The sequence below is a fragment of the Arachis stenosperma genome, chromosome 7 (genome assembly GCF_014773155.1).
Source record: "Arachis stenosperma cultivar V10309 chromosome 7, arast.V10309.gnm1.PFL2, whole genome shotgun sequence".
Lineage (NCBI taxonomy): Eukaryota > Viridiplantae > Streptophyta > Magnoliopsida > Fabales > Fabaceae > Arachis > Arachis stenosperma.
Genome location: NC_080383.1, coordinates 47,765,651 through 47,837,739, shown reverse-complemented (window position 1 = coordinate 47,837,739; position 72,089 = coordinate 47,765,651). Strand labels below are relative to the sequence as shown.

At 36.8% G+C, this 72,089-nt stretch overlaps 1 protein-coding gene across 4 annotated transcripts; it reads right to left on the bottom strand.

The window, feature by feature from the left end:
• Positions 1-27,266: 27,266 nt before the first annotated feature.
• On the bottom strand, positions 27,267-53,552 carry LOC130941420 (DExH-box ATP-dependent RNA helicase DExH7, chloroplastic). Of its 4 annotated transcripts, none has more exons than XR_009070633.1 (34): positions 52,970-53,551; positions 52,600-52,805; positions 52,445-52,507; positions 51,734-51,884; positions 51,250-51,650; positions 50,150-50,368; positions 49,499-49,610; positions 49,161-49,358; positions 47,512-47,591; positions 45,983-46,105; positions 45,752-45,838; positions 43,258-43,358; positions 42,673-42,730; positions 42,362-42,427; positions 41,557-41,639; positions 41,264-41,444; positions 40,825-40,977; positions 40,642-40,743; positions 40,378-40,530; positions 39,702-39,806; positions 37,208-37,348; positions 37,014-37,103; positions 36,872-36,928; positions 36,414-36,497; positions 35,871-35,969; positions 35,651-35,791; positions 35,255-35,325; positions 33,808-33,877; positions 33,318-33,410; positions 32,235-32,447; positions 31,702-31,794; positions 30,431-30,553; positions 29,463-29,632; positions 27,267-27,680 (listed from the first exon to the last, which is right to left on the bottom strand). XR_009070633.1 is itself a non-coding variant. In XM_057869916.1 (33 exons), the coding sequence occupies exons 1-33, from the start codon at positions 53,364-53,366 to the stop codon at positions 29,558-29,560; spliced, it is 4,392 nt and encodes a 1,463-aa protein (XP_057725899.1). In that variant the 5' UTR covers positions 53,367-53,551; the 3' UTR covers positions 28,013-29,557. The 4 variants fall into 4 exon arrangements, 1 of the variants encoding a protein (XP_057725899.1); XR_009070632.1 differs by having other exon boundaries at positions 27,270-27,680; positions 40,825-40,980; positions 52,970-53,550; XM_057869916.1 differs by lacking the exon at positions 27,267-27,680 and having other exon boundaries at positions 28,013-29,632; positions 40,825-40,980.
• Positions 53,553-72,089: the final 18,537 nt, after the last annotated feature.

Below are 72,089 nucleotides of genomic sequence, written 5' to 3'. Positions count from 1 at the left end.
AAGAAACAAGATCCTGGCAAATTTTTGATACCTTGTACCATAGGCACCATGACCTTTGCAAAAGCTCTGTGTGATCTGGGGTCAGGGATAAATCTTATGCCACTCTCTGTAATGGAGAAGCTGGGGATCATTGAGGTACAACCTGCCTTGTTCTCATTACAATTGGCAGATAAGTCATTGAGACAAGCTTATGGAATAGTAGAGGACGTGTTAGTAAAGGTTGAAGGCCTTTACATCCGTGCTGATTTCATAATCTTAGACACTAGGAAGGAAGAGGATGATTGCATCATCCTTGGAAGACCTTTTCTAGCCACAACAGGAGCTGTGATAGATGTCAACAGAGGTGAATTAGTCCTTCAATTGAATGGGGACTACCTTGTGTTTAAGGCACATGGCCATCCCTCTGTGACAGAAGAGAGTAAGCATGAAGAGCTTCTCTCAGTTTAGAGTCAAGAAGAGCCCACACAGTCAAACTCTAAGTTTGGTGTTGTGAGGCCACAACCAAACTCTAAGTTTGGTGTCAAGACCCCATACCCAAACTCTAAGTTTGGTGTTGGGACTATACAACATTGACCTGATCACCTTGTGGCTCCATGAGAGCCACTGTCAAGCTATTGACATTAAAAAAGCGCTTGTTGGGAGGCAACCCAATTTTATTTATCTAATTTTTATTTTATTCTATATTATTGTTATTTTGTGTTTTATTAAGTACATGATCATGAGGAGTCACGAAAAAAATCAGAAAAATTAAAAACAGAGTCAAAAATAGCAGAAAAAAATTCGCACCCTGGAGGAAGCACAGGCTGGCGTTCAACGCCAGTGAGATGCATCTGGTTGGCATTCAACGCCAGAACAGAGCATCATTCTCGCGCTGAACGCCAAAAACAAGCAACATTCTGGCGCTGAACGCCAGGAATGTGCCTAGAGAAGAAAAGCTGGCGCTGAACGCCAGTAACAAGCATGAAACTGGCGTTCAACGCCAGAAACATGCTTTACATGGGCGTTGAACACCCAGAATGTGCACCACACGGCGTTTAAACGCCAGAATGGTGTGCAAAGGCAATTTACATGCCTATTTGGTGCAGGGATGGAATTCCTTGACACCTTAGGATCTGTGGACCCCACAGGATCACCTCAGGATCTGTGGACCCCACAAGATCCCCACCTACTATATTCCCACCTTACCTCCTAATCCTATTTTTGTGATTTGTATTCCCCATGTCACACTTCCCAACAACTTCAATCTCTGAATCTCTTTTCCCAATAAACACTCCTTCCCAAAACCCTTCACCAATCACCTCAATCTCTCTTCCCAATTACCCCCTTCACCACTCACATCCATCCACTCTTCCCCATAAACCCCACCTACCTTCCAAATTCAAAAACATTTTCCCACCCAATCCCACCCTTTATGGCCGAAACTTCACTCTCCCCTCTCCCTATATATACCCTTCCATTCTACTTCATTTTCACACAAAACAACCCCCTCTTCTTCACCTTGACCGAACCTACATCTCTCCCTCTCTACCATATTCTCTTCTTCTTCTTCTTCTCTTCTTTCTTCTCTTGCTCGAGGGCGAGCAATATTTTAAGTTTGGTGTGGTAAAAGCATAAGCTTTTTTTGTTTTTTTCCATTACCATCAATGGCACCTAAGGCCGGAGAATCCTCTAGAAAAGGAAAAGGGAAGACAAAAGCTTCCACCTCTGAGTCATGGGAGATGGAAAGATTCATCTCCAAGAGCCATCAAGACCACTTCTATGATGTTGTGGCAAAGAAGAAGGTGATCCCTGAGGTCCCTTTCAAGCTCAAGAAAAATGAGTATTCGGAGATCCGGCATGAAATCCGAAGAAGAGGTTGGGAAGTCCTAACCAACCCCATGCAACAAGTCGAAATCTTAATGGTTCAAGAGTTCTATGCCAATGCATGGATCACTAGGAACCATGATCAAAGTATGAACCCGAGTCCAAAGAATTATCTCACAATGGTTCGGGGGAAATACTTAGATTTTAGTCCGGAAAATGTGAGGTTGGCATTCCACTTGCCCATGATACAAGGAGATGAACGCCCCTACACTAGAAGGGTCAACTTTAATCAAAGGTTGGACCAAGTCTTTATGGACATATGTGTGGAAGGAGCTCAATGGAAGAGAGACTCCAAAGGCAAGCCAGTCCAACTAAGAAGACTGGACCTCAAGCCTGTAGCTAGAGGATGGTTGGAGTTCATTCAACGCTCCATCATTCCCACTAGCAACCGATCTGAAGTTACTGTGGATCGGGCCATCATGATTCATAGCATCATGATTGGAGAGGAAGTAGAAGTTCATGAGGTCATCTCCAATGAATTCTACAAAATAGCCGACAAGCCCTCTACCATGGCACGGCTAGCTTTTCCTCACCTTATTTGCCATCTATATTACTCAGCTGGAGTTATCATAGAAGGAGACATCCTCATTGAAGAGGATAAGCCCATCACCAAGAAGAGGATGGAGCAAGCAAGAGAGACCCTCCACGGTTCTCAAGAGATGCATGAGGAAGCTCATCATCAAGAAATCCCTGAGATGCCTCAAGGGATGCACTTTCCTCCCAACAACTATTGGGAACAACTCAACACTTCCTTAGAAGATTTGAGCCACAATGTTGAACAATTAAGGGTGGAACATCATGAGCACTCCATCATTCTCCATGAAATAAGAGAAGATCAAAGAGCAATGAGGGAGGAGCAACAAAGGCAAGGAAGGGACATAGAAAAGCTTAAGGACATTGTTGGTCCTTCAAGAAGAAGACGCCACTAAGGTGGATTCATTTCTTGTTCTTATTTCTTCTGTTTTTCGGTTTTTTTTTATGTTATATGTCTATTTATGTTTTGTGTCTCTACTTCATGATCATTAGTATGTAGTAACTATGTCTTAAAGTTATGAATAATTCCATTAATCCTTCACCTTTCTTAAATGAAAAATGTTTTTAATTCAAAAGAACAAGAAGTACATAAATTTCGAAAATTGTCCTTGAATTTAATTTAATTATATTGATGTGGTGACAATACTTTTTGTTTTCTGAATGAATGATTGAATAGTGCATATGTCTTTTGATATTGTTGTTTATGAATGTTAAAACTGTTGGCTCTTGAAAGAATGATGAACAAAGAGAAATGTTATTGATGATTTGAAAAATCATGAAATTGATTCTTGAAGCAAGAAAAAGCAGTGAAAAGTAAAAAGCTTGCGAAAAAAAAATGGCGAAAAAAAATAGAAAGAAAAAGAAAAAAAAAGCAAGCAGAAAAAGCCAATAGCCCTTAAAACCAAAAGGCAAGGGTAAAGAAAGATCCAAGGCTTTGAGCATCAATGGATAGGAGGGCCCAAGGAAATAAAATCCAGGCCTAAGCGGCTAAACCAAGCTGTCCCTAACCATGTGCTTGTGTCATGAAGGTCCAAGTGAAAAGCTTGAGACTGAGTGGTTAAAGTCATGATCCAAAGCAGAAAGAGTGTGCTTAAGAGCTCTGGACACCACTAACTGGGGACTCTAGCAAAGCTGAGTCACAATCTGAAAAGGTTCACCCAGTTATGTGTCTGTGGCATTTATGTATCTAGGGGTAATACTGGAAAACAAAGTGCTTAGGGCCACGGCCAAGACTCCTAAGTAGCTGTGTTCAAGAATCAACATGCTTAACTAGAAAAGTCAATAACACTATCCGAAATTCTAAGTTCCTAGAGAAGCCAATCATTCTGAACTTCAAAGGAAAAAGTGAGATGCCAAAACTGTTCAGAAGCAAAAAGCTACAAGTCCCGCTCATCTAATTAGAATTAATATTCATTGATATTTTGGAATTTATAGTATATTCTCTACTTTTTATCCTATTTGATTTTCAGTTGCTTGGGGACAAGCAACAATTTAAGTTTGGTGTTGTGATGAGCGGATAATTTATACGCTTTTTGGCATTATTTTTAGGTAGTTCTTAGTAAGTTCAAGCTACTTTTAGGGATGTTTTCATTAGTTTTTATGTTAAATTCATATTTCTGGACTTTACTATGAGTTTGTGTGTTTTTCTGTGATTTCAGGTAATTTCTGGCTGAAATTGAGGGATTTGAGCAAAACTCTGAAAGAAGGCTGACAAAAGGACTGCTGATGCTGTTGGAATCTGACCTCCCTGCACTCGAAATGGATTTTCTGGAGCTACAGAATTCCAAATGACGCGCTCTCAACGGCGTTGGAAAGTAGACATCCAGAGCTTTCCAGCAATATATAATAGTCCATACTTTATTCGGAAATTGATGACGTAACTTGGCGTTGAACGCCAAGTACATGCTGCTGTATGGAGTTAAACGCCAGAAACACGTCATGATCCAGAGTTGAACGCCCAAAACACGTCATAACTTGGAGTTCAACTCCAATAAAAGCCTCACCTCGTGGATAGATCAAGCTCAGCCCAAACATACACCAAGTGGGCCCCGGAAGTGGATTTATGCATCAATTACTTACTCATGTAAACCCTAGGAGCTAGTTTATTATAAATAGAACCTTTTACTATCATAATCTCATCCTGGATTGTATTTGAATCCTGTGATCACATTTTGGGGGCTGGCCATTCGGCCATGCCTGAACCTTTCACTTATGTATTTTCAACGGTGGAGTTTCTGCACACCATAGATTAAAGGTGTAGAGCTCTGCTGTACCTCAAGTTTCAATACAATTACTATTACTTTCTATTCAATTCTCTTTTATTCTTATTCCAAGATATATGTTGCAAAACACTTTGATGAATGTGATGATCCGTGACACTCATCATCATTCTCACCTATGAACGCGTGTAATTGACAACTACTTCCGTTTTACCTTAGGCCGGGCGCATATCTCCTAAATTCCCCAACAGAATCTTCGTGGTATAAGTTAGATAGATGGCGGCATTCATGAGGATCCGGAAAGTCTAAACCTTGTCTATGGTATTCCGAGTAGGATTCCGGGATTGAATGACTGTGACGAGCTTCAAACTCCTGAAGGCTGGGCGTGATGACAAACGCAAAAGAATCAAGGGATTCTATTCCAACCTGATTGAGAACCGATAGATGATTAGCCGTGCCGTGACAGAGCATAGGACCATTTTCACTGAGAGGATGGGATGTAGCCATTGACAACGGTGATGCCCTACATACAGCTTGTCGTGGAAAGGAGTAAGAAGGATTGGATGAAAGCAATAAGAAAGTAGAGATTCAAGAGGAGCACAGCATCTCCATACGCCTATTTGAAATTCCCACTATTGATTTACATAAGTATTTCTATCCTATTTTATTTTCTGTTTATTATTAATTATTCGAAAACCCATAAAACAATTTAATCTGCCTAAGTGAGATTTACAAGGTGACCATAGCTTGCTTCATACCAACAATCTCTGTGGGATCAACCCTTACTCGCGTAAGGTTTATTACTTGGACGACCCAGTACACTTGCTGGTTAGTTGAACGGAGTTGTGAAAAGAAAGTGCTGAGTTAATGTTTTTGTGCACATACCAAAGAGCCAATATTGTTGATCACAATTTCGTCCACCAATAGGATACGTCCAAGACTCCCGGTTTGAGGATGTTAGATGAGCGTTGATTGTTGTTGACACAGAAGGCGACCTAACGACCTCCTGAATTAGCGATTTGTTACCGTGTCCCGGTTTGGTACTGGCTAGCTTGGAAAGTAGGTCTGCCCTGGCGTTTCGTTCCCTGGGGACATGTTGTATGGTAATGCTTTCGAACCCTTCTTTCAGTTTGTTTACCTTGGTGAGGTATTGTTGGAGCAGGGGATCTCGTGCCTGGTAGCTTCCGTTGATTTGGGAACTGACTACCTGGGAATCGGTATTTACCTCTAGGGCCTTTGCACCGACTTCCCGGGCTAGGGTTAGGCCTGCTAAGAGGGCCTCGTATTCTGCTTGGTTATTTGATACTGGAAATTCGTATCGTACTGACTGTTCAATTGTGATCCCGTTTTGGTTTTCGAGTATGATTCAGGCGCCTCCGTGAGTGGAGTTTGACGAGCCGTCGACGTGCAGTTTCCATGGTTCGGGGGTGAGCTTTCCCGGAGTCATTTTGGCGATGAAATCGGTCAAGACTTGTGCTTTGATAGCATTCCGGGGTTCGAACTTGATCTGGAATTGGGATAACTCGATGGACCATGCTAGCATTCTTCCCGCTAGGTCGGGTTTCTGTAATACTTGTTTGACCGCCTGGTCGGTTCGGACCCTCACGGGGTGAGCTTGGAAGTATTGCCACAGGCGCCGGGAGGCTGTAAGGAGTGCGAAAGCTAGCTTTTCTAAGCGTGAATAGCGAGCTTCTGCATCCTGTAAGACTTTGCTTATGAAGTATACGGGTTTTTGCTCCTTTTTCTCGTTTTCTCGGATGAGAGCTGCCGCGAGTGCCTCTTCCGTTATGGAGAGGTACAGGTAAAGCGTTTCCTCTGTTTGGGGTTTGGCGAGGATTGGTGGTTCTGCTAGAACCCTCTTGAAGTGTTGGAATGCCTCTTCGTACTCCGCCTCCCATTTAAAAGGGGCTCCTTTTTTCATCAGTTTGAAGAAAGGGATTGCTTTTTGGGCCGATGCCCCGAGAAAGCGTGATAATGCGGTCAGTCGGCCGGTAAGCTTTTGGATGTCTTTAAGGTTTTTGGGGCTTGTCATCTCGAGGACGGCACGACATTTCTCTGGGTTTGCTTCAACTCCGCGTTGCGTAATCATGAAGCCGAGGAATTTCCCTGCTTCCATTCCAAAGGCGCATTTTGCCGGGTTGAGCCGTATTTGGTGCTTTCGTAGGGTGTTCATTATGACCTTGAGGTCGTCAGTTAGTTGCTCACCGGATTCAGTCTTGGCGAGCATATCGTCTATGTAGACTTCTAATTTGTTTCCGGACAGGTCTCGAAATATCTTGTTAACAAGTCTTTGATAGGTGGCTCCAGCATTTTTCAAGCCGAAGGGCATCACTGTGTAGCAGTAAGTTCCGTCCGGGGTGATGAACGCTGTTTTTTCTTTGTCTGGTCGGTGCATCGGGATCTGGTTGTAGCCGGAATATGCGTCCATGAAGCTGAGGTATCGGTGGCTGGATGCTGCGTCTACTAACCCGTCGATGTTTAGTAGGGGGAAGGCGTCCTTCGGGCAAGCTTTGTTGAGGTCTATGTAGTCGACGCACATTCGCCATTTTCCGTTAGATTTCCTTACTAGTACGACGTTGGCTAGCCAGGTCGTGTAGGGGAGTTCCCGGATGAAGTTGGCTTCGAGTAGGGCTTTGACTTGATTTTTGACTTCGGCGGCTCGGTCTGGTGACATTTTTCGTCTCCTTTGTGCCACTGGCTTAGCTTGGGGGTCCACGGCTAAATGGTGGGACATTAGGTCGGGGTTTATTCCCGGCATATCGGCTGGTGTAAATGCGAACAGGTCTCTGTTCTGTTTCAGGAGTTGGGAGAGTTCTTCTTTAAGATCGTACGGGAGGTTTCTGTTAATGAAGGTGTATTCCTCTTTGGTTGGCCCTATTTGTAGCTTTTCCATGTCTCCTTCTGGTTCTGGCCTAGGTTGGCCGTCTTGTCGTGCATCTAGGTCGGCTAGGAATATTCCGGCCGCATCCCGGGATTTTTTCCTTAGGGCTAGGCTGGTGTTGTCGCATTCGGCTGCAACCTCTCGGTCTCCGTGAATGGTACCGACGGAGCCGTCGTCGGTTCTAAACTTCATGAGGAGGTATTTGGTAAAGATGACTGCAGAAAAGTCATTGATTGTTTTTCTTCCGAGAATCACGTTATAGGCTGTGGAGTCTTTTAGGACTACGAATTCAGATAGGATTGTCTTTTTCTAATTGCTCGTTCCTATGGTGATGGGGAGGGTAATTGAGCCATCTGGTTTGAGAAAGTTGTCCCCGAGTCCCGTGACGCCGTGGCGGTGTGTTTGGAGGTTGTCGTTGCGGAGCCCGAGCTTGTCGAAGGCTCCTCGGAAAAGGATGTTGGAGTCTGCGCCGGTGTCTACCAGTATCCTTCGTACTAGTCCTGTTCCGATTCTGGCTGAGATGACGAAGGGGGCATCTTCGGCCGAGGTGCCGTGTTGGCAGTCCTCTGGTAAGAATGTTATCGTATTGTCGGCTGTGGCGATAGGGGCTTGGTTTCTGACGGCCATTACCTTGAGATCTTTTTTCATTGTTAGTTTTGACTTGCTCGATACGTCCTTGCCTGTGATGACGTTCACTATGATGGTCGGGTCTTCCTCCGGGCTCTCCCTGGGGGGTAGCTTTTGAGTTCTCGGGTTACGCCCTTTCTCTTTCCGGCGACTTGTCTCTCTCCGCGCGTCTCGGTTCTCTGATGATTTTGGCAAATTCTGGGAGTTTGCCGTCTCGTATGGCCTGTTCAAGAGCGTCTTTAAAGTCGAAACAATCTTGTGTTTTGTGGCAGTAACCTCGGTGGTAGTCACAGTAGAGGGTTTTGTTGCCTCCCGTCCTTTCTTTGAGTTGTCGGGCTCTTGGGATGATGCCTCGATCTGCTATTTGATGGTATATCTCCGTAATTGGTGCTGTTAGGGGCATGTAATTAGAGAATTTGCCTATTCTCGGTGGCCGGTTGGCCGGCCTGGGGTTGTCCCGTTAATTCTCTTTGGGTGTTGGGTTATGACGGGGAGCCGAATTGCCGTGTTGGGTGGTGGCGTGCTGCCGCTTGTTGGCAGCGACGACCTGGCTGACCTCTTCGTCGTTGATGTAGTCTTTGGCGACGTTCTGGATTTCGTGCATGGTCCATACTGGTTTAGTAGTGAGGTGCTTGCAAAAATCTTCATTCATGAGCCCGTTAGTCAGGCAAAGGCTAGCAACGGAATCCGTGAGTCCGTCGACCGTTAGGCATTCGTCGTTGAAGCGGTCGAGGTATTTCCTTGTGGATTCTTCTTGCTTTTGTGTGACCCCTAACAAGCTGATGGGGTGTTTGGCTTTGGTGATTCTGGTCGTGAACTGGGCCATGAATTTTCGTGCTATGTTGTGGAAGCTGGCTATGGATCTATTCGGGAGGGCGTTGAACCATTTGATCGCCGGTCCGGCAAGGGTTACCGGGAAGGCTCTGCATCGGACTGCGTCGGCCGCTTCTTCTAAGTTCATTCTGGCCTCGAAGGCCGTTAGATGTTCCTGAGGGTCCTTGGTTCCATCATACTTCATGTCGGTGGGTTTGTCGAAACCTTTGGGGAGTTTCGCTCTTAAGATTCTTTCTGTGAAGGGTGTAGCTCCCATTATGGTGTGGTCATTTCTCGTGCGTTTGGTGTTTCGGTATCTCCGATCCTCGTCCGAATCGTGTTGACGACTTAGATCACGGGAAGCGCTGCGGTGGTGTTTCTTGTTGTATCGCCGTTCCGGTGATTTCTCGTGTCGGTGGTTGCGTGAGACACTGCGACCATCTCTCCTATCTTGTTGTCGGGTTGGCGACCTGCCGCGGTGGGATCTTGACCTGGAAGTCGCCTGGCTTCCGTGTTCGTTGTTGTGTTTTTCTCTGTTGGTCAGTTTGCCTTCACGTTCCTGGACCCGGAGGCAGAGATCCTGGATGATCTGTGCCGCTTTGTCCCTGGCTTTCTCAGGATGTCGCGGGTCCGTGACGACGTGTTCATTCGTGTGGTGGATAGTACTTGCTATTCTTGCTTGGTTTGTGACTTCCTGGTGTTCTGAGGCCAGACAACGCGGTTGGGAGTCATCCTGGCTTGAAGGGTTTTCCTCCAGGACGCCCCTCATCCGGTTCGACTGTCGCAAGTTCCCACAGACGGCGCCAATGTACAAGATGTCTCTGGTACGGGTTGAGAGGAGGATCGGGAACCTGCGGGTCGAGGCGGATGTCGGACTATTCGAGTGGAGCGGAGGGGAGGTACCTACAAAAACACTCCGACGCTCAAGTCAGAATGGATCTAACAGGTAGAAAGTGTGAGGAGTGAATGAATACCTGGAGGGACGTAGGTCCTTCTATTTATAGGTGATGTTAGTTATTTTATCTTATCTTGTTGGGATAAGATAAAGGAGACGTTTGAATTCGAAAGTTGGTTGGGAGCTCTTAGAGGGCCGGTTCGGGGCCTTCTAAAAGGGGGGAATGGGTCGAACCCGGGGAACCGGGTTTGGGTTTGGATCCGGGACGGTGGGCCGGATCCGTAACATTTATCAATCATAACATTTTTTTACGATGATGATCTCTATTAATATTTCTCTTTCGATTAATATTAAAAGGATATAACAAGTATATAATTAACAAAATATTTAGAAAACAAGAAAATAAAACAGAAATTACTTTTCATATGGAACTCTTTTAAGTGTATTAGTAAATATTGGTGAAGAACGTGTTTTGCCGAGGTGTGGGTGTCAGAATCAACAAGCCGGGGACATGGTGCCAGAGCTTGTCCCCGGTCAACACACAGGAGGCGTGGTGATGTGGCAGCCAGCAATGGGTGGCAGTACCCTAGCAACACACGGAGGCGTGTTGCCTCGGAACCCGTGAAGTGCTGCAAGTTTGCGGTGAGTTCCGATGATGTAGCAGGAGGCGTGTTGCAGGCCTGTCTGCATGTAGGGAACAGTCCCCCATTCTGTTCAGCGACCAACCATTAAGCTCTCTATATTGAAACTCTTCTCCACCATTTCATTGATGCATTGAGGTATTCAGACTAAATCCCCATTTTGGTCCCTGAAATTTACGCGATTACTCATTTTGGTCCCTGAAATTCAAAGTTACCTATGTTGGTCCTCCAGATTCAAGTCCGAGCACCAATATGGTCCCTCAATTCTTTCCGACAATGACTAGGCAAACGAAGTGTTGAGATTGCACCCTCCCTGCCACGCTGGATGATGAGTAAACGACATCGTTTACTTTTGGCATCCAAACAAGTTAGAAATGAAGAATAGTAGATGTAGAGAAGAAGACGAATACTTTATATTAGGTCTCCATCATTTCTTCTCCCTTCATATACAAAATGACGATATTTCTAACTTGTTTGGGTGCCAATGATAAACGACGTTGTTTACTCATCATCCAACATAGCAGGAAGGGTGTCATCTCAGTACTCCTTTTGCCTAGTCATCACCGGAAAGAGTCGAGGGACCACATTGGTGCCTAAACCTGAATCTGAACGACCAGTATAGGTAATTTTGAATTTTAGGGAACAAAATAGGTAATCGCGTGAATCTCAGGGAGCGAAATGGGGATTTAGTCGTTCACCATCAGACAAAAAAAAAAGAACGTGGACAACAAAGAAAGTCGTGTTACCTTAAAAGAAGAAGAAGAGAGTGTTGCTGTTAGTGGGTAGTGTTAGTGTGAGTGGTATTTTGAAAGAAAAAAAAAGTATTAAAAAAATTAGGGTTAAGTACTTTTTTCGTCCCTAAGGTCTGAGGCCAAAATCAAAATCGTCCCCAACCTTTTTTTGTTATTAAAATCATACTCAATGTTACAAAATATTATAAAATCGTCCTTTTTTACTTCAATTTTATTTTTTTTGCCAAACTACCCTTAATAATCAATATAAATAATAAAAATAATATTAAAAAATAAAAACAAACCCTTCCCCCTCCACCTGCACCCCCACTCCCTTCTCTTCCCTTACCACCATCTGGCTCCAGTGGCTTCTTCTCCACCTTCCCTCAGTGCCGTTCGCATCGTCCGTTGCAGAATCTACTGCTAGCAGCAGTAACCTGTCGTTATCTCGTGCTCTATCGCAATTTCCTGGAAACGCCACCGCCACCTGCTTCTTCGTCGTTTGATCCTCCTCTCCTAGATCCCAAGGGAAGACCGCCACAAGGAGTAGAGCTGGTCTTGCCAAGATCGGAGAAACGCACCGGAACCCTCCACCCCACCTTCGAGGATCTCCGGTGCCGGTCGCTGCTGCCACTCCGTCAACCCAGGACGTCGCGAGCATCTGCTCCCCCTTAGGTGCCGTCCTCAGCGCCGCTACCTGTTGTTAGATCTTCCGTTGCTTCGTCCTCGACCGGATTTGTTCCCCGCTATGGACAACCACTAGCATCCAAAGGTTGCGTTCCAGCATACAGGTAAGCTGGTCCCTGAATCAGGAAATCTGATTGCAGAATTGAAATTCGGGTTGCTTGTGTGTTCAAATCGGTTGAACTTGTTCCTGGAAGAAGATATCTCTGATGTGGTTTTGTTTGAATGTGAAATTGAAAATTTGGATCTAAAATTGTTGATACATTCTGCAAATTTGTTGTGGAATTATTTGTTGAATCTGAGTTTGCATCGAGTTCTTCTTCTTCTGCATCCATGATTTTTTAAGTTTGGCATGAATTTTGTTGTTGTTGCTGAAATTGTGGCACCGCATATTTGTAACTATAACTTGACAATGAGGATTGCTGAATTGTTGTTTGAACTGCCATTTCTGTTGATTTTACTTGTTGCTGCTATAGTTGGATTAAGAAACAAAAATTTGATTCTTCTTCTGTGTCTTCTCCATTTTCTTCTTCTGTGTGAACTGGAATTTCTGTTTGTATTGTATAATCTGAGTTTGTTGTGAGATTTTCTGTTTGTAGATTTTCTGCTTGGATGGGGAGAGAAGAAAGGAAAGAGATAAGGGAGTGGGGTGCAGGTGGAGGGGGAGAAGGGTTTGTTTTTATTTTTTTAATATTATTTTTATTATTTATATTTATTATTAAGGGCAATTTAGTAAAAAAAATAAAATTAAAGTAGAAAAGAATGATTTTATAACGTTTTGTAAAATTGAGGATGATTTTGATAACAAAAAAAGGTCGGGGATGATTTTGATTTTGGCCTCAGACCTTAGGGACGAAAAAAATGCTTAACCCAAAAATTATTAGTTTATAGAGATTAAAAAATGTTACGTAATTATACGGTATTTGAGGATCATTTTATCAATTATTTAGATCATCTAATTTATGTAAGTTATTAATTTTTATTTTTTTATGCATTTAAATTTTTTTAAAATTTTGTTATTATTAGTATTATATAAAAATATAGTAGAGTTGTAGTTGTTTTTGTATGTTATAACTATTTTAGAATGAAATTTTTATTTGTAAAATATAATTATGTTTTATTTTATATAAGCGTCAATATATAATTTTTTTGTTATAATCAGATTAATTTTATGTTATAAAAATACTATAATGGAATATATATTTTATAATTTTTGTTATGAATATATTAATAAATAAATAAATATTGGGATTTTTTGAAAATAAGTATACATGTCGAACATGTAATTTCCAAAATTTTAATAAATAAATATTATAATAAATATGTAAATATTTATAAAATTTATTGCTATTAAATATTAAAAAATAAATATTTTGATTTCGAGAAAAAATCAATCATTTATATTTATTTATTTATTTATTTAGAAAAAGAAGTGTGAGTATAAATATTTGTTTATAATATTTAGAAATAAATATTTGTTTATAATACGTTTTCAAACTCAACATACAGCTCAATCTGTGGCTATCGCATTTGAATTTGTCAGTGAATTTGGAACATATTTTGTATACTCGCTTCGTCAATGATCGACATGATATCAAATTGTATTAGACCACCAAAAATTACAACCGTATTTCGGTACATAATTCTGCTTACTCTCCTTAACATACCGTTTTTCATGCTTTGACAGAGACCGTTCTGAAGCTCCATTAATGTCATGGTGTATAGAACCACAAACGAAAACGAATTTTGACACACAAGCCTCACTCCCTCTTGAGTATTCTGTATTATCTCACCATTACGATACATTACCAAATTTGCGGTACCCTCTATTACACTACCAACACACTAATAGAACACTCAAAACACACTCTTCTTCTCAATGAAAATGGTACCGAGCTTTGCCTTATATAGAGGGGAGCATGCACACCCCTCACGTGTTGCTTCATTAGCCAATCAGAGTGAGCCTCGTGTCAACACGCCCTACCCATACTGACTCAACACGCCCTCTCCATGTGTTGGAGCTTCAATCAACCAGGCTTTGCCATGTGTCAGCACGCCCGCCACGTGCTGCCTGTACCTAACCAAGCTTCGACACATGTCAAATATTAACCCTACTCTCTCACCTCTCTAACCACAGTCTTCAAATCCTATTTTCTCTTCATCTCCACCGTCACACACAAGAGAGAGAGCTGATCAGGGAAAAAAAAGAATGAGAGGGGGAAGAGGGGGAAGAAGGGGGACGGTACCGCTGCGCCATCATGTCACACTCAAAAAAGAGGGAAAGAGAGATGCGAGCCAGTGACCAAAGGGAGAGGAGTCACTGCCGTTTGTCATGTCCTGCTGCCACCGTCACATGCATCACCTTCAAGGAGAGGGATACATTGCGCCCATCCGTGTTTAGCCTCGTCCCGCTGCGTCTTACCATGGTTGATCATCCATAAAGCCGCACAAGGAGAATGGAGCCGCTGCCATGGTGGAGGTCGTCGCGTCGCCGCTAAAGAGAGAGAGGGGGGAGCCTGCGAAGATGGAGAAAACGCAATGTTCGATCTGTATTGATTCTATCTTTGATGAGTTCCTCAAAAGATTCTAACTTTACCAGATTCACCAACTAGATAGACACAATATTCAAGCAATTCCTCAGCAAACTCCCTCGCAACAAGAAGCTTGATGCTGATGAGTTAAGGCAGGTTGATTCATCCTCTGAGCCAAGCTTTTCCATGGACATCCCCGAATCCTCATGTGCCGCTGGTAAAAACCACCATACAGACCGTGGCAACTCTTCTAATGCAAAGCGGGCGTCTTCAATTTTTTCAGAAACCACCATTTTAAGGATTAAAGCCTTGATCCCTTTCAAGGATGTTCCACCCTTGGAGAAGTCACGTTGCTGCCAAAGAGAGAGAGGGGGGAGGGGAGAGCCCGCGAAGATGGAAAAAATGCGATGGTGGTGGTGGATGGTCACCGTGTTGCCACTGCTGCCATTGTTTCCGTTGCCATCGTCACTGCTTTGTTCTTGTTTCTGAATTGCTATTGTTTTTTTGTTTTTGAATTTTTTGTTTCTCTCTAATTTTTGTTCTTGTTCTTGATTCTGGATTGCTGTTGCTTGAATTTGGGTATTTCTGATTTTTTTAAATTAGATTTGATTTTTGTTAATTATATTTAAGAATTTGTAGTTTGGAATTTTGTTAATGGAAGAAAAGAGTGAAATGGTGGAAAAAAAAGGGTACTTTTGTCATTAAAAAATATTTTATTTAAAAAGACATTTTTAATATGAAATAAAATATTAGGGACGATTTTAAATCCAAAATAAAGTTAGGAACGATTTTGATTTTGATCCTAAACTTTAGGTTGTGTTTGTTTTTGAGAACATGACAGGATAAGACACTGAGAACAGGACAGAACAAGACACTGAAGAACAGAGATACAAAATTTTTTGTTCTTATATTCTGTTTGGTAATAAACTAGAACAAATTATGAAAATTCAATTTATTATATTTTTCATTTAAAAAATTTGAGATGAAGAATATAATAATAAAAAATATAATTACAAAAAATTAATAAGAATAATAAAAGAAAAAATGAAAAATAAGTTGTATCCCTTGTTAGTGTCTCCGTGTCCTTCCTGTTAGGATGGACACAAAATACACTAATTTAGTGTCTCTAGACATATTGTCAATACACTAATTTAGTGTCTCTAGACATATTGTCTATGTCCATGTCTCCTCTGCCAAACACGATTCTGTGTTTCTGTGTTCCTATCTCAGTGTCTTGTCTCTGTAAATAACACAGTCTTAGGGATCCAAACAGTACTTATCCCATAAAAGCACAGAAAAAATTTATTCATAAAAGAGTAAATAACCATTTGTACCCACGAAATATACAAACACTGACAAATGTAACCATAGAAGTAAGAAAGTCACCTTGTAACCACGGAAGATGACCTCCATGTGCCAGAAATACCCTGACCTTGGTTACGCACCTGGTCCGTTAATATCCGAACCTACGTGGCAAGAAAACCACTCCAAACCTATCTACGTGTAACCCTTTTTTATTAAGAAATAGAAAAAAAATCCTTACACCCTCTCTGTGCCCTAGCAGAGCTCCATTGTTGTCACCACTCACCACTGCCATTCCAAATCGAAGAAGAAGATCGGAGCACCTCCATTTCGCAACAGAGATATTTCTCCAGTTTAATCAAGTCGTTGCTTCACCACCCGCAGGCCACTATTGTCTGCATCTCACCGTCCACACTACCCGTAGTCCACCATTGTTGTATGCATCTCGTTGTCCACTATCCATAGCCCACCATCGTTACTCCATAGAGAACAGAGGTATGTGATTACTAGTTTTTCCATCTTAGAATGTTTTCAGAATTTTTGGGTTAGGGTTAGATTTTCAATTGCTATGTTGTTGTTTGTAATTACATGGGATGGTACCTTATATCTATACTGTATTGGTCGCAGGGATGGCCACTGTGCATATTACTCTGTGTATTAATCATAGGGGGAGATTTGAGCGAGATCCATGTGGGAAGCTTGGGTATGTTGGTGGGGAAGTAACAGAGATTGAGAGGGTTAATGTGGATACTCTCAATGGATTTTTCATAAATGATTTGCTAAGGGACATTGGATATACATCCATTACTGATTTTTATTGGCTAGAACCTGGTAAGGAGCTTGATAATGGGTTGAAATTGTTAAGGGTTGATATGGACATAGTTAAGTTATATGAGGCTGCTGTGAAGAATGGTAACAGAATTTACTTATACACAGAGCACCCTGTAAATGATCCTGTTATTGTTGAAGAGAATATTACTCCATCAAAGGTGAGATTGAAGACTTGTGCTAAGAGAAATCCAACTCCAAAGAAGACTCCAAGAAGAAGACTTATGGATGGTGAGGTCCAGAATAGGAAGGAGGTCCATGAAGCAAGCAGCCAGATTGAGGTTGAGTCCCAAAAGGAGGATGTTGTTAATGTGGCCCGACAAATATCTCCAGCAAAACAGATGTCTCAGCCTCCCACAACACCTATGCAACCAGATGAGGCACCTTCCAATCAATCACAGCCTTCACAAAATCCCATTGAAGAATAGCAGCAACCAATACATACTGCTGGTTCAACATCTCCAAGTGGAGTTTTTGTCTCATTATCTAGTGAGAACGAGGCCCAAGCAACTGAACAAGTAACCCAATACATTCCACAACCATATAGAAACCCACTTTCACAATCAAACCCTGAATCAGACCCAGTCCCACCATCTGATACTAACAGTACTCCTCAGAACAATCAGACCAACACAGATGAGCAAGTTGAGGGAAGACCTAAGGTGAGCAAGAGAAGATCAGTAAAAAGGCCTCCCCCAACTGGACAATCCTTTATACCCAATCCTGATCCTGACAAGCCTCCATCCATCTATGTGCCTGTTGAGTCAGAAGAATTTTTGGATCAAAATGCTGGATACCGTTGTTATGAATCCGAAGAATTGAGAAGCATAGCAAGTGATGAAGATGCTGATCAGCCTCCAGTCTTTCCTCAAAGCAATGTTGATGCTCCTGTTAGCCAAGTCCGGTTGGAGTTGGGGATGGAGTTTGAAACTCTCAGCCATTTTAGGAAGGCAATTCGAAAGTTTAACATCAACCTTGGAAGGAGCGTATTCTTTCCTCGATGTGACTCAACTAGAAGCAAAGCAATTTGCTATGATGAGAAATGCCCGTGGCAAATATATTGTGCTAAGAGATTATTTCCCTTGAGTTATCAGGTCAAGACATTTGTCAATGAACACACTTGCAGCAGAGATAACCATTGTAAGTCAGCTAACGGAAAATGGGTTGTAGATGAATTAGAAGAGAGAATAAGAGTCCAACCAAATTTGATAGTAAGGGAGGCTGACCAATTTTTCAGAAATGAGTATGATGTGCTGATTAATGAAAGAAAAATCTATAGAGCGATGGGAAAAGCAAAGGAGAGGATAGAGGGTTCTGAGATTGCTCAATATGCTAGGCTCCGTGATTACGCAAATGAGATAATGAAGACTAACCCGGGATCCACAGTGAGAATACACACTAATCCACAACCTAATTCAAACCCTCTGTTTCTCAGAATATATGTATGTTTTGAAGCTTGTAAAAAGGGATTTCTTAGAGGATGCAGACCATTTATAGGATTAGATGGGACTTTTCTCAGAGGGTACTTTGGGGGTCAGCTACTTACCGCCATAGGTCAAGATGCAAATAACCACATGTACCCTATTGCCTATGCCATTGTTGAGTCTGAGAACAAAGCCAGTTGGAAGTGGTTTTTAGAGATACTAGAAGAGGATATTGGAGATTTCAGAGCAAATGGGTTTAACTTCATGTCAGATATGCAAAAGGTACCTAATACATTTAAGAATTTAGTAAGTTAAAATATTCTTCATATATTCTGTTAGTGATTAATGATAAGTGAATTGTTAGTGATTATTTGGAGTTGGAATACCTGTTAGGGATTAATGAATTTTTGTGTTTGAATCCTGTATTATTCATCTGTGTTGTTATTCAACCTCTTACAAGTTCTACATATTGTTGTATCAGTTGAAAAAGAAACAAAAATACTAAATATGATTTTATAAAATTTAAATTATTGTCTCTATATGAGGAGTACATGAGAGTACACAATGATACGTACTCTTGAAAACTCTTAAAAAATGAGATAAAATGATAAGTTAAAATTATTATTTATTTAATTATGTGTGACATAATATTGAGTTGAGTTGTATTGCTCTTGAATTACTTGGATATGTATTAATCATCTGTGTTGTTATTTAACTAGTATTTCTGGTTTAATTGTTATATATGCTTGTGTTGTTAGGGATTAATACCTGCCCTATCAGAGATGTATCCAGGAGTCAACCATAGATTTCGTGCCATGCATATATGGCAAAATTATAGAAAAAAGTGGAATGACTTACAAATGAAAATGTGTATGTGGGCATGTGCTAAGGCGACTACTACCCAAGATTTTGATGCTGCCATGGAAAGGCTTAAGAAAATCAACGTTCGAGCTTGGGAATACCTAGACAAGATCAAACCCAAGCAATGGAGTAGGGCTTATTTCAGTGAATACCCAAAGATGGACAACTACACAAATAATAATTGCCAGGGATTTAATAGTAAGGTTAAGAAGATGAGAGGAAAACCCATCATCACCATGCTTGAAGAAGTTAGATGCTACGTCATGAGAATTATAGCATGAAATAAGAAAGCACTAATTGGATACAACGGAAGATTAACCCCTACACAACAGAGCAGACTTGAGAGGGAGAAAAGAGAAAGCAATAAATGGAGACCTCTGCCAACTGGAGACGATGCTGGAAATGTGTACGAAGTACAATGTTTACCGGTAAAAGTTAGTGTGGATTTGGGCAAGGGAACATGCAGCTGTAGAGTGTGGCAACTAACTGGCCTACCATGCAGGCATGTATGTGCTACCCTAGCTTATCAGAACAGAAGACCTGAGGAGTTTGCCCATAACTGGCTAACGATGGGCGCATACAATGCAACCTATCAATATTCAATGCTTCCAGTTCCAAGCCAAGAGTTTTGGGAGAAGCTAGATACGTTGCCTATTCTGCCACCTCGTTATAAGAAACCCATTGGGAGACCTTCCCTTAAGAGAGACAAGAGAAATGATGGTCCTGCTGAGATCCCTGACCCTCATAGAACGAAAAGAAAATATGGAACTATTGTCTGCAAATATTGCCTGCAGGTATCTTCTTTAATCATTGTGTAATTTACATTATAACAATTTCCTATTTTATGTGCATGTAACTATATTATCTGTAATTAAAATGATGTTACTACAATTTTCTATTTCAATTGTAGCCGGGTCGCAACAAGAGAAGTTGCAAAAAGAGGAAAGAAGCAATGGCTAGTGGGAGTGGTGCACCTCAGGAGCATGTAAATGCGGGGGATGAAGATGAAGATCCTGATGTTTTGGCAGAAATGTATTGGGAGGAAACTTTGAAAGCTGCAGATGCTGAGGCAGGCACTAATAAGGGAAGTGGTTTAGCAGTCCCACAAGCTGCAATTGTAAGTGCCATTTCATTTCATTTGTCATTAACTATGTAACATTATGCAATCACTAATCTATTGCTTCTTGTATCAACTCTAGGAAACTCAACCAAATCTCCCACCGAACCCTACAATAATAAAAAAGCCTGCTAAAAGGAGAAGTGTTAAGAGACCTCCTCCAACTGTTCCACCATCTACCAAACCTTCCTCTACCAACCCTCCCACAACTAACTTAGAAACAATACCAATGGTTACACCTCAAACAATGAAAGGTGCTAGTGCTGGAACAACCACACGTTTTATGCAGTTTATGCCTACACCTGGTGCAACTGTTAGAGGCAGAGAAACAACGGTCAGAGGTAGAGGAACTTCTAGTGGACCCAGTAATGTTGTTTCAAGTGGGAGCAGCAACTCAACTCCAAAATCATAGTTGTTTAGTTGATGAAAACCAATTATTTTGATGTACTTCTAGGCTTGTTTTTTTGGTATGTTTCATGTGATCAAGAGAGATGACAGACTCTTCTGTTTCATTCTGTTGTTATGATGTTCTGAGCACAGTCTATAGACTCTTTAATTTTATTTTGGTAATATGAGGTACTTTTTAACAAATACTACACTCTTGTGTTTCTCTATGAATCCACAATGTATCACAAGCTGAAGTTTGTTTTAACCTTTAAAGACAGTGTTATAGAATTATAAACTTGTGTTGCAATTTTGTACCACAAGAATTAATACATGATAAATGAACATTTTAGACAGCATCTCATTAATTTTACAGGACCTGTTTAGTCAAATAAAGCAGATACACATGATTATCTATACCATCTAATTAATCATTCATGACTACTCCTATCAAATATAACAAACTGAATTGGTTCAAACTAGTTTGTCATTCTTAACAACAAACAATGTTCATAAACAACAATCTCCAGATTATATTAATCCTATATTTTCATCACTAAATACAAATTACAAGTTAAACAAAACACAGCCACCACTGCTATAGTTACAAGCAACACTCTACTTGTTCTAACTTCGCCCCTGAATTTTTTCATTTTCCTTGCAATCATGGAGAAGCTTTCTTGATTATCCCTTTTAACTGCAGTGATTGTCAATCCATCTTCACATATTGTATAACAATGCTCTGTATTTCTTTTAGCTAATGATCTTGCAAGACCTTCCCAACCTTCTTCGATCTCATCCACCCACATAAAGTATTTGCAGTCTCTTGTCTGGAAAATCAAAATACCCATACCCATCCAACTGTCAACGAAAATAAAAAAATGGAACCTTCACAAAAAAAAAAGAAAAAAAAAGAAAGATGCTAAGCCATTACCTTCCAGAGAGGACATCGAATGAACCATCTATTTGGGTTTGTTACCGTGCCAGATTCCATTAATGCAACCTCCAGTCCACAAAAGCATCTCCCATCAAGCTTCTTTTCCTTCTTCTTCCTCGAACTCGTAGTATTGCTGCAACTTACATTACTTATAGCAGAGTTACATTTGCGCAGAGACATGGCCAGGGGTTAGAGGATTTTTCTTTGTCAGTGTTTGTGTTTAAAGAAGAAACGAAAATGAAATAATTTCAATTTCTGGGTTAGGGTAAATATTGGAGAAGAAAGGAACAACAAAGGCATGCTAGGGTTTCAGTTTTTGTAGAGGTATACGTTGGATTACACGTAGATAGGTTTGGAGTGGTTTTGTTGCCACGTAGGTTCGGATATTAACGGACCAGATGCGTAACCAAGGTCAGGGTATTTCTGGCACACGGAAGTCATCTTCCGTGGTTACAAGGTGAGTTTCCTTCTTCTATGGTTACATTTGTCAGCGTTTGTATCTTTTGTGGGTACAAATGGTCATTTACTCTTCATAAAAAATAGCATAAAATGTCTTAAAATACTTAAATAGATCTCTAATTAATCAGTCTACTTCTTAAAATAAAATTATAGAATCTAAAATTAAATAAAAAATATAACTTCAAAATAAATCTAATAATTTTAAATCAAATTTAATTTTATTAGATTATATCAAATTTGATTGATTTAAATTTTAAACACAAAAAGATATTACTAAACAAATCAAAACAAAATCAAATCGTTTAACAAACTCTAACAACAAATCAAATTTAAATCTAACTAAATAAACTTTAATTTAATTTTGATATAATCTAATAGGTCTTCTCACTTGAATGCTTACAAATTAAGTAATTTTCGAATCTGAATTAAATCCAACCAGTTTACTTAGACGTGGTTCAGATTTAAACTTCTCATGGTTACTTGTTGTTCCTTAAGTCAATGTAATTGTACTTGAAATAAACTTAGTTGTTTTATCTCCAAGCAAGTATAATATAATTCTTTTAATAATCAGATTTGTAGACAGTGACGGATCCAGAAATTTTAGATCGTACATATATATATATATAACAAAAAAATCGTATAAACATATCAAAACATATAAAAATAAATAACATAAAAATATTAAATAATTTTTTTATTTATTAATTATCAATATTGATATATTAATAACTAATAACGTAGTTATTAATTCAATTTTTTATAAATTAACTACATAATAATAATAATAATAATAATAATAATAATAATAAATTTTGAGTTAAAAAATTCAAGGATATAAATTTTAATTAAATAAATTCTTAATTTATAATGCTATTGTTAGTAATGTTTTATTTTTATTAAATTGATTTAATGAATATTTTTATTTTATACTTTTAGATAAAAATTAGAGTTTAATTTTGATATACTGACGATATAAAATATTTTATATGGTTGTTTAATTACGTATGTTCTTTTAGATAATCATTTACACGATTAATATAAAAAATATTTTTTTATGATATGACATTACGTAATTAGATACACGTGTAAATTTATTTTATACTAATAATATATCAAAATTCAATTCTAAAAATTATATATATAAAAAGAGTTAACTAACTTATATTTTAAGAGAACATATTTAGAGTATAATAATAAAATATTTTTAAATTTTTAATATAATTAATATATTGAAAATAAAAGAAATCAATAATTTTTTGTCAAACATTTTTTATGGTATTTTTAAAATTGACTCTTATGACATATGTTAACAAAATTCTTAAAATATTTTAAAACAAAATTTAATAGGTAATTTTTTTTAATGTGGGGGCAAGTATAATTTTTTAATGGGAGCATATATATATTTATACATATACTTTAGCATACTTTTTTAAAATGTTAGTGGGGCACTTGCCCCTACAAATTATATAGTGCATCCGTCCCTGTTTATAGACATGATAAGATTGTAATTTTATTAGAATGATAAAAATATTTTTTTGAGCACGTATCACATGAGATCGTAATAAAAGATCTACATATTAACATTTTCACTATAAACATGATGTATGAAAGTGACATAATAATATCGTTTTATTCATATAGTTATTTTCACTTAATAAAATAAAACTTTGTTTTTTGTTGGTATTGTTTTGTTTATATATATATATATATATATAATTTGCTATTGATTGGTAAATTGATACATGCACTAAATGAAATTTAAACTTTAATGGACCAGCATGCTAAACGCTCAAATTGGTTATAAAGCATAAGTATATATATAATTGATTGTCTAATTCTGTTCGGTGAAGATGTTATTACGAGTAAATGGTTAAATTAGTCCTTAAAAAATTATTCATTTTTTGAATTGATCTTTAAAAGATTTTTTTAATTAAATTCATCTTTAAAAATTTTAAATTAGTCATGTTAGTTCTTTCGTCACTTTATTTGTTGATGGCATCAAAATTTGCTAATGTAACATGTGAAGTGACACTCCAACATATACCTAGGAGTCTTAATTGACTATTAACATGATTAGTTTATGAAATTAAATCAAATCAACCCCAAATTATGGAATTATAATGCCTCAAGTTCTCTCCTCAATTAGATTTTGATTTGATCTAATTTCATAAACTAATCACATTAATAGTCAATTAAGATTCCTAAATGTATGTTGAGGTGTTACTGAATGTGTTACATTAGCAAATTTTGATACCATCAACAAACAAAGTGACAAAAGGACTAACGTGAGTAATTTAAAATCTTTAAAAGGCGAATTTGATTAAAAAAATCTTTCGAGGATCAATTTAAAGAATGAGTAATCTTTTAGGGACTAATTTAACCATTTACTCATATTATTACTATTATTAGTTGACTTTATTTTGTAAATATCACATGTATTATCATATGATATATGATTTTATTGCACATAAAAATATTTTAAAATTAAAAATTATAACTAAATTTGTAGTGAATCATATTTTTTATAATTAGTAAAAAAATGTTTAAAATATTTTTAACATTATAAAATTGGGCTAGCAAATTTTATTAATTTTTTATATCATTAGTTTGTTACTTAAATGTTAGGTATAAATAATAAATGTTATTATAATAAACACTCAAGAACTAAGCCAACAAATTATACTTCAAGTGGTATAATCTTTCCATTTTCACCAAGAAATCTTGAATTCAAATCCCACTAATAACTTTAGAAAGAAAAAACCCCTAAAAACTAAGTAATGTTATTGTTGTAAACTATTTACATTATGAGTTTTTAAAAAATAAAATCTGGAGTAAAATATTAAAATTGACTATAAAAGATTATAATACTAACAAAAATTTGACTATAAAAGATCTAAAACTAACTTGTAACCATTAAAAAAGAATTTAGATTCTTTAAATTTTGAATTTTTATTTTAGAGGGTAAAATGTAATCTCTGACCCTTAAATAATTTCTCTCTCATATTTCTTTTTGGTCCTACCTATAAAATAAATATTGTGAGATCACACTTTTCCCTCTAAAGTAAAATTTAAAATTTAGAGAATCCAAATCTATTAAAAATAGAGTTTTATAGACAAAATTACCTAAATCTTAAAAATCTATCAAAATTTTCTAAATTATTCCTCTACTCTAACTTAATCATTCTTAAATTCTAATCCCACCTCATCTCCAACAACCATGGCATCACTTCACACCACTACTACAGTCTCACTCCCTTCAATCCAAACCCCAAGATTCCTTCTCACGGCCCACCCACCCAAAACTCATCCTCAACTTCTTCCTCTTCACCGCCACCTTCCCCTCCCTCTCCCTTAAAGTCACCCGTCCCCACCCCGCCGCTCCACCAAAACTCTCAAATTATCCTTTGTTTCTGTTGACGGTAGTGATGGTGTTAGTTAGGATAAGTGTGACTATTGGGTAGTGGTGGAGTTTGAGATTGAAATAATGGTAGTGTGAAATAAAATTAAAGGTTAGAATTAGGTTATATTAAATGGTAGTTTGATAATTCTAAATATTTTTTTAAATTTTGGATAATTTTATCTGCAAAAATAATTTTTCATGGATATAAAGTCAATTTTGTTTTTTCGTAGATAGATTTATCAGCTTTCTGAACTTTTATGGATATAGAAATGATAGTTTACTCAACTTAATTAATAAGTATCCTTTTTCTTGCCTAGGCTACCTATTTTAATTAAAAAAATTGAGAAATTTAATTTTTGATAGAAAAGAAAAGAACATTAACTAAAAAAAATATTGATTTTAAATTTGAAATTTGTACTTTTTGGAATTTCCAGTAGACCAACATATTCTTTCTTTGAATTTTACTATTTTTTGGCTGTTGGATAGATGTCAAACCTTTGAAGAATATCCACTTCCCACTTCATAATTCATTTTTAGGATCCTTTCATATTCCTTTGTTCTACTAAAGGCCGGTATTTATTTCCTTATTTCACAATAAATTATATATGCCTTATCCAAAACACCATTAGCAAATTATGCACCACCCCTTAAATTCAGGATACAGTACGAGTGCCTTCCCTATAAACTCTTTGTTTATTCTCAAAGAAGGACATGTATTTGACATTTTCAACAAAAAGGAGTTGCTTACAGGGTTAGGAAGGCTTCTTATCTTACACTTATGGTGTCCCAACTCAGATACTAATTTAACAAATTTAAATATTAAAATGATTATATATCTATAATACATTAATAGTTTAATGCATAATGTGTGTAATACTTACCAAGTTATCTTCTTGGTAACTGAATTCAACAAAATTTGCCTAATTCAGCAAAAAGATTCACACAACGTAAAAGCAAATCACACTTCTATTACATGTTTCTTCATCATCCCTTCCTCCTCCTCCGCCAATTTCTTCTACAAGTTTTTTTTTTTTTTTTTTTTCTCTTGAGACTTCTTCTTTCTCTTGACATTTCTACTGTAATTTTTTTTGTGTTTTTTGAGAAAGTGAAGGGGACGAGAGTTTGAAAAAACACACATAAATTTTATTGAAAAACACACAAATTATAGTTGAAAAACAAATTTTAGTTGTATAACACAGGTTATTTTATATTTTTTAATTGAATAACAAAAAAATACAATTTTTTTTTGTTAAAAAACACAAATTTTAGTTTCATAACAAAGAAACCATATTTTCTTCCTTTGTTTCTATTAAAAAATTTGTTTTACCTGATGTTTTTATCGCGTAAAATTTTCATTTTCTTCCCTAACAATTTTGTGTTTTATTCTTTACCTTCAAAAAGTGTGTTTATCACCGTAAAATTTGATTTTATCGTCAATAAATTTGTATGCTTTTTTTATTTCATTTCAAAAAGTTGTATTTACATTCAAAAAGTTTTCATGCTTATCACCATAAATTTTTTATTTATCAACTAATTTTTGTGTCCTTTTTCTATTTTTCTTCAAAAACTTGTATGTTTACCTTAAAAAATTATACATTTATCTTCGTAAAAATTGTTTTTCTTCAACAAATTTTTGTATTTTTTCTAAGTTTCTCTTCAAAACATCGTGTTTATCTTTAAAAGATTTATGTGTTGCTCATCATAAAATTTTTGTTTTATATAGAGCTATTGTGTTTTTTTTCCCCTTATGCATGCCTATTTTTCTTTTCTCCTTCATACCATTTTTAAAAATTCCCAAAGAAATAAACAAACACAAACAAATAAACAGAGAAAGAGAAAACGTAGAAGAGAAGTGGAGGAGAAGTAGAAGATCTGAAGAAGAAATAACCAAGTTTTAAGAATTGTTCTCTAGTCCTTAACGATTGTGTGCAAACTTAAGACATCAAATTTGATTATTTGCGATAACTATTTTAAATTATTTATGGTTGGTACATACCCCATTTATTCACGATTTACTCGCACTAAACCTTGCGACTTTCATAAAGTGGATTAGTTAATTAAATTAATTCTACCAATCGAAGCAACATTTTTTTTTTCCAGAGGAACCGAATCTAACTTACTTGGTCATAATCAGTCTTCTTGTTCTAGTGTCCTCTTCTTTTTCTTCTTTTTTTTTTTGGTCAAAGTTCTATTTTTCTTTATGATGTTGTAATTACTAATTTGAACTTGCAACGTGTTTGAATTTGACGCTTCGAGAATCAACCCGTTTTTTTCGGTTTTATTTTTGGGTTCTGTTTAATGAATCAAGTAATCTAGCTTCACTTTTTTCCTAAGGAAAAACATGTATGAACATAATGTGGGAGATATTTTTCTTTTTACTTGTGGAGACACCAAATACATTATGCTCTAGACTAATCAAATTTAAAAGAAACAAGTGGCTAATCTGTTGGATGATGCAGATTTGTTCCCTCATATAAATAGTTGAGAGGAATCTTGAACTTCAGATGCTAAAACCATCACTTTGTTGGTGAGTTGTTGATATTGATAGGCTGTAAGTAAAAAAGAATGAAATTTATTATGCTATTCTAATTTTTATTTCAATTTCTGAGCACAAAATTAATCAAAGTCAAAAGAAACTAATTGAAAGGAATCTTCCACCTTTGAATAGGAGCAATTGCAAGAGATATTTCATTTCTAAATAAGAATAAGAATGTTCAAATTTAGAGCTTTGAAAATTAAAATAATAAAACATTTTACTTTTGGCTTTGATCGTAACTAACCGACACCAATAAAAAACGACTGATCTAAGACAATAACAGATCCATAATTCATTAGCTCCTTTTACTGAGACATAAATAGTACTACTACATGATTAAATTTAAATAAATTAAATTAGGAGATTAATTGTAAAGTTAAATTAAGAATTATTGATATTGAAATAAAATCATAAAATTTAAGTGTGTTTTGGAAAACTGAAAACAAGAGGGCCACATCGACCAAAAGTGCTTTGTTATGTGAAGGAGGAAAAATTATAGTTCCCTACTGAAACCAGAAGCATTACATACAGCCTCTTTTTCCATTATTGTTGGAACACATGCAATGTAATTAACAACGTTTAACACAGCAGCTGTGGCTGAGGCTTGTGTACCAGTGGGCAGTGGCAAAAGCATTTGCCTCCTATCGGCCAAATCCAGGCTCAATCTTAGCAACAGCTTAGTTGTGGTTAAAACCCTTTTTTTTGGTAATTAGTTGTGGCTAAAACTTAAAAGAGCCTTCTAGTGTAGTGTGTGTGTTTGAATGACCAAAAAGAATAACGGATAGCAGCTCATACCCTTTAGCAGAAAAATCTACTATGAAAACATGGTGGATGCCAAATGGTGTCGCGGCATAGAGTAGTTTGTGAACCGAAATACTATTTTTGCTTTAATAATTGGTTCCTGCAACACCCCTAACACCACCATACAATCCCTCTAGCGCAATTTTACACTATATTTCAAAAGATTTCGCATGACCTATATAAATTTGTAGGGCTCTTTGAAGCAATTTACAGAGTTACACCTAATGCTACAAACCTTTCTAAGTAAGGTTAAACAAGCACCCCTCCCCCTCTCTCCTTTTTGTGGAGAGCCACTCTCAGGGGACTGAACTCACGCCATTTATAGGAGACTAAATTCACACAGGCCCCTTGTATGGCGTAAGGGTGTAACGCAGGAATGCCTGTACGTTGGGCATTCAACGTATAACATTTATGTTAGTAACATGTATAATTTTGTAAGTTGTTTCAAAGTATCTCTCCCATGTAAATTTCCATGGGCCAGCGAAATTTTGTAATTTACCCCTCCACAAAGCCTTGCCTGAGGAAAATTGCATCGGAGACTGACTGTGCAGTTGAGTGAGTTGTAGAATCCAGTTGTCAAAATAGCATTTCCGTATAGTAAAGGAGTAAAGGGCATAGCAGCTTATGTATATATATGTAATTATATATAAAAATAATAAATTCTATTGACAAATACTAAGATAGAGGGAAGCCAAACGCGCTGATATATAGAAGACTAATATCTCATACACAGAAATATAACAAAGGAAACAAGAGAAGCTAGAGGTGCTATGGGATATTCTATGATTTAGAATTACTCTTTATATGAAATGGTGTATATAAGAATCCCTCCGGTGTAGATATTCTATCCACCTCCAGGGAGGAGAAAAATTTGATTCCACATCACTTCATAACCACTCATTTATGATTTCCTTTATTTTTTTGGGTTGTATTTTATCTTTCTTTCTTAAATGTTTGTGATAATAAATCAATGTGGAAGGAGAATCATTCTTACTTCATGGTGTATATAGGAATTTCTCTGGTGCTATAGCGGTTTCTTGAAAATTCTGCCAGTGCTGCTATGGCGGCTTTTTGAAGTGGATTGATCAATCATTTAGGGCTTCCTTCTTCTAACAGCAAAGTGACGATGGACTTAATGAGTTCATTATTGAGCATGAGCGCCTCCTGAAAGCAAACAGAGCCCACGTATTATTCTATGTTGAAAGCAGTAATCATGAAGAAGCAATAATGACAAACAAATAGCACTACAACAAACCAATAGATTTTCAATTATTTGTACATAATTGGAGGACAAAAAATAGCTAAAAGTTCAAGACCATATAGATCATAAATAACAACTGAAAATGTATCATTCATACCATGAATATCGCACAGCATATTGTATAAAGAGTAATCCTAAATCATAATTGAAGGATTTATAGTTACGACAACTATTAGGTTGAGATATATAACATATACATCATAATTGAAGGACTAAAATTAGCTAAAAGTTCAAGACCATGAATGATTTATAGTTACCACAATATTTGGTAGAGATATATAAATGATTTTATATTTAAAACACATTCATGCAAAAACCCTTTTGGGGCTTGAAGAATGCTCATACACATGCCCATCCATTCCTTGTTCTGAAATTTAATTTTTATTCAAAAGAATTGGGGAAACAACAAAGAAAACTCTAGACCTTTTAGTCCTGGAGGTTTTGAACTTCCGATGCTATGTCATAAAACCATCTCTTCTAAAAACTTAAATATTAGATAGAAGTATGTGAATAATTTTATATCTAACCAAGTAACCATTTGTTTGCAAGTGAATTAGTTCAAATTCAACAGAAACAAGTATGAGCCTAAGGTGGACCCATGCATCCACAACAATAAATTAAGAGAAACCATCCAGATAAAGTTACAGATAATGGGGAAGCATATCAACTATAAGAGAGCTTCAAGTAATGAAAAATGGCACCTCCGGCTTTCGAATAAGCTCCTTCAGAAAGGTATGTAGAGTTTGTCTTAGCTCCTTGAATAACACAGCTATTTGTGCAGGTGCACTCAGTTTCAACCATCCATCAATTGTTACAAGTCCAGTCTACAAGGAAAGAGTAAACCGAAAAAAATTGAACATTTTAAGCAATATATAATTTTATTATAAAATGCTTAATTTATTGCTCATAACATTTCCCAGCTAATTGTTATTTAATACTTTTCATTTTCAAAAACCAATCCGTTAAGGTTACTGAGCGAAGGTTAAGAAAATAAATAATGTCAGTTAAAGGAAATTACTGTTACAAATGACAACAATAACAGTAAAGCCTTTTCCATTTAAGTGGGGTGGGATCTGAGCGGCACTATAGATATACAAATTTTTATTAGTCTAACTCTTTCTTCATGGATTTGCCTATTATTAGAAATTTCAATTTTACTTTTGTCTAAATTAACTGTTATTAAGTTACTAACGCATCCTTAATATTCTATCTAATTTCATTTTGTGGAAATGCAATAAAAAACAAGGGATAGAGTTCGAAATTCTGAGGAAAAGAAGTACAAGAAAATAGCAGATGGATGGAAAAAACAAATTATTTAATGAACCTATCTAGGAGCAAGTACGCTTTCTCAAGATGAAATTGTCCTATTAGTAAACTCAAGAGATGGAAACAATAGTATATCAAATAGAGAAGTTGAGGTACCCTTTGGGAGCATAGCATTTTTGCACAAGTGGAAACAATAGTATATCAAATACAGATTTAGCGAAGTGGCACTAAAAGATTGCAGAGTATACCATATTACAACTTATGATTTGAGCATCCTGAATGGTAGAGGGAGATGTAAAACATAATGTGTTGCAATTTTTGTTTTGGATTAAAAACGTATAAAACAATGAGACAAACACAATTTTATAGAAATGATTGCAGCAGGGTGAAAAATCAAATACAAGAAAAAGATCAATGTTCACTAAGGGAAGGTTGCAATGCATCTTACTGAAAAAGGTGCTTCAAACACGTCAATGTGTATTGGAATTTGATGTTCCAATACTTCTTTCTTAGTGGGGCAAGGTTCAGTTGTCATTGTTATTTATTTACATTAATAGAAAAACTAAAACAACATAATTTCTCCATGGTAACATTTTGAAGTGGAGTAACTTGCAACCTAAGAAAATAGTAATTGGTCCATTTTTAAAGATCTATGAAGTAAAGTTATAAACATCATATACTGCCAAAAGAGAACCATAACATGTACCTGATGCTGAACATTAATTGACCCCCCAAACAGCAAAATGGAGTATGGAGAAACGACAGAAGTATCGCGTAAAAATACTCTGTTTGTTTCAACCTGAAATACCAATAGCTAGATTTATATCACAGAGCCACATAGATAATGCTTTAAATCTAAAGTAGATGCAGATATTTATGTATTTTAACTTTTTGAGTATAGTCTTTTTTCAATAAAAGTTTATCCAAAAGATTTTTTCCAAAGAGATTGGAGGCTAGCAGCTAGTGAGTCAAGGGTGAACCGAGTTTGAGCAAGGAAATTATTTGCTTCAGTTCCTGGCTCAACTTAGCTTAGCTCCTTTTCACTACAAACAGGTATCATGAGTTGACTACAACCCTTTTAGAGTTTTAATAGGGATGGAAAAATATAAACATAACAAAAATATCATATGAAAGAAACAGAACAAGTAATAACACATAGTAATACATTTTCAAATCATATCAGAAAAGCATCCTGAAAGGGCAAGCTAACAAATTTCCACTTATAAATTGCTAACAAACCTTTTCAAGGAAGATGAGAAAGGGGTATTGAAAGGATTTAGTGTTACTATTGATAGAAGAAAGATGGATATGAACTTCTCTTCTTCCGTCAAACCAGACTGTACGACCACTATTTCCAGTGTTAGAAGACTGGTTGAAGGTGCTAAGAACTGCTCCAACAATACCGTGTTCACTAGCTGCCACATTGGGATACAAACCAGCGCATAGTATAGCCTGCAAGGGTATATTCTGAGAGATCATTGCACAGGAAAATGGATAGTGACACTTACAAATCCACTCTTTTAACACTACTTCTATATCACCTAGTTCTAGCATAGGTTTGTTTCTTGCACATTGAATGGTCCAGCACACGAATTAAGAAAACAGTGATAGATAAATTATATTCATGGTGATTTAGAAAACAGTCAATACACAGCTTGCATTCCAAAACCAATAAATTGAATACCATTTCAAATGATATGCACCAAGAACTAAAATATTTATTTTGAGAGTTGAGACGAGAAGGATACCAATATGTGATACAAAACATTTATAGAGACAAGCATGTAGGAAAAAAAACGATGTAATGCTTTAGGTTGCCATCATAAGATCCAATGAAGTATAACAAGCAACAGAAACAAAGTCCTCTCACCACCAAAAAAAAAAAAAAGAGAGAAAAGAAATTGAAGAAAGCAGCACAGGTCAATTAAATGCTATGCTCCATTCAATGCATCACTACAAAATAATATTTACAATTCGGACTGAAATAATTATGCCTTTGCAAGAGAGAAAATGAAATATCCATTCACTTTATAGTGACAGCTATTCAATTTTGATATTTCAATTGGTTGAGTTTTGAGATTTTTCCTTCTTTTTAGTTGAGAAAAGGAAAATAGTATACTGTACACGCAAAGTTTAAAAAGCAATTACCAAAAGCTTTCTTAAAGAAGTCAAGGCATAAACCAGCTAAGCACACTGCAAGTTGACGAAAATGACCACATAAAATTAAACAGGACACATGGAACAGAACAACAGCTGAAACCCCCCAAGAACAGGAAACTAGTATTGCCTGAATGTTAAAACCAGAAGATCTGAACACGTTACCTTGACAACTGACAAATGATGTGCATGTGCATTGAATGGTTGTGATGCATCAGAAAGCCAACTGTCAAGACTCCCTAGCTTTTTTCGATCCAACTGGAGTAGTTCATATTATTGATTAGAACCAACATTTATATAGCAAATTCTTTGATTCTCAACTGGACGTATAGAGAAGAGCTCATCTAATATTGGATGTCAATACGAATAAAGAAACAAGGAAATGAAACCAAAAGGGACTAGTCAACAGGGCAACAGAAGTGAATGACTATTTTTTCACCATTTATCTTAATCACAAGGGATGGGGGTGCTTTAGTGCACCAGAGTTAGGAAGTATGCACAAACTGTGTGTGCAAGAGATTCACTGATAAAAACAACCCATGACTCTACATCATGTAATCTGTACCTCAATGTTAAGATCTTCAGCATCAATATACAACTGAGCTCAAGAATAAACAAAACCAAGAATTATTCAAAAATAAGAAAGAGAGTACACCTTATCATCTTTAGGAAGAGTGATGAAACCAATGTCTGCTAGCAATGTTCCAAACTGCATTCTCATATCCCTGAAAAGATTAATAGAAACCACAAGTAGACATAAGAAATAGAAATGCAGTGTCTCCCTTAAGACTGAAATCAAGGTGAAATCTGAAAGAAAAAGTGAAGTTTTTGAGCAAGTAGAGCCATCCTTATAGCCTAACCTTAACTAGCATAAAAAAGAAAATAACCTCCCTAACATCATATACCTTCTGCTCTCATCACTCTTTACACATACAGCTGACATACAACTAGGGCCCACTACAATTGCATCCTATCAAATATCATCCATAAAAACAGATGTAGAAAAAGAATTCACATATAAAGTTATAAACAGACAATTTATAAAACAACTATCGAGTTGACATTTTGTTCCCAGTCCTGGACACATTGAAGAAGTTACATAAATATGTAAATTCGGTCTATATCTATGAGGGAGATGAAATATTGGAGGGAGCATTTATTGCAGTAATTTCAGCCAGTATTCTGTACTTGATTAGGGTTAGGCACATCAATGAAGGTGGATTGAAAACCAATATTATAAATTGTGAAAGAAAAAGTTATCTTTAATCTAAGAGACTGTTATTAACTCAAACATCATTTTAAGGGGGAGGAAACATATATTTAACAAGCAAATTTGCTAACTGCACAAGACAAGGATACCAGATAGCGTTCTTGTAGTAACAATTACACAACAAACACCCTTCATTTTGGGCAACTGGTTAAAACCATTTCCACAATAAGATTTCCAGATTACGTTTGCTATAATTGAGAAAGAAATGTTACTAAAATGGAAGGAAAGAGCACAAAAGAGGACAATGAATCCTCACAAGGAAACAAGTAACTCCTATATGTTATCAGAGTCCTTAGGAGATGCAGAGTTTTAAAGGAAGGAACAAAATCAGAGAAAGAGTGAAAGAAGTTTCTATTAGACGTGAATAATCTCATTCCATGGTAATTTTTTAGCGTTTATACATCGTCAGTGGAGATGAGTTAGCTAATGATTACCAACCAAATCTGATTAGATTGGAATATCTACATTCTTCAATATATTTTAGCATATAGATAAATCACGCAAGAAAGCACATTGATCCATTTGTATAACACATTTTTCCCATTTTTTATTGTAACAAATTACTATGCAAATTACTTGTTACTATTGTAGATTTGTAGTTAACCTGGAAGAGTGGAAAACCAAAAGGATCATAAAGGCAAGGCAGATGCTATATATACTATATGTAAGAATCTACAACACAAACAACATTAAACACACCATGTCATTATTACTCAAATATCATAGTTTGAAGCCACAGTTATCAAAATCTAAAGCACAACTAGCAACAGTAAGTCAACAATAATACAAGCAAAAACATATATTAAAGAGTGAATTTAAGATATACTAACACCTTATCATATACATTACAGAGCTGCTCAGAAAGAAGGAATTGCAGAATTGTTGTGCAGCTTTAGCTCCTTTCTGCATATTTAAAATTTTAAAAAGATTAAAAATGTGTTGAAAGAACACACTATTGTATGCCGAATGAATCGGCTTCTATAGATAAATGCAAAGACCAATGCCTTATGATGATGAGCAGGAACATGTTTTCTTATTTTTCTTTTATCAGTTGTTCTCCGTGAATCATGACACAAAGGTATTTACTAGCATTACTTCTAACATATTGCTTCACGTGCATAGATACCATAAGAGAGTGTAAGGAAATAACTAGCATGTGCTTCAATCAAGGCAGTCATATAACAACTTAAGAAAATATGTAAAAGGAAAAATACAATCACATGCTGACCTCAGTCAAAATCCTTTCCCATCTTTTATAAGCTAACATCATTACTAAGTGATCAGATTGCTGATCAACATTGTTGGTATCATCTGGCCCATCTACCTTGTGATTCAACAATGATAATTTTGCTCTTTCAACATTTTGCCTCTGCAGATTGACATACAATATGTTCAAAATTCAATATAAAGAAGTAAAATGGTGTGAAAATCTTAGTACCGATACAGACCTCATCCTTTGGATATATAAATGGAGACTTGTAGCTTAGAAATGCAGAGATTGACAGAATAGGCGACAAGCAACCGAATATTGCACCATACAGCATCATCTGTAAATACCAAAAATAAAAAATAAAAAAATAAAACACTGCATTGGTGATTGGCAAAGTATATAATATACCATTTATCATTCACATTGTATATGATGAGCAGAATAGGATCGAAATGAACCATTTCCAATCCAGGATGTTGTTTCAAATACACTTGATATACAATATTTACAATTGCCAGCAGGGAGCGAAGCAAAGCAGACTACATTTAATATTGGTATAGTTAAGGAAAAACTAAATAGTTATTACTCACAATGTCAGATCAAAAGAGAGAAAGTATGGAGAGAACTATTGTTTTCAATTTAGGTGAAGTACAACAATCTTAGAAAGAAAAAAAACACTTGATAGAGCTCAAGAAATACTCGTGAGAAAGAAAGCTTCAGCCTTAAAAAATCTGAAATTCAGTTTAAGCTTTCAAAGTTAAAAAAATGACATGGTATACACCTTTCCAATTAAGACATCAACAGGAAGTTTTGCCAAATGATGTCCAAGCGGTGTCAGCTGCTCATCACCTTCAAGAGCACCAACCTACAATATATTTGTTTCAATGAAAGTAAAATACATAGAGATCAGGTAACATTTTGAATTTCTGTATTATAAAATTTTTGAAACAGGTTAAGATTCTACGTGAATGTAATTCAACACATAACTAATAGGACTGTATAGAAAAAAGAGCATAAATGGAGCAGGAAATTGTCTCGCCAAAAATAAACAGAAATAGAAAGTGAATATCTCAATCACAATACAATTTAACAATGAGGAGTATTTATCAAAGCTGGGTCAAAAGTCAAAACCAACTATAATGTACGTAAATCAAATAGAAACAGAATTATAAAAAAATAACAACCACAATAACTCATACTCTGAAATCAGTGATAGAGTGAAATACAACTATACAGTACCTCATATAGTAAGGATATTGCTGAACTCATTGCTTCAACCTTTGGAGGTTCTAAAGCCTGATAATGGAAATATATTTAAAAGAACTGTCCAGATAACCTATTTGGAGAGTATTTTTTAAGTAAAAAAAATACAGTTGCTTACCTTGGACAAAAATGGCTTAATATGACCAAGAGACAGTAACTTAATCTGCAAACACAGTTCAACTAATGGCATCCGAAGCATCTCTGGAACCTTGATAAGAATAATATAACAGGAGTAGGTATTAGTGGAGAAGGATGGAACAGGAATACAAAACATAGTGCTAAGATACCCTTTTGAGCATTTTCAATACATACCTGATAAGGACGCATGAGTCTTTCAAACCTGTGACGAGTGTACAAGCAAAAGCAAGTTCCAGGTTTTACACGTCCAGCTCTGCCCCGGCGCTGCCTTGCATTTGCTTGAGATATCCAATCTTCAACCATGCTAGACAATTTCTATAACAATCACAAAACAATAATAACTGGTTATATTATCCTGTACAAAGCATATATGTGTTTTATGAGTGTTGAGCTTACAAGTTTTAAGGTAGGAAGGAGGAAGAGACATAAAAGGAACTAATGATGCATTGATCTAATATGATGTTGTGAAGTATAAGACAAAGCACTAATTAAAATTTAAGTGGCATAACTAGATTTCAAAAGCTAAACTAGGTCAGGGCTACCAAACCCTTAGAAAGGATGGCCACATCCAAGATTGTCAAGGTCAAGAACCTACTTAGGCAAAAACATTTATAAAAATACATACATGACACATGAACATAGACTAGTCAATCTCGCCAGCCTAACTAGGCCAGATGCCTATCCTGGCCGACATACTCAGCGAAAGTTCTCTGGAGGTCAAATTTCGACACGATTTTTTGCAAGCACATTTAGAAAAACGAGACATTTCCATTCACCAAATTTAGTAATTTTAGACCAAGTAGATTTTTTTTGGTATTTTTCCCACCCAAAAAGCCATACCATCAAAAAAATGGAAAAGGAGGCACAAAGGTCATTTTGGCCACCAATTATTTTGTGCAGCCTTTAAATAATATTCTTAAGGTTCCCCTCAAAATTTCAGGCAAAATGCATGAACCAGATATAGGCATAGTGGCACAAATAAAAAAGTTAATCACAATCAACATAATTCTACTTAAATTAAAAATGCATATAAATCACAACTCAACAAAAATAATACCCAGTAAAATGATGCCTAATCAAAAGTCAATTGAGACCCAAAACAAAAAAGAACCAACAAAAAATGAAATAATAAATGTCAACAGGGGAAAAAAAGGTGCCTCTTGTATGTGCCATATACCAAGAAGACCTGCATAGCCAAACACAAAGGATGTCTTGAAATGTATTTCCACCAACCCAGTACCCACATTGTGCCATCCCACATGTAATCGTTTGTCAGACAACATTCATAACAACAATAACAGCATAACTAGAAACCATCTCATTCGCACCATGCCACTTCATCATTGTCATTGTCAATTTATCATAAAGAAATAGAGATCCTTGATGAGGGAGAAGAATGGAGTACTAGGAGATCAAGGGATGGTGCAGAGGTCCAGCAACAGACATTGGAGAAGGCTGCTGGGATGAGCAGAGAAAGAGAAAGGCAGGAAGTTCGATCTGAATAGAGAGCCTACTAGGTTTTTATCGATTGGGATGAGCAGGGGGTGGACTGGATCAACTTGAATGCTGGGTGGACTGGATCAACTTGAATGCTCCAAAATATTGGACGAGCCAACTCGCCCGAAGCATATGATCCGACTGACTGAGTTATGCTCTTAATCAGCACCCATTCAGTCTCACAAGTCTGATTTTCAAAGCAAGATCGAGCAAAAGATGACCTACAAGAATGTATCATCATATGATCATACATGTTTGCACACCATCTTGAAGACCATTCCCAAATCCTGAACCAATGTGGGACATCTTGATACACTACCCTGAAGTCCAAGAATTAACATCTGAAGCCTGAAGTTTGCAAAATAGACATGTCCAGGTGACCCAACTAACAAATACAGAACAGAAAAGGCTCTGACACCTGATTAGAATTGATGGCATTTCCGAATCTATCATGAAACTAGTCTCCAAATCCAAATTAAACGAGAAAATAAAATCATTAAATATATGGAAAAATTCAACCTAGTCCTAAGCACTTCATGACGATTTTCTAAGATTAGAATAATAAGATACCTTCATATATTCTAAAATTCTCAATCAACCAATCTAAAGGTTTCTAAGTTCCAAGCTTATTACCAACAAATCCACTACAATAGGAAAATATGACTCCATATAACATGGTTGCCAGGGGACTCGATGCAAGAGATATTGCAATGAAAGGATAATTGAGCAAGACGAGGACAGAACGATCATCTTACATGACCAAGGAACAAAAACATTTCTCAAGTTGCTTATCATAAGAAGTTTCCTTGTTAGCGATAATGAACATCAAACAATCTGGGAAACCTTGAACAAAATGGAACTTAGCATTATCAACATGGGCTAGCAGCATCCCCTTAAGCAGATGTTACTGAGGAGGGTGACTGATGGGTAATTGATTGAGAGGACAAGGTAAATTGATCCATTTCAGTCCATGTACTGCAACAAGTATGAAACCCTATATTGTTGAACTACATACCCTTATTGAAACTTGACAGATTCAGTACCACAATTTGCAGCTTCACATATGAGGTGAAAAATATCAATAAATTTAACAGGTTTGATGGCAATGTTTGACATTTCATAATAATAAATTAATTAATTTCACATTGAGAAAGATGAAAAGATGACATACCTTCTGTGGGTTATATCGGTTTTCCTTATGCTTTCCACAGTCAATTACATATATCACGTCATCTATTGTTATGCTGGTCTCTGCTATATTTGTGGCTATAACAACCTAGCAGTAGGAAAAGTCAAAATATTTTATCTACAATAGATACCACTAGTGCTGCACAATGTTATTCAGTTACAAAATAATATAAATAGTGGGTTTTCTCAATAAAAGTCCTCTCTTTTAATCTGAAGTCTATACTTTTATCAGAAAAGGCAAAAGAATGTTGTTAAATACAAAGCTTTAGATGTTTCTTAACCTAATAGCTTAATCTTTAAACATGATGGCTTATTGCATGGTGCCGAAGCTCCTATAACTAAATGGTTTGTAGTTTGAATCTTCCTGCCCCTCATTCTTCAAAATAAAGGTTAATTTCACACATGCTTAGGCAAGCTGGAGTCTGCAGGAGTGTGTTAAACAGTAACTCATGCTTTCATCTTACATAGATGTTTGTAAACGTTTACAAGCTGGGATACTAACGGTAAACAAGATGCAATCAGGCCAAAGCACAAGGGAGAAAACCAAGTGCCACATTTTCTGTTAGGAAAGGGTAATACTAAAAAGAAGCAACGGTTTAGAATTAGATTAGTGATTTCTAAGCTGATTTTAAGAATAAAATCTTAAGGGCCATCCTCACCTTACGTGTATTTCCTGGAGGGCGCAAAAACACCCGTTTCTGTTCAGTTGATGCAACCGAAGAATGCAACGGAATAACCCATTCAGAAGAGGGTCCACCAAAGCGGTAAGAGGCAACCAACTTATCATGTAAAAGGTTTATTTCAGAGACTCCCTGACATGTCAAATTATAGCAAGAAGTAAATAAATAAATAACGACTCATACCAACAAAAATTCAGGTAAACGGTTTAGTTAGTAGCTCAGAGAATACCAAATTAGGCTTACCGGTAGGAACACAAGGATGGCACCCTCATTGCAATTTTCATCAATGAAACATATTAGATCTTCTAGAAGATCGTAATCAATGACATCTTCATTCAATCTTTTCTGAACAAAACAGAATTTTGGACGGTCAAATTATAGCCACAACCTAAGGTTGTATACACACTCATCTTAAACAGGACTTACTAGATTTTGTTTAGCTTGTTCACTGTATGACTGATAATAACTTGGAACAAAATATGGATTAGTGTTCTCTTCGGAAAGCAGAGATTCATCACCCCACCCTGATAACATTAGATTCTTCTTCCCCTTGCTATTTGTCACGAGACCTTTCTGCAACTTCTAAATTGAAAATTGAAACAATTCATTAACTAAGACATTAATCAGTAAAAAATAAAAAAATAAAACCTAACTCACTTCAATGATGTAAAAATCATGATTCAATTTTTTCTCCGGAAATACCGGTAGTCTTGCAAAATGGTTTCAGACCTTCACAGCATTTTCTAAGTTACATAAATACGCAAAACTGAGAAGGTATGGTTTACATGTCATAAAACGGATAATTAAGCTTCAGTTCGACAAAACTAATAAAGGGTAAAAACATTATCTAGAGCCTGCAGAATACCTGCTCCTTGCGAAATGTTGATGTTAAAGAAACTGGAGAATCCGAAGGAAGTCGATAATCGATCTGATCATATATATCCTCAAGAAAATATGTTGTCACTGGATGAGTTCTTCCTTCTGCAGTAACTACAGGACAATGTCCAAAGTATTTTGAGAATAAACTTGAATCAACGGTAGCAGACCTGATTATCATAATTGAATACAAGACACAAAGGAATTTCTTAATACTACATAATGGAATTCAATAAAAACAAGTGTAATATACCAATTGTAGGGACAGGATTTACGACATACATTAGAATGACTTTAAGTTTTGTTGATCTTTCAGTGGACTGCTTCTCAATTAGATTCTTCAAAACAATTAGGAGAAAATCACCCTGTAAAAGTTGGAAAGATATATGAGATTGACATAGCTTTAAAGAAAAGGAGCAGCTAGAATTCCTATGTAATATTGCAGAATCAGAAGATCAGGTGTCCTCCTTATTAGAATTGAGATTAGACCTAGCCCTCACTCAACCCCACCAAGCAATTCTAAGGAAGAGGATTGTGCAAGTTATTATAAATAATTAGGTCATATGCCCGTGGGACTTGGCACATCCAGCTCTTGCCCAAGAATGAACATCTAGAATCAAGTTAGCAGGACTATATATCTACAGAAGGCACAGTGCTATACATAGGATAGACACTAATGCCTAATAAGAACGAGATTAGGCGTGCATCTAATTCAATCCAAAAAATCTAACACACAACTTTAAGTACATCAATATGTATATTCTGTCCTCATTATTAGTTTTGTTTAACCCAACACTATGATAAAAATTAACTTTAATCTGTAGATATAATCATGTGAAACTCATTATTATATTCACAAAATACTTTTTCCTCCAGTATCTAAATTGTTTTGATCTGACACTTTCAGAATTAAAACAAGCAATAAAACAACAAAGATACCTACTTTGTTAATGGCATCATCTATATCTTACAAACTAACATACTTTCAACATGGCATTCATAGATATCTTACAAAAACCTACAAAGATCCAATCAGCCAAGGCATAAAAAATGATAACTGCAAACCATCTCAATTGATTAAACTGACCAATAGAGACCTCTCATGAACTTCATCAACTATGATATGAGTGATGCCAGTCAAACTTTGGTCTCCCTGAAATTTGAAAAAGTCAAAGAATAGCTTAAAATTCAATAAATCAAATGAAATTATAGTTGAATAACTATTAAAATACAAAACAATTTCTTTAAAGACTGCAAGGATACTCTTATTAGAGACAGGAGTTCCGAAAACAAAACAACAAAAACTTTGAATTTGCACTGGTCCTCATTAAAATGCTTGCGTACAATAGAATACAAGCTGAATACAGGCTGCCCATACTATATAACAGCATAACATACCATCAATTTTCTGAGAAGGATGCCTGTTGTACAAAACAGAAGCCTAGTTCTCTCATTCCTATCATGACAAAAGTAATTTACACTCTGTAAATGCAATTGCCCAGAAAGCAAAGAATAAGCACATATGGGAAAGATAAAGTTAGTGCAATATTTCATTTCCCTTTTAGAATACTTTTGTACATCCATCCAAGGTACTCCATACTAACACATATTTCAAATCTAAGATTTTTTTTTATCTTTTCTTTTTTTTGGATAAAACATATTTTCTACTGAGAACATTGTTGGCTTTTATGTCAAATCTTTTTCTACCACCTAACAAATTTCTTCTTCTTTCTATATAAGAAGATGGAAGGATAAGAGATCATCCTCCTATTTTCTTCTATTAATAGCAAAAACTGATAAACCATGGTTTAAAGTCCAAATATGAATAAAGTAAATAAAAGAAAGGAAGCAATTCAGTATCACATGAGTAAGAATAGACAACAAAACCAGCAATTCATCGTCTATGGGAGTTGGATTGATGAGCCCAATTTTAATACAATAATAAGCATTTAACAAGAATATCTTGAATAGACAAATGAGCACCTGGCACTGTCAAGTCGAACTTGATAACCAACCAAGGAACCCTCTGAGCCTGGTGAAGGTTCACACCGCTCATCGGCTACCCTCTCAGCTACTGAAATTGCCTGAAACACAACGAAAAAAACATAAGCCAAAAGTAATAAGTGGAAAATGTCGCTTTAAATTTATCCAAACAAAAGTGGTAGCAAAAGCATAAAATTATAATGAAAGCAAGAAAAGTTTTGGCAGATTAAGTCTAACATGTGTTAGAAAAAGTTAGACACTAGTAAGCCGAGTGAGACTATAACATAGGCAGGAAACCAACATTTGCTGTTAAGTATCTTGTTTTTCTTTTTTTAATTAAAAAAAAATCCAATAAGAACAGAATCTATACTATAGATTATTCACACTATGACTGAGTCTGAGTGTGCTATGAGAACACATGCTGATGCTGATGCTGATGGAACAAAACTAAGCATATAGATTAGTTAATGTGTTTAGCATGGGAATGTGTTACTGATGCTGCCATGTTATTATTATGGCACCATGGCACGATAAAATGAAGTCTTGGGAATAACCAAGTATTAAATGTGATATTGAAACTTGCTTGTATTTATTTCCACATATGCTGTTTCACTTCCAGTTTTCTTGTATCCTCCAACAAATTTAATTTGGAATTAGAGTGGTACCATCGATGATAACTTTTATGTCAATTATTCCACTGCAGTGTTTCCTATATTTTGGATCCCATCAATTTCACCTCCTCTGTCTCCGCTAATCCCTCCTCCCTGCTCTATTCACCAAATGCAAACCTATTCTAAACGTAGTACAGTCAAAGCCCCAGTTACACCCTACATTAATACTCACATACACCAGTCCCTCAACCCCCCCCCCCCCCAAAAAAAAAACCACCACCAACGCACACTGACCTGTTGCCATGAAAGGGTAGTACTTGCAGTCTGCACTCCTGAGGAACAAAACCTGGTCCTAGTTGCACTACCAAGCTCAACCCATGGAGAGAAGAATAATATAAGAAAAAGGATAAGAAGATCACTATACAAGAGCCAAAAAAAAAAAAACTAATCTATAAAGCATTATTTTCCAATCTATAAACATGTTAGATAGGGAAAGCCTTCTCTATAAAGATCATGAGCTTACACCAATAAATGCTAGATATCTAGTCCTATCACATAAAACTTGCTTATCATAAATTTTGTCATAGAAGGTGTATGGATTACGCTCCAGCCAAATACTCCAAATAGTGGTATATACTGCACAGTGCCACAAGGATTTATTTGCCACTTTCCTACTCTCAAAACAAACAAATCAAGCCAAGAAAAACTGATCTAAGGTTGCAAGACGCACCCCAACACTCATCAAAGATACCAAACAAATTGTTCCACAAAAACACAAACATGGGGCAATGCAAAAACAGATGTGAATTTGAGTCTGAATTTTTCTCACACATAACACACACATCAAGGGAGATGATAGCCTATTGTGGCCTTCGAACCTGCAACATGTCATTGATGTTAACTCTGTTTAGAGGATGCTTTGGACTTCCAAATAGGTTTTGTCAAAAAATGAAAGAGGCTGTATTCGAGGATGAGTTAGAAATTACAAAAATGATTTACAACTAAAACTTCCAAAGGAATCAAGAGACCATAACCTTTTGTCAGGGTTGGAAGAAAAGTTGGTGATTGATGGCTATTGAGGTAAGATAGACGGCATAATTCCATATTTTGGTATCCTGGCAGCGGAAAGGGAAGCCACAAGTCATGAAGGGTGATATTGCTCTGATACGATGTTGAGGTTGTGGGTTTTAGATATGGAAGAAGTACAAAGAACACCAGACACTATGAATAATTTGAAAACCTGATATAGTTGTATACTTGTATTATTGTGTTACGTGAAGAGCACCAACACCTATTTATAATAATAGGAAATCCCTAATCCTATCAAATAAGCAAATAATCAGAGAATAATGATATATACCGAAACTAATCCTAAGAGATATTATTTGATATGTTAAGCTGGGACGTAGATATTACAAAATATTCTCTTTATTTTTTAACAATTTCCTTGGACAGTAGCTCACTCTAAGTGGTAGACACCAGTTCTGAAAAATGTGATAGTGATTTAGCCACCAAGACTACGGTTTTAAATGATTGCCGAAATCCAAGCCCCATTCCTTCTTTGGACAAAAATACACCTCCCAATTCACCAAGTTTTAATAAATCATATATGAAATTATCACATCTAATCTAGATGATTTCAAATTGCTTCATTTAATTTTAAGATAATGTATCAGGTCTACATTCTGCAACTACACAGTCCATCAATTTTGGAAAAATGCAGCATTCCATATCAAACAGCCTAGCCTTAACATGTTACAAGAAAACTGTTACTAAGTAGACATCTCAATCATAGTGAAAGTAGGATAGATAAGATTGCCAATCCAACAATCGAAGAAAGTAGTAGATAATATATTGGGGAAATAAGCTGATTTTGTACCCACCGCTATTCTCCTTGGTTGTGTGCATATAATATTACAATGTCCACCATGTCCTGACTCGATCATGTCGTCCAATAAAAATTGTGGAACCTACATTAAATGCTAATCAGAGAAGAACTATAGATAAATCCATTCACAAAGTCTATAGAAAAGAAGTGTGTCGACGACTGAAAACACAAACATTAGTCAATACAACAGGTAAAAACTCATCACCAGCTGTAGCTAAACAATCACCTGAGTTGTCTTTCCAGAGCCTGTTTCTCCACAAACAACAAGAACATCATTTTTGTTCAACAGTTTCAATATATCAGCTTTTATTGCAGCAATAGGAAGTGTAGCTCGCATTTTCAACATATCCTGCAGAAAAAAAAGTTGCCAATGTCATTACCTAAGATATTTTTTGCAATTGAACTGAAATTTCAGAAATTTTCAACCTCAAGGAACGCCATTGACCATGATATATGTGAAAATATTCACAAAAAATCTTTTAAGAGACAGAATGATATCTAATAAACTGCATCAATTCATGTCATTTTAAGGATGATTTTGTTACTATAATTTTCGAGACCCTATCTTGTTAGGAATTTATCTTACTCAAGGGATTTTATTGCTCCTTATTTGTCTATAATTTTATTGCATCCTTGTTTATCTTACTCAAGGAAGTTATTTATTTCCTTATTTATCAAGGAATTGAGATTAAAAGTCAAGTGTTAATAAACATATAAAATTCAGGCCAATTGACTAGCCATTATTCTAATATCATTTCTCTTATCCTGTTAATAATAATTTTTAATAACACTAGCTAAATACCAAAAGAAACTGAATTCAAAAAGGGATCATTTCAGCCTTCTCTTGGATAAACCCTTTTGTAGATCCTGGTGTTTCGATTCCAGGCAACGGATCATATGACCAATAGTGCTGAAAATTTTCCTAATTCCACCAAATATTCTGGAAATTTCAAAATTCTGGAAACCTTTTACCTATCACACTAGTAATATTCCTTTATCTTTAACTAGCGTCTGTATTTCATATGCTTGCACTATTAACTTTAATTCTTAGTTAGTTACTTAAGCTGAATTCTAACTGGTTGTCTTGTACAATATCAACCCTCAGGGAAGATGATCACAAATAGTCCTAAGGTGGGACATTCTTTTCCACTCCATTTTTCAGTGTCTCCATGTTTTTTCTTGCCTTTTGTTTCTTGTAATTCTACTGGTATTGATTTCCATAATGTGGCAACAACATCTTCGATATCTAAGCTCAAATAGCTGAAGAAAAACTAGTTTGCTTGGTAATAAAGAGTCCCAATCTCTTTGTTCAATTTGATTACAATTCTTAAAAACTTGAGGGGGAAATGTTAAATTCTTCCTTTTCCAACCCATGAATCAAATTCAATACAGTACAATCTTATAGCTGTGTAATTAACTAAAAGCCTAAGTAACAGTAACACAAGAATCACTTCTCTAGTAGATCCATCCAGCTAAAATATATGGTATAAATCTCATTTTATTTCTCATTCATTTTAAAAGACAAACCCAAGCAACATAAATCATGTTGAATTATGAGATAGTATGATCTTATGATTAATCTTGCTAAACTTGCACTACATGTCCGTTGTCTTACATTCAATGAATTGACATTCCAAATCGCAAACTATTTGCAGCCAGAAAACTCATTGGATAGGAATAGTTGACAATTTATGAATAATAGCAGCTAATATACTATATATAAAGTACTTATAAATTACAAAAACTTAGACAAACCTGGTATCTACGTGTTTTCATTTTATTAATTTGAACCTGTCTCAAATAATTACTCTCATTTTCCTTGCTATATGTATCTCCTGCACAAGAAAATTTTATATTCATAAACAATAATAAAAATAACAACAGTAACAAAGAGTCAAAGAAGACAGATAAATGCATTTTTTTTACCCATCAATCAAACATATATCCAGTAACCCTTGAATTTTACCAGAAGACCAATTTATTTGTTATATGTTCACTCAAACATTAATCAAAATCAGGTGCTGATGAATTGAATTTTGTGAATGCCCTTCATTTCCCACTTGAGTGGAGTCGGTTAAAATGCATCAAATTATGCCATCATGTCATACCATAAACCATTTATCTAGACAACAATGTGAATATATGAATTCCTCTTGATGGTTTCGTCTATAGTTTTTCTAACTCTCTGTACCTTACTATTGGACTATCTTCATCAAATCTGCCTTTTTCTTACAGGAATGTCATAGCCAAACCACCAAAGGTCTTCGACATCCTTTCCGCAATTGGATTTACCCCCACCCCCAAACATTTCTTCCTATGCATTCGTTTATAATCCTATCGTATCTAATTTATCCACTCATCCAAAGCAGCTTCCTAATATTTTATTTATTGAGCTTATTCTCTAGTTGAGTTTTCTAAGCCAACACTAAGTCCCATACAACGCTGCAAGTCTTGCAGTTATCTAGTACTCTTTTTGTTATGCTTGAGTGTGACACTTTTATAATACATAACGCTTCAAGCACAAGCTTATTTCACGCACACAAATTCAATCCTATATTTTACATCTCCAGGTATTTCCTTGTTTTGTATGATGAACCCCAATATATTTAATACTACGTAACCTGAGGTATATTAAAGAGGAACCAAAGAAACAGGGACTCAGCTTTAATAATGTTGCATATCTACCTGATCAAATATTCCCCTGGTTGCCATAATCGTTTGTTTATTTGGGATTATATATTTGGGAATAGATGATTTGGACCTGAGAAGGAGAAGGCACTTATTCATAGCTTGCTGCTATTTTACTCAAGCAAAAGAACATTGCCAAAATAGCATCTGTTCCCTTCCTTCTGTTAATGGCAGCTGGAATATACCAACTTGGGTTTTGGGTAAATATTGGTGTAGTAGATGTGTAGGGAAGAAGACACATAATTTGGACATTAATATTACATAAGGCTCAGGATCTCCATCAAAGCACTAGTATCTATTTTATTTTAATCCAATTTAAGCTTTTGTCTTACCTTTTGTTCTTGCAAATGGCTCAGGATTGTATCATTGGACTTTTCTCAAGACCTTTCTTTCAATTTATTCGATTGTTGATTTATTTTTTAACCCCAAAAAAAATAAAAATAAAAATAAACTCTGAATTGGCTAACAAGGTTAGCTGTCAATATTTCTTCGAGATGAGCGATAAGCAGGTACAAATTACCAGATAAAGGAATTAAGGACAAAAGGCAGCCATAAAAATCTATGCAGCCAGAGATCTTACAGTTTTATACTTCTAAGAAACACAGTTTCAAGCTAAGGTCAGGCTTATTCATGAAAAACCATTCAAAAGGGAAATGAATGAATAAATGAATGAATTCCATAACTAAAATAAATTAAATAAGAATGGATGAACCTACTCTGAGTAGGTGGCTGATGACTGACAATTGCCGAAGTTTTATTTTCACCGAGTCTATCCAAATTATCTGTTTGTTGAGACTTATGATCTGCAACTTCAACAGACGGAATTGCACCAGAACCATCACCATTTAATAATGAATCCACAAAACTAGTTCTATGATCTTCCTCACTGTCTTCTAGCTTGGCAAATGATTCTCCTGTGAGTTTTGAAAACAGATATCATCTTATGAAAAAAAGAGAAGTGCACATACATTATGGTTAAAGAATTTAAACCAAACACAATGGTGAAATCAAAGTTTCAACGTAATAAAATTTAAACATACGAAAGAAACACAACCTTCCATCCACTTCATAACGAGAGAACCATAAGGCTCTGTAATTGGGAGATGAACTGGGACGTCAGGAAACATTTGTAACAAAGCATAAGCTGCCACCTTATTCTGTGCATCCTGCAATCAGTAAAACTGCAAAGTTGTATGGACCAGAGAATTTGTTCTCATATCATCTATAACAATTGACAAGACTAGCATGTAAAGGAAATCTAGTTGTGTATCCAGTGCACTCTGTAGCCTCTCCTCTATGTGGATAAGCAGTTGTCTTGCTTGCATTTGGCCTAATTGGTAAGGTTCCTTCTTGCATATGTTGCTGACACGTTGGGGTCTATTTGGCCAGGTTGGCTGAGTTTGCCACTGTTTCGCTGTGTTTAATTGAATCAAGCTGAAATCTAAATGGCTTCATCTCAAGGGTGGGTGAATATATGATCAAATATAGTCATGTAGATTGATTAGTGATTAGACTAAAAGTTAGTTATTCTTAGGGTGTATCTTAGCTTTAAAATAACTCCTAATGATCCCTTGAAACTTCATAAATTGGTTGCAATCAAGCTATGAGTAATAAATGAAGAGTGCGACTTTTATAAAAAAATAAACTAGTAAATGAAGAGTGCAGGCCATGCACAAATTTCTGTCAACAATTAAGAACGACTCACCTCTGCAGATTCAAAGATTTCATTCTGATCTGGAAGCTGAAGTGTGACCAGTCCCCCAGCTTTTCGGTTCTTGCCCCTCCCACTAGCTTTACGCAATACAGTCACAGTGTAGGCAAAATTTTTTCCTCTGCCAAGAATTTTATTGAACTTTGGAGCTTCCCAGCCTGATTTCTGACATAGTTGATGAAGAACTGCCTTTGGGATCTTTTTAGGATCACCCTATCGTTATTTAAATTAAAACATCAGAGATAAATACCATCAGACTATAGCAAGATATATAACAAAAATGCACAAACACACTGCTTTCTACTTGATGCTCAGGAAGAAACGATAGAAAAAATTATTTAATTCCTTTTTAAATAAAAGAAGACATAAGAAATGCACTAACAGGAAGAGGGAAAAGAATAACAGATAAAGGTGGATTAGAAATCCTCCTAAACATAGGAACAAAACAAAAAGAAACCAACAAATATGATAACGGGTCAGTTTAGATTGACTTTGGAATAAAAGTACTTATTTTGTTTATCTTTTTAAAAAAATCTTTTTTTAACAGACAAATTATTTTACATTTGGATAGACTTAAAGAGTTTTCAAGTATTAAAAACGTCTTTTGCTTCTGCTTTTTTTAAAAGCAAGGTATTGTTAGCTTTTAGAAAGAGCAAATAATTTGCTTTTTTTAATAAAAGTGCTTTTTTTTAAGACATATTCTAAATAGGTTTTAAATTGAATAAAAGTATTTTATTTTAAAAAAAGGGGTACTTTTTTCACTCAAAAAGCCAATCCAAACTAGCACAACATCTGTTAGTTGAACCCATTACAAATGCCATGTTCTTCCAACCAAACAAAAATAAAAAACCTACTCTTATCCCAAAAGCTATAGGTCCGTAGTATGAGTCAATATGACTCAATTTCATTCAAATATAGCATGCAGTATATTCATAATATCCATGAATGCATCCACCAACCAACACAATTACTGTTCCTTCAAACTCTAATGTAGCAGAAATATATTGAGAATAACTGGAAGGCAGTCAAGACACATAAAGTAAAATTTGAATCAATCATCGTGATCCATCATTATAAATAGCCTACAAACTTACCTTCTTCCAGATGCCATCTAAATTTTCTAAATTCTTGCTTTCCAAAAGTCTTTTAAATTTTTCTTCTTTCTGCAGTCTCAAAACATCAGGAGGTAATATTTCGTTAGATGATACATCCTCGGAGAAGAAACCACCAAGTTCCACCTCTTCTGCCTCTCCTTCAACAGAATTTTCTTCAATGTGTACAACCAGTGAGGAAGACTTATCAATATTTTCCTCCATGCTACGAGGCCCTACATCACTTCCATCAATTACAGCTCCACCAGAGGGCAAATTAGTTTCTGAATAACCTGCTGTGTCACCTGTGTTGGGCTCATGGCCAGACAGGCCAGATGATGCTCTCTCATAGTTAGAACTGATTTGTTGCTCATACTGTAAGGCCAAATCATCATCCGATAATCCTGCTCAGTATAACATATCATCAAATGCGACAAAAAAAGGAGGTCAAAAAAACATAGAAATAAAAAAAGAAATTCAAATTAACCTAGAGCAGACAACTCTTGCTTCAGTTTCCGGATGACATTGCCTGCCCGCTCCTGACGTTTTTTGTCCTTGTTCTCCTTGGCATCTGTAGCTTCTAACCTTGCAGCAAGATACTCCTTGGAAATAACATCATATGGCCTAGGTTCGCAGGACTGTTAAGATAGAAACAAATGATAAACTCATCAGAGATGAACAAGCAATGTTGCACTCTCCCAGAACATTAATAGAGACCAAGCAGAACAAAGACATTAAATTTTCTAACAAACAGCCCGTTCTACCGGATAATGCAGATTGCAGACACAGACTTGTTTTAGTATATAGAATTACTGACCTGATAAAACAAACTAAAAAGAAAATGCACTATTTAAGCAAACAACTTAAGCAGTCAGGCCACTCAAACCAGGAACTTGCATCAGTCAAATACCATTAACAAATGTTATCACATCTTACTAGTGCTTACTGCAAAATTTATTAATAAAAGTTTGAAAAAATGAAAACAATTACAGAGACAACTGATATGACTGATCAGAACTCTTTTAAAAAGAAATGAAACTTATAACCTAAACATGCCAAACCCAACAACAAAGAGGAAGATAGAAAGAAAATGAGTACCTCAATCAAAAAGGAAGCATGAAGGGTTAAACCTACTTAAAACCCAACCATAACAATGTAAAAGGTGGTCAATGTAATTTAAGCTTGAAAATATAAGTACCTCCTTTTTGGCACTGACACTACCCCCATAACAAATGTCATCTTCCCAAGTCTTAGATTCATCCTGAATATATCACGAAATCAAATCGATAACTTTTACAGAGACAATAATATACAGCAGTTTTATTCTTCATACAAATGCTTGTCAATCATTACCTTTTCCTCTTCCTCTTCCTGTTGCTCAACATATTTCTTTATCCAATCTGCTTGAGATGGTTGTACAGAATCTAAACTATCATCATTCCAATGTCTCTCTATTAAAACAGAAAATTCCGGCGCCTGTTCCTCCTCAGTCGTATCAGATGCATTTTCCGCAGGAGCCGAACCATCCCGTGGATTAAATATAACTCCAACCGATCCCCCTAACAAGACTCAAAACAAAATTACAAACCGGGAGCTAAAGTATCAATGTCTCGATATAAAATTATCAGTAAAAATTTATACAATTACTCCAATCAATAACTCAATACATAATACGAACTAAAGTCGACAAGTTAATTGAATAACAAACATTACAAACTTTTACCTTGAGTGGAATGAGTGGAAGTTCCAGTAGAAAATTTGAGCGGAAGTTCGTTGCCCGGCAAATTCAAGCATAACCAATCAAGAGCTGATTCAAAAGTAGCAGCTTCCTTGAGAGCGGAGAGAGCAAGCTCAACGTGGCGATTAGTGAAACCTTCGCAAGAGAGCTTCTCGTAAAGAGATTTAAGCTTCTTGGCCTTCTGAGCCCTCGTTAGGGATGACGTGGCATCATCAACGGCGGGGGGAGGCGGTGGAGCAGACGCATGTGCCGAATTGAGAAGCAGGCGGCGGAGGCGGCTCTCGTTATCGGCCGAAATCTGCAACCTCGGAGCAGAGGAAGCCGAAGCGTGGGGCTTATTCTGCTTCTGATTCTGATTCTTCTTACTCTTTTTTGGCGGCATATTTCTATTTTGCTAATTAAGCTTTCCCTTTGCCTCGCTCTTTTCTCTTTGTTCCGATCATGATACGCAGTAACCAGCAGACCAGACCATTGAAGCTTAATGCCGTAAATTAAATTTCTTTCGGGAGTTTTCTTTTGGGGGGCAATTGTCTACCTCCACTCCCAACTTCTGTTACCTTCTTATTCTTGGTGTTAAACGTTTTTTTTTTTTTTTCACTGATGTAATTGCATTGCTTTGTAAACAAAAAATATCCTGTCTATTATAATGATAAAAACAAAAAAGGGACCTTTTATTTTGGTAAATATTAAATATTAGCCAAAAAAAATTAATAAAAGAGATTAAAAATTTATAAAAAAAAAGTATTCTATAACTTGAATCATTTTTTATTTGAGCTTTTTTGTTATTTCCACTATTACTTACTGGTGTCGCCAACTTTTCACATTCAAAGACTCGAAATGTGTCACTTTCTACAATGTCCAACACAAAAATACAAGGAAAACCATAAAAAAATGTTCTTTTTTAATACCTCTACTTACCATTTGTTGTTGGTGTTACACGTTCTTATTGTAAATCTATTTTTAACTTTTTTACACCAAGCCCAATTATATTTTTTGGATGATCATCTTTATAGTTAAGTTATTTTTGCCACAAATTAGTTTTTATATTAGGGCGGAAATGATATTTTTCCTGATCATAAATTGTAAGAATGTTAATCTTAAATATGGTACTCTTTGATTTAAAGTGTAGAAATCGAACCTTACGATTTGTTTGAGAACAAAAATCGGATTCCTTTAATAATCAATCCCTCTTAAAAATCCATGTAAGAAGCTTTCATCAGCCCTCAATATAACGATCCAATTTTCAGTATGTCTAAATCATATCGGAAATTGAGTGCTACTAATTTGTCTTTCTAATTATTATCTATTATTTACTATATGAGTCTGATTCATTGTTACAACGTAGTTATTTTGTGAGATACTTTTCTTTTTGAGAACATTTGGATTGATAAACAGAATCATTCATAATCAATTCACAAAAAATAATAGGTAAAACATACATCTTAAGTAGTTAACAACATTCAGTTACTCAATCTTTATTAGAGTATAGACCTCAATTAAAACACTCCTAGAAATAACTAGATAATAACTATATACATATATATATACATACAACATCTCAGGCTCTGACCTGTTCAAAAAGTTCCTAAGCTAGTGTAAGAACCGCAACAAATCAACTGGTTAATTAAGTGATTATATTACCCGAATTAGATTTCAAAAAGTTAGAGAGAGAATTTGAGGATTTGAAGGTGATTTTTAGACTCAGTGGGTCTTTCCGAGTCAGAAAATGTGTTTTCTGCGAAAAATTGTGAAAAACCGCGAACCGACAGTTGAACGAGTTGAACCGGTTCAAGTCTGCCTGGTAACGCACGAGAAAAAGTGAAAACCGTCAAAAACCTTAGAAAAATATTAGAAGTTGAAAACCGGGCATTAATTTTAAAGGTTTGGCCCGAAGTTGGGCCAAACGGACTAAAAACACTAACGGATTGGACTGGGCCCAAGTTGGGCCCAAGTCTAACATATAAAAGGTTCATTTAATGAACCCTAACACACCCAACACACTCAGAACACACACACCCATCAGAATTGAAGAAAGGGAAGAAGAGGAAGAAGAAACACTATTCACCAATCTCTTCTCTTCGCGATATCTCGAGCTACGGTGCTTCGATTTGCGTGTCGTCAACGGCTACGTGTTCCTTGTGACGAGCTTTACAAAATCCATCTAAGAAACTCTAGATGTAATCATGAAATTCTCCCAGTTCTTCTCTCCAAAATTTTGGGTGATTAGGGCTATGGGTTAAATGAGATTTTGTGATTTTGGATGTTTAGGTTCACTCTAATCCTTGCTTAGCTTGGGGTTTTGACATCCAAATCTGTTGAGAAAGGTAAGAGCCACTAAATCATTATGATTTTATGTTTAAATGGAACCCTAGGTTGATTTGTGATGGTTTATGCATATATAGTTTGATAAATGTGAGTTTGGGAGCTTTTGGAACATATTGGTGCTTGTTGAAGTGGAATTGAAAGCTTGATTTAGAGTTGAAAGCTTGCTTGGGCTCATTTTGGGTTTTGGTGCATAAAGAGAATCGACCAAGGTATGGTTTCGGTTTCTTCTATGAAGTATATAATATTCATGGACACTTATACTAGTGACCCATAGGATAGGTTTGCAATAAAATGATTGTTGGTGTGTTAAATGTTGATGAATGATGGTTTATGATGAGTTGATGAATGTTGGGTGCAATTATGATGGTTCAAAAGGATATGATGATGTTGCATGATTGTATTGATTAGAAAGATGGTTTATTATGATAGATGTGAAGTTGAGGTTAATGAAATGGTAAATTTAAATGTGGTTTGATGATAAGTGCTATACAATTGATGTTGAGGTTGAGAATAGTGAAATGTGAAGGAAAATGGGATAATGTTGGTGTATTATTACCCAAAAAGGAAAATTTTGATGAAAAATGGAGTTTTGAATGGTTTGGTATGGTGTGGAATGTGTATGGTAGGAAGTTGTTGAAATTGTGATTTTTGGTAAAAGTGGATTTTTGGTGAATTTTGCCTGATCATAACTTTTACCTCGATTTTCAAAAACTAATGAAACTTGTCTATAATTAGAGATCTTTGAAAACTCTTTAAATCGATATAAAGTTTGTGAAGTTTGGAATTTTGTAGAGGAAGTTATGATCATTCAAAGTTGGTGTGAGAAATTTGAAATTCTGCAAAGTTGCAGAATTTTGTGATTTCTGATATGTGCGCACGCACAACCGTGTGCGCACGCACACCTCTGTGAAAACGTTGGCCTGTCCGCCCGCACAGACCTGTGCAGATGCACACGCTGAGGCAAGCAATCTGCTCGCGGTGCTAGCATAGCTTGTGCGCGCACACACCAAGGAAAAATTGCAACCTCTGCATACGCACACACCTGTGCGCACGCACACGTTGGGAAGGCCAGTTTGTTGGGGGTGCTGGCACAGGTTGTGTGAGTGAACAGACTTTTGTAAACTTTGACACCTGTGCGTATGCACACGGTTTAAAACTCTACGGAGCGTGCGCGCGCACACCCGTGTGCGGCCGCACACGCCCTGTTTCTCAAAATTTTATTTGTTTTCAACTATTCTACCTTCCCAACAAGGTTGTAAGCTTCAATAAACCCTATTCTTATACTCTTGGGCCTTGTTTTAGACTTTTAAAACATTGGGAAAGATTGTAGGGATATTAGATGATATTATTTGGAAAACTTAGAAAATAGAAGCCTAGGTTTCTGGCGTGCTGAGGAATGTTGAACTGTTGATGTGTGGAAACTAAGATATAAATGGACAGTGGTTGAGATGAGTCGGGGACTCGGATTGAGATGATGGATCCATGTATACTGAAAATATTTTCTGAAAACCACTGATATATTGTATTTACTGAGATTATGAGACGCTATGTGCCCGGCAGGGACGGCGGTTGGATCCTGCCTGTCGAGGTAGCGGCGGTGGCGTAAGGGCGGTGGTTCGTCCCGCTTGCGTTGAGATGTGAGGTTTGAGGCAATAGTATCCCGCTCGCATCCCTTCGGATACATAGAGCGTGCAGGCGCCGGTACCTGGACAGTGATTTGAGCACTATATCTCGGTGGTTCCCATATGAGAATTTTGAAGGGCGACGTCTCCATGGAGATGTGTCAGGTTGGCAGTTGAACCAACAATGTGATATCACAGCCAGTAGGATAGGCATTCATCATATGCATTTTCTATCTGTTTGTATGCTTCGACTACTTTAAATGGCTTGCCTATTTGTATAACATGCCTAATTGCTACTTGAATTAATTGCCTTATATGCCAATACTTGTGTATTACTTGTATTGTATATTATTTGTGTTTTCTGGTGGGATTGAGGAGGTTCGGAAGGCGGTGGCGATGGCGATGGGATCGCATGGAGGGTTAGTTAGTGAAGGCTGTAGGACAGCGGTGTTAGGTTAGAATAGAAATCCCTTAAGATAGATTACCCGGTTTATTTATGTTAAGGTTTATATTATGCTTAACTGTTTTAGAATGATTTAAGTCTGAATCTTGTGAGGGATATGGAGCTTAGGATTGCCTTTGGCGTCCTGGGGTCTTATATCCTACATCACTGGGCACTGTTACCATACTGAGAACCTCCGGTTCTCATACCATATCTCTGTTATGTTTTAAAGATGCAGGTCGCAACCCACCTCGGTGAGTTGCCGGATGGTGACAGAAGCGGAGGATCCGGATACCTTTTTGGAGTCTTTTGTTTATTCTATTTATACATCTCTCACTTTTGTATTTTGTTTTGCCTAGAGGCATGTATTGAGAGAACAAAACTTGTATAAGCTGTTTTTACTGTCTGGTTTCCTGTATTGCCTATATATGGCTAGCCGGCTTAAACTCCGTGAGCCGTGGCTAGTTTCTTATGATATTATATACTTATCTTTTGTTATATTACATCCATTCCTTGTGCTTTAAGTTAGACATTTTGTTAGTACGCTTTGCACTTTTAAATCCTATTTTTGAGCTGTATCTTTCATCGGGCTTCTAGATTATACTATTCTTTCTATATATTATATGTATGAGCTTAGAACTGTCATAATCTCTGATTAACCTTTGCTTTACGACGCGAGGTAAAGCTTAGGCCAATTAGGGTGTTACATTTAGTGGTATCAGAGTGGTTCATCCTTGTGAGCTTGAGGGATGGACCGATTGTGCTTCATTGCATACTCTGTGTGTCTTTTATTTGATGTTATTAGGTTATCTGTTTGATATATGCATAGCATGCTTGTTTGTGAGTGCCTGTTTGGGATATTTGAAGCACTAGACTTTTGGTATTGAGGCTGATCACCTGGATATCGATTGTTTGTTGTAGACAGAAACCCTACATGGCCACTCGCGGGCGAGGTCGAACACGTACACGAGAAAGTAGGAATGAGCAACCAGCTGACAATCATGCCGAATTCATGGCGGCCATGGCAAACCTTGCGAATACTATGGAAGCTAATGCTGCTGCGACTCTGCAAGCTGTGTAGAGATTGGGCCAACCGGTCGGGAACAGAAATGGCAATGGGAATGGTGAAGGGAATGATAATGATAATGCCGAGGCAAACAGCGATAATGCCGGAGGAGTTTCGATGACCTTGGCGACGTTCCTCAAGGTTCATCCGCCAACTTTCTGAGGATCCACTAATCCTACTGAAGCGGATCACTGGTTCTAGGCCATGGAGCGTGCTTTACAAGCGCAGCATGTTCCCCTCAATCAATATGTCGAGTTTGTCGCTTATCAGCTAGCGGTAGAGGCCCAGCTTTGGTAGCAAGCAGAGTGTCGCTTGCTACAGCTATAGAACGCTGATATTCCGTGGGAAATATTCCAAACGGCCTTCTATAAGTAGTACTTTCCTGAGTCTGCAAGGGAAGCGAAGGAGATGGAACTGATGCAGTTGAAGCAAGGTTCCCTATCTGTGGCAGATTACACTAGCAAGTTTGAGGAGTTCTGTAGGTTTTCTAGGGTATGTCAGGGTGCCCCGGAGACCTACGAGAGCTGGAAGTGTATCAAATACCAAAGGGGGCTGAAAGACAACAATATGACTGCTGTGGCTCCTATGGAGATCCGTGTCTTCTCCAACTTGGTGAATAAGGCAAGAGTGGTGGAGGAGTATGCCAAGACCGTGGCGGCATCCAAGGACACTCATGAAGGGAGCTTTAGTCGGGGGCGTGGAAAATATTTTCATCTGAAAGGACAAAGCTTCAAGAGAGGAGGATACATGCCTCAAGGGCAATGATGCTTTAGAAAGAACACCCATGATCAGGTTCAGCATGGCAAAGGGAGAGGAAATCAGAGTAAGAGTTATCCAGATTTAGCTTGCGATCGTTGTGGACATTTTCATCCTTATGACTTGGTGGACGAAATTGTGATCATCATTATATGTTTCGTGGATTTTGAATGAAAGCTTATTTATGGCACTGCCATGTTGTAATTATTTTGAGATGAAAGCTTCTAAGGGGCAGCACCTGTGTGAGGTTTTCTTTATTGGAATTCACAACTCCGCTCAACTAACCAGCAAGTATACTGGCGTTCAACGCCAGTTTACGTCGTCATTCTTCGAATAAAGTATGGACTATTATATATTGCTGGAAAGCCCTGGATGTCTACTTTCCAACGCCGTTGAGAGCGCGCCATTTGGAGTTCTGTAGCTCCAGAAAATCCATTTCGAGTGCAGGGAGGTCAGAATCCAACAGCATCAGCAGTCCTTTTGTTAGCCTTTTTCAGAGTTTAGCTCAAATCCCTCAATTTCAGTCAGAATTTACCTGAAATCACAGAAAAACACACAAACTCATAGTAAAGTCCAGAAATGTGAATTTAACATAAAAACTAAGGAAAACATCCCTAAAAGTAGTTCAAACTTACTAAAAACTATATAAAAACAATGCCAAAAAGCGTATAAATTATCCGCTCATCACAACACCAAACTTAAATTGTTGCTTGTCCCCAAGCAACTGAAAATCAAACAGGATAAAAAGAAGAGAATATACTAGAAAGTCCAAAATATCAATGAATATTAATTTAATTACATGAGCGAGACTTGTAGCTTTTTGCTTCTGAACAGTTTTGGCATCTCACTTTTTCCTTTGTAGTTTAGAGGTATTGGCATCTCTGGGGGAACTTAGAATTTGGGATAGTGTTATTGACTTTCTTAGTTAAGCATGTTGATTCTTGAACACAGCTACTTATGAGTCTTGGCTGTGGCCCTAAGCACTTTGTCTTCCAGTATTACCACCGGATACACAAATGCCACAGACACATAACTGGGTGAACCTTTTCAGATTGTGACTTAGCTTTGCTAAAGTCCCCAATTAGTGGTGTCCAGAGCTCTTAAGCACACTCTTTGCTTTGGATCACGACTTTAACCACTTAGTCTCAAGCTTTTCACTTGGACCTTCATGACACAAGCACATGGTTAGGGACAGCTTGATTTAGCCGCTTAGGCCCGGATTTAGTTTCCTTGGGCCCTCCTATCCATTGATGCTCAAAGCCTTGGATCCTTTTTACCCTTGCCTTTTGGTTTTAAGGGCTATTGGCTTTTTCTACTGCTCCTTCTTTTTCTATATACTCTTTTTAGCTCCAAATTTTTTTTTTCGAATGCTTCACTGCTTTTTCTTGCTTCAAGAATCAATTTCATGATGTTTTTCAGATCATCAATAACATTTCTCTTTGTTCCTCATTCTTTCAAGAGCCAACAATTTTAAACACTCATAAACAACAAGATCAAAAGACATATGCACTGTTCAATCATTCATTCAGAAAACAAAAATTATTGCCACCACATCAATATAATTAAACTAAATTCACTAATAATTTCGAAAATTATGTATTTCTTGTTCTTTTGATTTAAAACATTTTTCTTTTAAGAGAGGTGAAGAACTAATGGATTTTATTTCATAGCTTTAAGGCATGGTTTACATACTAATGATCATGAAATAGAGACACAAAAACATAGATAAACATAGCATTAAAAACCGAAAACAAAAAGAAATAAAGAACAAGGAATGAATCCACCTTAGTGGCGTCTTCTTCTTGAAGGACCAATGATGTTCTTCAACTCTTCTATGTCCCTTCCTTGCCTTTGTTGCTCCTCCCTCATTGCTCTTTGATCTTCTCTTATTTCTTGGAGAGTGACGGCGTGTTCATGGTGTTCCACCCTTAGTTGTTCCACATTATGGCTCAAATCCTCTAAGGAGGTGTTGAGTTGCTCCCAATAGTTGTTGGGAGGAAAGTGCATTCCATGAGGCATTTGTTGATGATGAACTTCCTCATGTTCTCCTTGAAGACCGTGAGGTGCTTCCCTTGCTTGCTCCATCCTTTTCTTGGTGATGGGCTTGTCTTCTTCAATTGAGATATCTCCTTCTATGATGACTCCAGCTGAGTAACATAGATGGCATATGAGGTGGGGGAAGGCTAGCCGTGCCATGTATGAAGGCTTGTCAGCTATTTTGTAGAGTTCATTAGATATGACTTCATGAACCTCTACTTCCTCTCCAATCATGATGCTATGAATCATGATGGCCCGATCCACAGTAACTTCAGATCGGTTGCTTGTAGGGATGATGGATCTTTGAATGAACTCCAACCATCCTCTAGCTACAGGCTTGAGGTCCAGTCTTCTTAGTTGGACTGGTTTGCCTTTGGAGTCTACTCTCCATTGGGCGCCTTCCACACAAATGTCCATAAGGACTTGGTCCAACCTTTGATTAAAGTTGACCCTCCTTGTGTAGGGGCGTTCATCACCTTGCATCATGGGTAAATGAAACGCCAACCTCACATTTTCCGGACTGAAATCCAAGTATTTCCCCCTAACCATTGTGAGATAATTCTTTGGGCTTGGGTTCATACTTTGATCATGATTCCTTGTGATCCATGCATTAGCATAGAATTCTTGAACCATCAATATTCCAACTTGTTGCATGGGGTTGGTTATGACTTCCCAACCTCTTCTTTGAATCTCATGTCGGATTTCCAGATACTCATTCTTCTTGAGTTTGAAAGGGACCTCAGGGATCACCTTCTTCTTTGCCACAACATCATAGAAGTGGTCTTGGTGGCTCTTGGAGATGAATCTCTCCTTCTCCCATGACTCGGAAGTGGAAGCTTTTGCCTTCCCTTTTCCTTTTCTTGAGGAAACTCCGGCCTTGGGTGCCATTGATGGTGAATGAAAAATAAAAAGCTTAGGCTTTTTACCACACCAAACTTAAAATTTGCTCGTCCTCGAGCAAAAAAGAAGAGAAGGGTAGAAGAAGAAGAAGAGAATATTGAAAGAGAGGGAGAAGAGTGGGTTCGGCTATGTGAGAGAAGAAGGGGTTTGTGTTGAGTGAAAATGAAGAAGAAAGGATAGGTATTTATAGGGAGAGGGGGGGTTGGGTTTCGGCCATTTTGGGTGGGAAAGGGTGGGAAATTGAATTTGAATGTAATGGAGGTAGGTGGGGTGTATGGGGAATAGGGGTTGATGTGAATGGTGAATGGGGTAATTGGGAAGTGTGACATTGAGAATGAGATTTGGATTGGGAGAGTGTGATTAGGATTAAAAGAAAAGGTAGGTGGGGATCCTGTGGGGTCCACAGATCCTGAGGTGGGGATCCTGTGGGGTCCACAGATTTTGAGGTGAAAAAAAGAAATACCATTCCTTCACCCTATAGGCATGTAACATGCCTTCATGTAACATTCTGGCGTTCAAACGCCCATTGATGCTAGTTCTGGGCGTTAAACGCCCATGTTATGCATGTTTCTGGCGTTGAACGCCAGTTTCATGCTTGTTTCTGGCGTTCAGCGCCAGATTGTCCTCTGTGTGCACAGCCTGGCATTTAACGCCAGGTTGTTGCTTGTTTTGGGCGTTCAACGCCAGAAAGATGCTCTGTTCTGGCGTTGAACGCCAGAAAGATGCTCCTTCTGGGCGTTGAACGCCAGCCCGTGCGTCTCCAGGGTGAAAAATTTTTTCCTTCTGTTTTTGACTCTGTTTTTAATTTTTTTGATTTTTTTCGTGACTCCTCATGATCATGTACCTAATAAAACACAAAAATAACAAAGAAACAAAATAAAATAAAATTAAATAAATAAAATTGGGTTGCCTCCCAACAAGCGCTTCTTTAATGTCAATAGCTTGACAGTGACTCTCATGGAGCCACAAGGTGATCAGGTCAATTTAAGTGTGGTTTTCCCAACACCAAACTTAGAGTTTGGATATGGGGTTTGAACACCAAACTTAGAGTTTGGTTGTGGCCTCACAACACCAAACTTAGAGTTTGACTGTGAAGGCTCTTCTTGACTCTGAACTGAGAGAAGCTCTTCATACTTACTCTCTTTTGTCACAGAGGGATGGCCATGTGCCTGAAACACAATGTAGTCCCCATTCAATTGAAGGACTAACTCACCTCTGTTGACATCTATCACAGCTCCTGCTGTGGCTAGGAAAGGTCTTCCTAGGATGATGCATTCATCATCTTCCTTCCTAGTGTCTAGGACTATGAAGTCAGTAGGGATGTAAAGGCCTTCAACCTTTACTAACACGTCCTCTACTATTCCATATGCTTGCCTCACTGACTTATCTGCCAGTTGCAATGAGAACAAAGCAGGTTGTACCTCAATGATCCCCAGCTTCTCCATTACAGAGAGTGGCATCAGATTTATCCCTGACCCCAGATCACACAGAGCTTTTTCAAAGCTCATGGTGCCAATGGTGCAAGGTATTAAGAATTTGCCAAGATCTTGTTTCTTTTGAGGTAGAGTTCTCTGAATCCAAGTATCTAGTTCACTAATGAGCAAGGGAGGTTCACTTTCCCAAGTCTCATTACCAAACAGCTTGGCATTCAGCTTCATGATAGCTCCTAAATATAGAGCAGCTTGCTCTCCAGTCACATCTTCATCCTCTTCAGAGGATGGATATTCTTCAGAGCTCATGAATGGCAGAAGGAGGTTTAATGGAATCTCTATGGTCTCTAAATGAGCCTCAGATTCCTCTGAATCCTTAATAGGAAACTCCTTCTTGCTTGAGGGACGTCCCAGGAGGTCTTTCTCACTAGGATTTTCGTCCTCCTCCTCCCTAGTGCATTCGGCCACTTTGATTAAATCAATGGCCTTGCACTCTCCTTTTGGATTCTCTTCTGTATTGCTTGGGAGAATACTGGAAGGAGTTTCAATAACTTTCTTACTCAGCTGGCCCACTTGTGCCTCCAGATTTCTAATGGAGGATCTTGTTTCATTCATGAACTGAAAGTGGCCTTTGACAGCTCAGAGACTATATTGGCTAAATTAGAATTGTTTTGTTCAGAGTTCTCTGTCTGTTGCTGAGAAGATGATGGATATGGCTTACTATTATTCAGCCTGGTACGTCCACCATTGTTAAAGCCTTGTTGAGGCTTTTGCTGATCCTTCCAGGAGAAATTTGGATGATTTCTCCATGATGAGTTATAGGTGTTTCCATAAGGTTCACCCATGTAATTAACCTCTGCCATGGCAGGGTTCTCAGGATCATAAGCTTCTTCAGAAGCTGCCTCTCTAGTACTGTTGGATGCATGTTGCAGTCCATTCAGATTTTGAGAGATCATGTTGACCTGTTGAGTCAACACTTTGTTCTGAGCCAATATGGCATTCAGAGCATCAATTTCAAGAACTCCTTTCTTCTGAGGTACCCCATTATTCACGGAATTCCTCTCAGAAGTATACATGAACTGGTTGTTTGCAACCATGTCAATGAGTTCTTGAGCCTCTCCAGGCGTTTTCTTCAGGTGAATAGATCCACCTGCAGAATGGTCCAATGACATTTTCGAAAATTCTGAGAGACCATAATAGAATATATCTAATATGGTCCATTCTGAAAACATGTCAGATGGACATCTTTTGGTCAGCTGCTTATATCTTTCCCAAGCTTCATAGAGGGATTCACCATCTTTTTGTTTGAAGGTTTGAACATCCACTCTCAGCTTGCTCAGCTTTTGAGGAGGAAAGAATTTATCCAAGAATGCAGTGACAAGCTTATCCCATGAGTCCAGGCTATCCTTGGGTTGTGAATCCAACCATACTCTAGCTCTGTCTCTTACAGCAAAAGGGAAAAGCATGAGTCTGTAGACTTCAGGATCAACTCCATTCGTCTTTACAGTCTCACAGATCTGCAAGAACTCAGTTAAAAACTGGTAAGGATCTTCAGATGGAAGTCCATAAAACTTGCAGTTTTGTTGCATTAAAGCAACTAGTTGAGGCTTAAGCTCAAAGTTATTGGCTCCAATGGCAGGAATGGAGATGCTTCTTCCATCAAACTTGGATGTTGGCTTTGTGAAGTCACCAAGCATTCTCCTTGCATTATTATTATTATTTTCGGCCATCACCTCTTGTTCTAATGTTTCTGAAAGGTTGTTTCTGGATTGTTGTAATTTAGCTTCTCTTAATTTTCTCTTCAGAGTCCTTTCAGGTTCTGGATCAATTTCAACAAGAGTGCCTTTATCCTTGTTCCTGCTCATATGAAAGAGAAGAAAACAAGAAGAGAAAAGGAATCCTCTATGTCACAGTATAGAGATTCCTTTATGTTAGTAGAAAAAGAAAGGGGTATAAGAAAGAAGGAGGGGGTTCGGATTTTTAGATGAAGAGAAGTGAAGAGAAGTGTTAATTAAATAATTAAATAGAATAAGAGAAGGGATGAAGAAGAATTCGAAAATAATTTTTGAAAAAGAGGTTAGTGATTTTCGAAAATTAGAGATAAGTTGTAATTAAAAATTAAAACATGAAACAATTAATTAATTAAAAAAGAACTTTTTGAAAAAGAGAGAGAAATTTTCGAAAATAGAAGAGGGAAAAGTAGTTAGGTGGTTTTGAAAAAGATAAGAAACAAACAAAAAGTTAGTTAGTTGATTGAAAAAGATTTGAAATCAAATTTGAAAAAGATAAGAAGATAGTAAGTTAGATAAGATATTTTAAAATCAAATTTTTGAAAAAGATAAAACTTTTGAAAAAGATCAAATAAAAGATAAAAAGATTTAACTTAAAAATTTTGAAATTAATTACTTCACTAACAAGAAACTACAAGATAAGATTCTAGAACTTAAAGATTGAACCTTTCTTAACAAGAAAGTAACAAACTTCAAATTTTTGAACCAATCACATTAATTATTAGTGAATTTTCGAAAATTACATATAAAGATAAGAAAAAGATTTTGAAAATAATTTAAAAAAATTATTTTTGAAATTTTCGAAAAATAGAAAAAATGAAAAAGATATGATTTTTGAAAAAGATTTTGAAAAGATAAGATTTTTAAAATTGAAATTTTGACTTGACTTGTAAGAAATAACTAATTTTGAAAATTTTTGACCAAGTCAACCCAAAATTTCGAAATTTTGGAGGGAAATAAGGAAAAGATATTTTTTTTTTGATTTTTAAATATTTAAAGAAAAACACAAAAATGACCCAAAACATGAAAATTTTGGATCAAGACACAAGATGCATGCAAGAATGCTATGAATGTCAAGATGAACACCAAGAACACTATGAAGATCATGATGAACATCAAGAACATAATTTTGAAAAATTTTTGATGCAAAGGAAACATGCAAGACACCAAACTTAGAAATCTTTAATGCATGAAAAATATGAATGCAAAAATGCACATGAAAAACAAGAAAAGACATAAAACAAGAAATCATCAAGATCAAACAAGAGGACTTATCAAGAACAACTTGAAGATCATGAAGAACACTATGAATGCATGAAATTTTCGAAAAAATGCAAGAAAAATTTTAAAAGCATGCAATTGACACCAAACTTAAAAATTGACTCAATACTCAAACAAGAAACACAAAATATTTTTTGATTTTTATGATTTTCTAATTTTTTTGGATTTTTATTAATCATTTTCGAAAATAATGTTAGGAAAAACGAAAAATAAAAGAAAAATTTTGAAAAAGATTTTTGAAAAGAAAAGTACCTAATCTGAGCAACAAGATGAACCGTCAGTTGTCCATACTCGAACAATCCCCGGCAACGGCGCCAAAAACTTGGTGGACGAAATTGTGATCATCATTATATGTTTCGTGGATTTTGAATGAAAGCTTATTTATGGCACTGCCATGTTGTAATTATTTTGAGATGAAAGCTTCTAAGGGGCAGCACCTGTGTGAGGTTTTCTTTATTGGAATTCACAACTCCGCTCAACTAACCAGCAAGTGTACTGGCGTTCAACGCCAGTTTACGTCGTCATTCTTCGAATAAAGTATGGACTATTATATATTGCTGGAAAGCCCTGGATGTCTACTTTCCAACGCCGTTGAGAGCGCGCCATTTGGAGTTCTGTAGCTCCAGAAAATCCATTTCGAGTGCAGGGAGGTCAGAATCCAACAGCATCAGCAGTCCTTTTGTTAGCCTTTTTCAGAGTTTAGCTCAAATCCCTCAATTTCAGTCAGAATTTACCTGAAATCACAGAAAAACACACAAACTCATAGTAAAGTCCAGAAATGTGAATTTAACATAAAAACTAAGGAAAACATCCCTAAAAGTAGCTCAAACTTACTAAAAACTATATAAAAACAATGCCAAAAAGCGTATAAATTATCCGCTCATCATGACTCTTGCAAGATTGGTATAGGTAGGTGTTTAAACTGTGGCTTGCCTGGTCATTTTGCAAGGGATTGCACACGTGGGAAGAACCCAAGTGTGGGTTAGAGTCAGCATTAGGGGCGAGTTTTTGCTGTGAATGCCAAGGATGCTCCCAAGGCGGATCCGTTGATGAGAGGTATATGTCTAATTGGTGATAAATCCTTAGTTGCATTATATGATACTAGAGCTTCGCATTCATTTATTTCATTTGCTAAAGTTGAAGAATTAGGCTTGAAGGTGTCAGAGTTACCTTTTGATCTGCATGTACATACTCCGCATCAGACAGTTATGACTAGGTCAGGTTGTAGACAAGTAGGTTTCAAGCTTGAGGGTAGAGACTTTGTGTATGACTTGATCTGTTTGCCGATGGATGGATGGAGATGATTTTGGGGTTTGATTGGTTGTCGAAGAACCGATTTTTATTGGATTGCTTTGAGCGCTCAATTCAGTTTATGCCGGAAGGAGAAAAGGGAGCAGTGATAGCTGAGGGCTACTACCTGAACCCTGTAATGGTGCATTGTAGTGGAAAGGAGTGTCAGGGTTATATTATGTTTGCTGCTAATGCGTTGGGTGATTGACGTTAAGATTTTTGCTAGTAAAGAATTTTACAAAAATAGTCACGTTGTAAGTATAGCTTCTAAACTAACAGAAAATCCCTTCGTACAAACATTGGTTGTCACAAGTAACAAACCCTTTTAAAATTGATAACCGAGTATTCAAACCTCGGGTCGTCTTCTCAAGGAATTGCAGGGAGGTATGTTCTTATTATTGGTTATGGGTTTTGTAAATTGGGGTTTTGAAAGTGAGGAACAAGTAAATTAAATGACAAATAAAATAAATAATTAACTATAAAATAAACTCTTGGCAAGATATGAAAATTCGGAAGTCCTATCCTAGTTACTCCTATGAGAATGGAAGTTAATCCCACTTAGTTAACCTTTGCGTAAGCAAGGGAAAGTCAAGTGAACCAATTGGTTAGATTTCCCAAGTCCTAGCCAACTCCTAAGGAGAGACTAGAGTTAGTGGAATTCTAATTAATTAGCCGACATAACAATCAATCATGAATAGTTGATAACTCAAGAGCTTCCAGTCAATCAATTAAAGCCAATAATATAAAAAGCTAAATAAGAATCTTAGATCTGAAATACCTCAATTGCATTAATAAGAGAAAATCAATCTAAACATAAAGAATTCATAAGTCAATCTGGCAACATAAGTAATTAAATGAGAGCATTAAAGTATCTGAAAGTAAAAGAGAAATATAAAGTAAAAGAAATATTGAACCTGATAAAGAGTTGAAATCCTAAATCCTTTAAGAGGAATCCTAATCCTAAAACCTAAGAGAGAGGAGAGAGCCTCTCTCACTAAAAACTACATCTAAATCATGAAAAGTAACTAATTGGCGAGCTCCCCTTGAATGGATGCATTCTCCCACTTTATAACCTCTAATCTGTGCTGTCTGGACTTGGATTTGGGCCAAAAAGGGCTTCAGAAATCGCTGGGAGCGTTTTCTGTAATTTCTGGTGCGTGGCCTCTGTCGCGCGTCCGCGTGGGTCACGCGGTCGCGTCATCTGAAGTTTTCTGTGTCACGCGGTCGAGTCAGTCATGCGTCCACGTCATATGCGTTTTGCTCAAGGCGCGCGATCGCGTCAATCACGCGGTCGCGTCACTGCCATTTCACGCTAGCACGCGGCCGCGTCGTCCATGCGATCGCGTCGCTGCCAGTTTCTTCAAAAACTTCATTTTGCGCTTTCCTTCCATTTTTGTATGTCTCCTTTCCACCCTTTAAATCATTCCTGCCTTAAAAGATCTGAAAATACTTAACACACAAGTCACGGCATCGAATGGCAATAAAAGGTAATTAAAATTAATATTTTTAAAGCCTAGGAAACATGTTTTTCACATACATCACATAATAAGGAAGGGAAAGTAAAATCATGTAATTAACATGAATAAGTGAGTGAAGGATTGAATAAATCACTCAAATTAGGCACAAAATATATCATAAAATATGGGTTTATCAACCTCCCCACACTTAAACAATAGCATGTCCTCATGCTAAATCCAAGATAAAGAGTAAGGTAAGGTTAAAGTGGTGGAATATCATAGAATGCAATCTATGCTAAATGCAACTACCTAAATGAATCATGCAATTCTAATTTTTTTATTCACTCATATATATAAAGCTTACATGTGGTTAAATTAATTCACATTCTCAAGGAAATATATATATACACATAGCCAACCTTTAGACCATGTTAAAGCACTTTTTACAATTGAGATGGATAAAAATATTTTTCAAACTTGCAAGACATTTAACAATGGAGACAGAGATATATGGTGATGAGCTATTGAACCCTCACTGGATTTTGTGTTTATTCTCTAGTCACTCAGTGTTTATTGGGTTAATCACTCTAATCTTCTTTTTATTCTTACTTTCTATAACTTTGTTCTTCACCTAAGCAATCAACAATTATAAAATACAGACATACAAAGATTATGAGGTCTTTCTCAAGGTTGTAATGGGGCCAAGGTAGAGGTAGGAATATATGTATAAGGCTAAGTGAGCTAATAAGTGAATCCTTGATTAGTCTAAGATCTCACCTAACATACATATTTTTACATAAGTCAAAATTTCTCAACCTATTTGCCTAAACTTTCCCACTTTTATGTTGCAAACTCATGCATTAAATTCAACCGTGTCCCATGTGTATTAATTCTTTTTATTTTGTAACTGGGGAATTTTTTTTTTGTGTCCCCTTATTGAAAATAAAAACTTTTTTTTAATGCACATGATAATTTATAAATTATTTTGACTTCACATGAGCATGCTTCCCAAATTTTTACATAACTTGTTAAATTAAATTTTCTACTTTTTCTATCATCCCATGTTCCCATAAAATTCCCCACACTTAAATTATACACAGTATCTATCTTAAGCTAACCAAGGATTCAACTTGGGATTTTTAATTTGTTTTTCTGCTTAAGGCTAGTAATGTGGTTATAACACAGAAGGGGATTAAAAAGCTCAAGGGGGCTAACAAGGATGGCATAAAAGGTAGGCTTTATTTGGGATAAGTGAGTAAAACAAATGGCCTCAATCCTATCTTGGTATGTATCTATATTCTACATTGGACATATAGATTAAAGCAAAGTCAAGAACATCAGAAAAATAAAAAGAAGGACAAAACACACAGGAATGAAATTTATGGTTTGAATGTAACCATACAATGAAGCTCAAAACTCACAGGCTGTGTGTTCTCAAGCTCATAAATCATATATCAACTAAGTATGTCATGCAGGTAGAAATTAAGAGTTTCCATTATTCTCAATGTAAAATATATTGGATGGCTTTAAAATTTTAGTGTTTCTCCTTGATAAAATGTTGTTTAACTAACTAACATGTAATGCTATATATACAAGGTGTGTGGATTGTTTTTATTCTGTTAAAGTCTCTAGCTTACTCCTTTTTATTTTTGACCAAATTAAACTATTATATGCTAAAAGGGTAAACTATACTAATTAATCCGCATATTCTATCACTAATAAGTTAGAACTGCAAACTAAACTAAATGGCTAAAATATGAACTAAAGTGCAAAATGCAGAAATAGAGTAAAAATACATGAAAAGAGTAATGTATAAGTACCAAGAAAAAAAATAAAGAGAAAAATACAGAAAAATAGCCAAAATAAAATAGAAGGATCTGTAGTGGTTCACCAAAAAAAAATACGCCAGAGATGGCGACCTCCCCACACTTAAAATAAAGCATCGTCCCCGATGCTCACTCAAGCAGGGTGTGAAGGGGTGTCAACACTGGAAGGATGGGTAGCCGGAGTCTCTGTGAAGGTGGTCTGAGGGTCTACCTGCTGCAGAGGAGGTGCTGACTGGATAGGAATCTCAGAGTCTGCAGCCTGAATCTGATGTGGGGCCTCCTGCTGGGGTGCAGTCTGCTCCTGTCCTCTCTGCTCAGCCTGAGTGGGTGCCTGCTCCTCATGATCGTATGCCTCCGCCTCAGATGTATCAGAAGGGGTGTCAGGCTCGGAGGAGATGTCGCCGCTGGACCGGATCATCAACTTGAGGTGCTCATAGAGTCGCTTGCTGCGACGCTCCATACGGTCCAAGTGGGCGAACAGTCGATGCACCAAATGGAAAATAGGCTCATGAGTAGCTGGAGGAGCAGTGGGTGGGGTAGGTGCAGCAGTGGAAGAAGAGGGGGCAGCTGAGGGTGTGGCTGTCTCATCGGAAGCGGTAAGGAAGTCAGGTCTGTAGCCCAAGGCCAGAAAGTTCCTGCTGTGAGGAATAATCTTCCTGCACTCTGCAGCAGGTGGCCTCTCATCAGCGTCTTCCTAAGGCACGTCAGCCTGATGGCCTAGCTGGTAACCAGATAAGGGAAGGGGAGGGTGCCTCGGATATGTACCCTAGCCATATAGTGCCGGATGAATCGTGGTAGGTACAAGTCTTTACCCTCCATCACATACCAGAGGAGGGTGATCATGGCAGCAGGTAACTCTGTCTCATGGGTGCTCGGCATAACA

Bases quoted from the DNA above. Each gene is read 5' to 3' on its own strand.
- LOC130941420 (XM_057869916.1), bottom strand. From the start codon at position 53,366: ATGCCGCCAAAAAAGAGTAAGAAGAATCAGAATCAGAAGCAGAATAAG. The intron at 49,611-50,149 runs GTGAGTCGTTCT...TACTGATTGCAG, and splicing joins AAATCTTTGAATCTGCAGAG to GATGCACAGAATAAGGTGGC. The intron at 42,731-43,257 runs GTGCTCATTTGT...TTGTCATGATAG, and splicing joins GTTCGACTTGACAGTGCCAG to GAATGAGAGAACTAGGCTTC.